The 72,089-nt window shown below is 42.3% G+C and overlaps 1 long non-coding RNA gene and 1 pseudogene across 2 annotated transcripts; both read left to right on the top strand.

Moving 5' to 3' along the window:
* Positions 1 to 25,882: 25,882 nt before the first annotated feature.
* Positions 25,883 to 28,254, top strand: LOC115899175. Its single transcript, XR_004058866.1, has 3 exons — positions 25,883 to 26,080; positions 26,176 to 26,283; positions 28,194 to 28,254. It is a non-coding gene; the product is annotated as an uncharacterized LOC115899175 (long non-coding RNA).
* Positions 28,255 to 28,569: 315 nt separating this feature from the next.
* On the top strand, positions 28,570 to 58,475 carry LOC104672028 (annotated as a pseudogene). The gene is made up of 10 exons (XR_004058614.1): positions 28,570 to 28,593; positions 29,496 to 29,592; positions 30,905 to 30,963; positions 31,499 to 31,564; positions 32,331 to 32,440; positions 33,320 to 33,370; positions 33,844 to 33,850; positions 37,666 to 37,871; positions 41,374 to 41,602; positions 56,497 to 58,475. The product of XR_004058614.1 is annotated as a quinone oxidoreductase-like protein 2 (transcript).
* The last annotated feature ends 13,614 nt before the right edge of the window (positions 58,476 to 72,089 follow it).

Here is a 72,089-nt window from a genome sequence, read left to right as displayed (position 1 = left end):
TCTTGGCTGTCATTCATTTTTTTTTTTTTTTTTTTTTGAGGCAGGGTGTTGCTCTGTAGCCCAGGCTGGAATGCAGTGGTGCAATCATGGCTCACTGCAGCCTCGACCTCCTGGGCTCAAGTAATCCTCCTGCTTCAGTCTTCTGAGTAGCTGGGACTACAGGCATGCACCACTATGCCCTGCTAATTTTTTTTTTTTAGTTTTTTGTAAAGACGGGGTCTCCCTATGTTGCCCAGGCTGGTCTCAAATTCCTGAGCTCAATCTATCCTACCACTCAGTCTCCCAAAGTGCTGAGATTACAGGCTTGAGCCACCATGCCCAGCCTGCTGTTATTACTTCTAAAGTCAGATACTGTATCGTTTATCCCCATACGGTTATTTACTCATTATTTATAAAATGAATACTTGTGTCTTAAACCAAAATTCTTAACATTAACCCATAAGTGAATACTAAATCTATTACACTAAGCACCGATCATAAAAATTATACCACCTTGGTTGCTGGTCACTTGGAGCTTTTTGAATATGAGGTCATTCTATTTCTACCCAAGCACTCAGGGAATTCTATTCCCTTGAGGAAGGAGGTCTGAATCAAACAGGACACCTCAAGGTTCCTGAAGGCGTCATGACTGAGACTGAGGTAATGTCTTCTTTACATAAACGTGACTGTTAAAAGCAAGTAAACATCAAGGTAACTGTTTTAACTTGTTTTCCAGTAATTTAAGAGGACTAGGCCCTCGGTTCTTCCAGTGTCACAGACACCTGCAATCTCATGCATCCTGCCTTAGGAGAGGGCTGAGTTCTGCAGGTGCTTTCCTTTTCCAGAGTTACAGAAGCCAGGCCTTAGTTCAAGCTTCACAAGCTTGGGATTTAAAAGTCAAGTTTTAATAACAGAAGTAGTGCCTCTAGATGCTTAGTTTGTTTGGTAGGGGGAGAGAAAGAAACAGAATAGTATTGTATAACAGCGTTGGATTTGTTTCCAAGGACACAATGTAAGAGGGAACTGAGGTGACTTAAGAGAAGTTTCAGAGTAGGAGGAAAAGCTGGAACAGGCATATTTATAGCACCAACCTACCATGTATATAAGTAAATAAATAAATGTGCATCCTACTCTTGTTACTGCTTGTCTTCCTTATTGGCCTCCTGCCTCTTGAGGGGTTAGACAGACACAGACACAGTATTTCTGTCTCAACAAAGAAAGGCTGGCGTCTAGGGAAATGACCTTGATAGACAACTACAAACACAATATCAATCAGAGCAATATGCTCTTCACTGTGTCCCGTTCCCAATATCCCAAAGCAACCCCAGAAGAGAGGCAAAAAAAAAAAAAAAAAAAAAAAAAAAAAGCACAATCACTGGCCATCTAACAAATGTGCATAGAAAGGTAAAATATTCTAACACGGTCCAAAAATGACCCAAGTCCTGCCTCCAAAGAAAGTGATTTTTAAAGATCGGCTAACTCCTAACAGATTTCACAGGCAGCACCTCTATGCTAAATGGTTTCTGTCTTGGTATCATAGAACAAGGTGTTAAGGAAGGCAAGTCAGCGATTTAATCCACATATAACTAGACACCTTTACTCTTTGTAAATAGTGACACAACCTTTACTCCTAGGACAGCTGTCTTGCAAAGAGCTGTGCTCCAGAGAGTCTGGGGCAGAAAGGGAAAATGAAAAATGAGTACCAGCCTATTGTCAGTAATGGGAAAAGAAAGTACCAACTCACAATCACAGCCTATTGGCAACAAGAGTGGCACATTACATTACTTTGTCCCACACTCTCATTGGACCTGAGCATTATTTTTTAAGTCAAGTGAATACTTGATTTCAAAAAGACCAGTATTCTAAATGTTGCCCAAATAAATGTCCCCAAACAGACGTTCCTGCCAGTGCAAAAAATATTTTCTGCGTGAAGGTTGAACACGGAAAGGGGAGCCCCTTGTTGCTGCTTGCATAAGAGCCTCTGCGGACAATCTAGCTGCTGTTTTACAAGTCAAAGCTGGCCTTTCACAGGCAGCATTGGTGCCTCCATGTGAGACTGGAAAATTGAGCTGCTCTTTCTCCGCCTCTAGTGACCTGCTGAGTAATAAAGGTTTGTGGAGTTGCTTTGTTTCTTTCTCTTTTTTGTTGTTTTAAAATCAGAGCTAAGCTGACAGTCTTCGTGAGGATGGTGGGGAGGGCAAGGGCAAGTTAAAATCCACCTCCAGCTCCCTGGGGAAGGAAGAAGCTGAGAGGCTCATTCCTGTCAGCAGGTGTGAGTCAGACACACAGGGAGCAGCAAAATTGAGTAAGAAGGTGCCATCTTGTCGTCAATGTTTCCACCGCCACCGCACAGAAATAAATAGTTTGAGAAAATGATCCAGCATGAAAGAAAGATCTGGTTGGGAGTCAGACAGAATAGAAAGTCCCCATGGAATGCTGCTTCATTACGCAATCCTTCCTTTCACCGAGGGATTCCAACTTTTGGCGGAACCAATTTGACAAGCAAGGGCTGACAGCCTGGGAACCAGCAAAGCTGGTCTCCAAAGTGATTAGTCACTTTGAAGCTTGGTCCTACCATTGAATTGTTAGTTGGTATAAGAAGGAGAACTCGGTTAGCCTTGAGTCTCGGTTTTTAAATCTGGAAACTGGGATCAGTAATCTTCACCAACTGATGAATGTTTCTAAGTAATGCTTGGATTGGAGACACCATCATTCCCCTTTTTAACCATTCCCCCAATTGTTCCTGGAGACACTCTTTTTCTCTTCCTGTGTATTTTACACTGAAGGTTTGCCTTTCCCTCTCTGCTCACTGCTGGAGGGATGGTGAATGGCTCGATGTTTAGATAGCCCACACTAACTTAGCTTCAAAGGAACCTAAGTATACTTAGGACACAATTGTCCCATAAATGGCTATGAATGTTACCAATTTCATAATGGAAAAGACTGGAAATTAACCTGGCAGTTTTCTTCTATTATTCATCATTTTTGTATGCTTCAGCTTTAACTGTTTAGTAAGTTATGCATAGTTTATTTGGAAGATATTTTGAAATGAGGACCTAAAGTATAGTTCATCCCAGACAGTGGGAGGATTATCTATAATTCCTTCCACTTGTTTCATTATAAAATCCAGAATTTTAAACACAACTCTACCAACTATTATTTTACAATTTAGCGGCTCTCCATTGAATATATATTTTTGGACGCCTACTCCAGACTTACTAAAGAAGAATCTCTTGGGATCTTGGGCAAGTATAATTGTGAAGGCGTCCCATGCGATTCTGATCAACACAGTTGGATAAGAACCATAGATAAGTTATTTGGATCAAATGCACCCCAAGTGACCCTGGTGCACCCTTCCCTTTCTCCACTGATGCTTTTTCCTTCCTCTCGGTTCTCAGGCCAAACGCTTTGCAGTTGTCCTTGATGTAACTCTTACTCTTGCATTCCACATCTAATCTATCAGCAAATCTTGTTGGCTCTACTTTCAAAATATATCCAGAAAAAAAATATATGTTTATATACCTAGGATTATTCACTTTTGCTGATACACTGTCCCAGTCTATTTTCTACAAGGCAGCCGGTATGGTTCTGTAAAAATTTAAATGAGATCTCTTCATTCCTTTGCTCAAAAATCTCCCATGGTTCCCTCTTTTGCTCAGAGTCAAAGGCAAAGTCCTTACCATGGCACACAGGGCTCTGCTGAGCTGGAGTCTGTCACCTCTCTCCACTGTCCTCCTATGCTCTCCTACTCCAATCATAGCAGCCTCCTTGTTGTTCTAGGCACATTTTCTTCTCAAGTCATCTGCATTGGCTCTTCTCTCTTTTGGAAAAGTTCTTCTCCATAGATGTCTACATGTTGAACTCCATCACTTCATTCATTCATTCATTCATTCATTCATTCATTTGTTTATTAGAAACAGGGTCTTGTTACCCAGACTGGTCTTGAACTCCTGGCCTCAAGTGACCCTCTCACCTCTGTCTCCTGAGTTGCTGTGATTACGGGTGCAAGCCACTGCACCCAGCTTTCCATCACTTCCATCAAGTCTTTTTCAACTGTCACCTCAATGACCACCTCATGGTTACCCTGACCACACTAATTGAATTGCAACCTGCCTCCTTCACCACAACTCTCCCAGTTGCCCTTATTTTGATCTATATTTTCCCCGCAAAGCCCTTATCAGCTTTCAATATATTATATAACCTACTTATTGTTCTTTATTTTATCTTCCTCAGCTAGACTATAAGCCCCACAAGGGCAGGAATCTGTGTTTGTTTCATACACGAATGTATCTGAAGCACCCAGAACACTACCTAGCATGTACTCAATAAATATTTGTAGAATTCGATACATCAAGATTTTAAAATCCAGAGAGAGCAAACCAGGTAAGTGATACACCTTACAGAATGCTGCCTCAACACGTTTGCTCCTAATTGGGTTTGCTGCTATGGGGACAATCATAGCTTATATATTTTAAGACTTTCGTGGTGCTATATCTTACAAATGCCATAAAATATGCTACTCCTGTTTTGGAAGTCAAGAACTAAGAGTTGTTGAACTACTTCTACAAGAACAGCTCACAAACAAATCTATATCGTTGCTGGAAATTTCACTTTAGCAGCACACCCGCATGTTCAGGGTGAAATAGAATAAGGCATTAGTCCTGTGACCTCCAGTCTCTACCGGGTCAGTGGGAGTTAAAAGCCAAATTGTCGGAGCGTCCTTTTCTGAAGTGAGTTAGCACCGGAAACTCAAATGCCAAAAAAGAGAGAGAGAAAGAGAGAGGGAGGGAGGGAGAGATTATACTTCACATATCTATTTTTATGTTATTGGGCTTCATCACAATCTCCCCCTAAAACGGTTAACCCAGCAGGACAGAGAGATCTCAGCAGCCCTCACTTACACTGGTGGAAACCACAGTCTCAGAAAGCCCTCCACCTTCCCCCCTCACAGGACAATGCTCCTAATTAGCTTCACCATATTTCCCAGAGAACAAAAGCTCCCCACCCCTTACAGGAAAAGCTTTTGCAGGAGATATCTCACTGGGGAAGCGCCAGGCACACAACAGGGAGAGGAGAACATACAGGCTGTTCTGAGCTCTGCAAAGAGACACAAACTCTGGATTCTCTAGGGAGTCTCAGAGGTTAGCCCAGCACATTTTTTCTCCACGTGACAAGCATGTGCTTCACATACCCTGAGGTGGCCAACTTCAGAGGGCCCCTTTCTTCCTCTCTCTCCTTCAGTCACTAGCTGGGGGGCTGGGGTTAGAAACCTTGGGGGTGGCAAAATAAGCTGGAATAATCTTTAGAATTGAGTATCTGAGAAGCAGTAGGAGAGGAACAGGGAGTTTATTTCAGGTGACAGACATAGAGCAGGCCCCTATTTTTTTTTTTTCCTGAGACTAATAATATTTCTGGAATGAGGATGCTTGAATCATATGTCTCTTCATACCACTGTGTGGGAAGTCTCAGTTATGAGCCCAATAATCAAAGACATGGTGGTGCTTTGAAGACTTGGTGGGGGGCTTGCAAAGGCGTCTAGAAGCATCCTGGGGGGAGTCCTGGGTGGGGGTGGGGGGCAATGTGATTACAAGCAAAAAGGGTGATTAAGGAAGAAAAAGACTGCCTCACCTTAGCCTGTTTGGGGCCAAAGAAGATGGGGCTGAAAAGTCTTCTCTCAACAGTTTTGTTCCTCCCATTAAACGTGTTTTTTGAAAAACAGAGGAAAAAAAATCTTGTTTCAGTGCCTCTTCCTGAGTAAGTTCACTGTCAGGAAAGGAAAATCCAAACGCTCAAATATTCTATTTTTGTGTCCAGAGGCTCCAGTCCCTGCACACAGACTCTTCCTCACTCTGAAGGAAAGGAAACTGGGCGGGAGAGCCCTCTGTCACAGAGGCCGGAATTGAGGAACCTGTGTTCCTCCAAGGCCTGTTCTCCATACACACGGCTTCCATTTTAGGAAATGAGGATATAGCGCAGGCTGCTTTGGGATTGGCCTGAGGGTGGAGTTAGTGGTTAAAAAAAAAAAAAAGAAAAAGAAAAAGAAAAAGTTCTCCTTTGACTATTCTCCAGGCAAGCAGCAAGTGTGGAACTAGACTTTAATTAAATTGGGAGGTTTAAACGGCCGCATTAGTATTACACTTCCTCTGGTCATTAAAGTTTACTGCCATCATCACCTGCTTCTCAGCTACCATGTAGATAAGGACGTGAGGCCTGATGAAGAGTTTTATATTTTGATGTGTGAGCAAAGTGAAAGCCGTAAGTCAGTCATAGCAGTAATAAAACAGCAGTTACCTAGGAAGATAAAGCCCCTCTTTGTACATTCCACATTAATTTTGTTCACTGATCTGTACATTTGTCTATAATTTTCCCCTCTGCATTGCCTTTATTTAATTAATTTTTTTAAACAGACACATAATAATTGTGTATATTTATAGGATACATAGGAATATTGCAATACATATAATGTACAGTGATCAGATCAGGATAATCTGCATCTCCATCATCTCAAATATTCATCACTTCTTTGTGTCGGGAACATTCAATAGGCACTGCCTTGAAACGGTGACAAGTGCCAAGGTTGTCCAACCTGGGGACTAGGGTTTGGACCACTCTGCCTCACAATCCAGTGTGACTCTGCCTCCTTCTGCACTTTACTAGAAATGGCCTTTTTCAAGGACCTTAAGGGACACAGAGAAGGGCAGTCCAGCTTGTGACAGTCACATTTTTAAGCTATTCCTGCTTCCTCTGCTATCCAGCATGGGAAGCAGACCTTAAAACAGACCTCAGTTTGAAAAGGTTTCAAGGGAAGCTGGTGAATGGGGATGGAGGAAGGAAACTGGAAACGTCCAATTAAAGAGAGACTGATTCCTATGACTTTGCTTGTTTACTACTACTCCAGGGTAGCACTGACCCTGGCATAGACAGGTCCTCCTAAAATGCAGATCTCATTAGGGAACCACCATGCTCTTAATCCTTCAGTGGTTCCCCAGTGCCCAGAGGATGATGTCTAGGTAGCCCAGTTATGATTTACAAGACTCCTCATGAGTTGGCCCCAGTCTACTGTGTGCTCTCCATGCTGTTCAGCACACCCCCAATACCACGGGGCCAGCCCTACTGCCTTTCTTTCGGTTCCTCAAATATACTGTTTCCTATCTTCCCCAGCCTTCAAACATGCTCTTTCTCCCTCTGCTCCTAACGCATCCTTCCTTCCATTGGACATTTCTATCCCAGGGAAGCCTTCCGTTACCACCCTGGCTCTGGATTAGGCTTCTCTCCTGTGAACTCCCACAAACCTCCTGCTTTACCTACCACATAACACACTGCTCTGGAATCATTATGCTTGCCAGCCTGTCTCTCCAGCTGAACTGTACACACATGAGGGCAGCACTAAGCATTTGCCTTGTCCAGCGTTGTATGGTAGTGCTATGCAAGTAGTTGTTGAATAAATGGCTACTGTGCCAATATGACAATTGAAAGCCCAGTGGTACTTCCCAGATTTGCATTCCACATGTTTATTTTAGTTAAGTCACTGCTGAGACAAAGGAAGGGCCCTGAATTAGACATGTGTTGTAATTAGGCTGCCCTGACCTCCTCTTAACCCTTTCACTTTATTCCAAGGCCCTCTCTCATCCCACCTTTTCCACGATGCCTTCTCAGGAATCCTGGTTTGCAGTTATCCCAGTCAGCTTAGGGGCTACTCCCTATGTGTACATTTACTGGCAAATGTCTGTGCCAGATTTTGTAATTTAAAAAAATGTTTTTTACTATTCATTTGAAAATTACTATTAATTATAATTACTTTTAAATGATTTTACAATTTTGTCTTATCTTTTCCAGGTTTTTCTTGATAGTAGGAAGGATGTTTTCTTTTATTAATCCTGTTGATACCTAATGCTTTTGTAGTACACAATTTGTGTTTAATGAATAAACACGAGATAACTTAAACCCTAACTTTTCTTTAGAAATTGAATTTATTATAGTGCCATTGTGGAAATGAATACTAGATCTGTTTGGTGATGTGGCAACTGGACTAAGTTTCTTAAAGGAAACTGTGGTTCCAGGATGGGCTTGGAAGCTGTAGCCCAGAACTATGTGGGCGCCGCGGCCCTGGTGGGTTGGCAGGAACAGGAAGCCCGCAGTCAGAAAAAACATTGTTCCATGGTGCCCTCTAGTGAGCCAAAGCACTACCAGGTCAGAAGTCAGGGCCAGAGGCCCTTGAACTTCAGCAGGAAGCAGGATCATCCGGGGAGCGTGACAAAACTATAGACATCAGTGCTCCTTCCCAGAATGCCAACCCAGCGGGGAGATCAAGCCCTTCAATCAGCATCTTCAGGGATCCGATGCACACAGTCCTCAGGTCACACTTTGTGAAATACTGACTAGGTGATGCTCATCAGAAAAAAACTCTCCAGGTATGTAATCTGAGAACACCCACACCCATTCTTCTGCTCCTAGGGATGGATCACTTACTTCTTGCTTACTACTCAAGGATGGATTTGGGTGAGAAAGACAGAGAGAGGGGAGAGAGAGAGAGAGAGGGAAGAAACAGTGTCTACATCTCTGGTATGAGTCCAGTACACACAAGAATGTTGAGCAGCAAAAACTGGATGGAAACACTGAGTGAATATTTTAGGGAGGATTGTGTCACCCTCTTTTGACATCTATCTCCAATCCAATAAAGCACTAATGAAGAGCACTGCTTTCCTCATTTTGTACTCTTCCTGGAACAAGGGTCGGGAGGTGCCTGGCTTTTATCAAGCAAACAGTCCATGGCCACCACTATGTCAGACTTTTAAAGTACATTATCTCTAGAAGTCCCTGGAATCATAGAGAGTGAGGCATTCTTTGTACCATACAGAGGGAAGGCTTGCCGGACAACTGGTTCAAGCATAGGCAACAGAAAGAATTCACTTTCATGTGTCTGTATTTATGTTCTGTTAACAAACTCACTGGAAAGATAAATACAGTAACAACTGCATCACATTCTCAATCACAAAAAGGGCCAATTCATGGTCAGAAACCCAATATACAGTGTTCATCAATGACAAAAAAACAAAACAAAACAAAAAAAACCAAACACTTCAAAATCCCCACCAGTACTTTTCTTCCTTCCTCTTGATAACTTTTTTTTTATCATTATTTTTTATCTTTTTTGAGACAGAGTCTCGCTCTGTCGCCCAGGCTGGAGGCAGTGGCACAATCTCGGCTCACTGATGCCTCCACCTCCTGGGTTCAAGCGATTTTTGTGCCTCAGCCTCCTGAGTAGCTGGGATTATAGGCATGTACCACATCCAGCTAATTTTTGTATTTTCAGTAGAAATGGGGTTTCACCATGTTGTTCATGCTGGTCTCTAACTTCTGGCCTCAGGTGATCTGCCCGTCTCGGCCTCCAAAAGTGCTGGGATTACAGGGGTAAGCCATCACGCCCGGCCTCCCTCTTGATAATTTTAAATGAAGGCTGCCGCTTTACTAAGGGGTTGTTTGGAAACTAAAATGTTTGTTGAACCTTTCGAGGTGATAAATTACTCTGATGTGAAGTCTACTACTTAAGTCTAAGTCTTTTATGTACTTGTTCATGTATTAATTGTACCTAATGAATTCATTTAAATGGCAAAGCTACATTTATTGAGTGTCTACTATATGTCTGGACACTGTGTTGGGCTCAAGAAGTATAAAGGAGGACTGGGTAAGGCTGACTGCCTATACAGGGGTCAGCGTCTAGAGGGGACATTATCTGATGCAATGTGATGGGTACTCTACCAGAAATATGAACCCAGGGCTAGGATAGCACAGGACAATTACCTCTCTCCATGGGAACCAGCTGAATAGAGAAATGCTATCACAGACACACTCTAAATTTCTAATACTTGATGAACATTGCAATTTTCATGGGGATTAGTTAAGACCACATCATTAATTTTCAAACGTCTTAAGACAAAAGAGTTATCAAATCTCTGTTCTCACAAATAATGTTTTTTAAAGCTCCCCCATTCCCCGTGACTGTAGCTTTGAAACAAACTATGAGGTGCTGGGCTGATGCCATCTGATTTCAGTCTTGCTTATTTGCTTGTCCAGAAAACTTTAAGCATAGACTCACAGAGCCCTTAATGAGAAAGCTCATTAAAAAGCCGTCTGAAATGGTGAAACAAATTACATGCACAACACGGCCCACTCTTTTCCTCTTCATTTCCTTCTTTCCCTCCCAGGCTGCAGCATTATAAACGACAAGGTGAAGTGAATCATCAGGTCAAGAAAAGGCACTGCCGAATGGGTCTATCAGTACCTCTTCGCTTTGACGACATTTCTCTTGCTTCACTGAAGCACTAAAATGTTGCCCAAACAGCAGGAGGGCCCTGCACAAGTAATGATGGCCTTGGTTAAAGCCTTTGATTGTGTGTATTTGGATGGAACTTCAACTTGTAATTGCTGAATGCACACATTATCTGATTTCAGAGCCTCTCCCTGGAAGGCTTGTTTATTCCTGGTAAAGGCAAAATTTCCTTCCTTCCGGGTGTATCTCTGACCACTTTATGAAGGTTTCTTCAGGAGTATTACTTCAGGATGGTAGACATCATATTCAGGGCAAGCCTGGCTACAAGGCATCTTATTAAAACACTCTCCACCCCTGGGTCTGTGAGGAAACCTGAGGGAAATCGGGAGTTTCAGGAGCTAGGATATGTTTCCTGCCTCCTGGCTTAACAGGAAGTGATGGTGACGGCTGTCCACTGGGAGGAAGAGAGGGGAGGTGGGTCTTTTTTTTTTCTCTTATCCTGGGGTATGCAAAAGGAAGGCTACAAATGCCAAACAATCCTTCCACACCTAGTAGCTGGGGCAGTATCTGTGAGCAAAAGGAAATCCTTCCCTCCATCTTGCCTCTTAATTTATAGAATTCACTGGGGTTGAGGTAGAGAGACTGGGGTTTAGGCCCTGACATTTTATCAATTGCTCTTGGTTTGACTCTTAAGAATTCACCAAACACCTCTAAATCTGTGTCTACCATATGCCAGGTACCTAGCCAGGCAGTGAGAATACAGAAATAGCGAAGTCACAGTCTTGACCCTGAAGTTTTTCATAATCTCCTAGGGAAGGCATATACACAAACAGTCACAGCACAGTGTGATGTGAGCTTTACTGAAGCTAGGAAGGAGCCACTGAAAGCAAGAGAAAGGGGGAATGCACGTGTTTTCAAGGTGGGGCAGCAGAGTGAGAAGGTGAGAGGTGATCGGACTGCTGCTAGGGAGGGTTTCACAAATCAGAAGCCTGAGCAGGATTTTAAAGAAATCCTGTTCACTTGGAGAGAGGGAGACACACACACACACACACACACACACACACACACACACACCCCGAAGCGTGGTAGAAAGAATCCCGAGCGACAGTATTAAGGTGTGGCAGAGGAGAAGAAGCTGAGGACAAGACTGAGAAGGAGCAGGCTCGGAAGCAGGAGGAGAAAGAGCAGAGAATGGCTTTGAATGCTAAAGAAGCCAACTATCATAGGGACCGACGGGCATCCCTTGGACTGGGCATATGGGAAGTCACAACAATTTCAGTGGCCTTTGGGGGTTGATCACAGTAGGATGAGTAAATGGAAGGGGAGCAATGGAGCTAACAAGCATATTCTTAATGTTTGGTGGACTTGGCTGTGAGGAGGAGATGATGGCTAGACAGGGATAAGTAATGAAGGAAGCCTTTTGTTGTTTTTGTTTATGACTGAAACGCGGGCATCGTTATATGCCACAATGGAGAGGCAGGAGTTAACCTACAGGAGAGAGATGGGATTAAATGGGGTTAATTCCTACTTCACAGAATCTTTCTGAGGATTAAATGAGATCCCCTTGGTTAACCCTTTCTCTAAGGAGATACACACATGTGAAGTATGATTATCCTGCTGTTGAAATGAAACCTCCGTGCATCATCACAAGGCATTTGAGCTCATTTATCACTTGGCTTCTGAGATAGGCAAATCTCCCTCTCCATAGCCTTTTTGTGTGCGCTGCTTTCCTATTTCCTCTTGCCATCGCTTTAGACACTAGAGCCCAATAATGACTTGAGCTCTCCTTGACACTTCTTCCTGACAAACAACACAACTCACCAGTTCCCCCAGATCACAACAGGAAGCTGGGGGTTGATAAGTGAGAAGCGATTAAGGGAGAGGATGAGAGCCTCCTCATTGTTATTATGAAGTGGAATTAACATCCAGACCTCTTGGGAACTTTGCCTTGTCAGTTTATTAGCTTTTCATCAGAGAATCATAAAGACACCGGGACCATGAAGTACACTGTCCCCTCACGGACACCTGTGTCCCCTTTCCCATCTCAATTCATGAACTGTAAGTCCCACCGTGGCAGAGACTTTTGTCTGTTTTGTTAGCTGCTGTGTCCCCATTGCCTAGAACAGTGACTGGCACACGGAGAGTGTCTAAAAAATATGCAGTAAGTGAATGATTCACCCATTCCCCCTTCAATTGATTCAATAAAAAATGAGTGTATACGATGGACCAACCACCAAATGTATCCTAGATAAACACAGTTAAAGAGTGCTTGTTATCATTTAAACAATGTATATTCTGTGCCAAGTACTTTACATACATTAGTTCATATAATCACCATCATTTTACAAGTGGGGAAACCGAGACTGAGAAAGAAGTCACTTTGTTGAGGATATGTGGTTGGAGAGTGAAGAAGCTGGAATTCCTGACTGCTGGAACTCCAAAACCTATGCTCTTTCTACATCAGCCTCATCCCTCATCATTCTCCAGTTCGAACCATAGCTTCAATTGTAAATGACTGCTTGCAATTCCTTGACCATGCCACGTTCTGTCATGTGTACTCCTTTGCCTGGGACACATTTAGCTGTGTCCTCTGGCTGGGTAATTCTTCATTCTTCTTTTCTGAGGCTCTTCTGAAATGATGTTCTCTGGCTGGGGTAGGCTGACCTTCCTCTCTGCTCCCGTATCCCCTCTTGCAGCCCTTCATCACAGAATACATCACAGGCATTTGAGATGCCTCTTTACGCAAACTTCACTAGACAGTGAGAGGCTCAAGGGCAGGAACAGTGTCTTCATAACAAAAGCTGCTATAGATTGGGTGTTGCCACAAATGTGCTTACTTTGTTTAATTCTCACAACCACCACCTGAGGTGGGAATTATTATGCTTTTTCTTTTTTTTTTTGAGATGGAGTTTCACTCTTGTTGTCCAGGCTGGAGTGTAATAGCGTGATCTTGGCTCACAGCAACTTCTGCCTCCTGGGTTCAAGTGATTCTCCTGCCTCAGCCTCCTGAGTAGCTGGGATTACAGGCATGCACCACCACACCCGGCTAATTTTGTATTTTTAGTAGAGATGGGATTTCTCCATGTTGGTCAGGGTGGTCTCAAACTCCCAACCTCAGATGATCTACCCACCTCGGCCTCCCAAAGTTCTGGGATTACAGGCGTGAGTCACTGCGCCCAGCCTCTCATGCCTTTTTTTTTTTTTTTTTTTGGTGAGATGGAGTCTCACTGTCACCCAGGCTGGAGTGCAATGGCACAATATCAGCTCACTGCAACCTCCGCCTCCCAGGTTCGAGTGATTCTCCTGCCTCAGCCTCCTAAGTGGTTGGGATTACAGGCACGCACCACCACGCCCAGCTAATTTTTGTATTTTTAGTAGAGACTGGGTTTTACCATGTTGGTCAGGCTGGTCTTGAACTCCTGACCTTGTGATCCACCCACCTCGGCCTCCCAAAGTGCTGGGATTACAGGCATGAGCCACTGTGCCAGACTTATTATGCCTCTTTTAAAGATGAGGAAATGGAGGCTCAGAGAAGCTAGATAAATTTACAAGGTCACAGTGAGTAAGCAGCTAACTCAGGAATTAAACATAGGTACATCTTATTCCAAAGCCCAAATTCTTTTCACTTCATTATGCTGTCGTTGGAATTATCTACAATGCTCACAGCTTAGCTGTGGGGGTAAATAGATAAATACCACCTGAACGTTGAGATTAGCAAGCTACTACAGGTTGGTACAAAGTTCTTTGGGGTGACATATGGAAGGGAATAATTTGTTCCCTTTGTGGGAGGTGGGAGCTGGAAGAGCTTCATAAGGTTGCCAGAATGCTTGGGAATTTGTCGACTGAATTAATAATGATGGTTCAAGGTGGAAGAGAGTTCCCTGCATTTAATCCTGGTGGTTGGTTTTAAGGGCCACAGCAGCCATTGCCCAGGTCACTACTGCTTCCAAATTGGCCCATCTGGTGCCAGGAATGCAGCCCAAATGCCTGCTGGTACCTGCTTAAGTGATGACGGGTAACCAGGCAACCCTGTCAGCACATTGTTTCATTGAAATTATATTTGTGAGTGTGTGAATATGAAAACAACTTTACATAATCACAGTTTTAATCTTGCACAATATACTTTACATTTAAATGAAATAAGTGTATTTTCAAGCTTATGGTTATATGGAATAGTGTAGCAACCCCTAATTATGCGTTAGCTTCTCTTCCTGCTCTTGTCCCTTAACTACAGGCGTCCCTGGAGGCTGCTTTCTCTATTCTCTCCTCCAGGGAATTAATCTATTTTCTAGGCTTGAATGACTGTAAAATTCCTATTAAATGAGGCTTAAAACGGCAAAGCAAAGGATTGCTTTAAAATATGTTGTATAATACCTTTTTGTCTGCTCTCGGGGGCGTTTGTCAGGGAAAGCACAGTAGGCAGCCGGATACTGTTGTAGGGGCTCTGGTACCAGGCAATTAGGATGATTCTAAACTGCTCCATTTCCGAGCTATGTGGCCTTGGGCAAGTTACTTAACCTCCTTAAATCTACATTCCTGATGTATAAAAGAGCAAAAATAATAGTATCCTAGTCATAGAACTATCGGGTAGATTAATGAAATCATGCAAAAGCACTTAGTGACTGATTTGTCAAAAATAACCAGTAAGTGCTACTGTTTATTTACATATTTACTTACTTGTTTATTTTTCTTAGAGACAGGGTCTCTCTCTGTTGCTCAGGCTGGAGTGCAGGGGCACAATCATGGCTCAATGCAACCTTGAGCTCCTAGGCTCAAGCGATTCTCTTTCTTCAGCCTTTCTAGTAGCTGGGACTTCAGGCACATGTCACCATGCCTGGCACTAATTTTTCTGTTTTTTTTTTTTTTTTTTTTTATAGAGGTGGGGGTCTCACTATGTTGCCCAGGCTGGTCTCAAACTCCTGGCCTCAAGTGATCCTCCTGCCATGACCTCTCAAAGTACTGGAATTATAGGTGTGAGTCACCATGCCTAGCCAGTGCTACTTGTGATGATTATTATTACTCTCATGGTTAGCAGGATGAACAAATTTGGGTGACAGTGATTTGAAACCTATGAAGCACTATAAAAATGTGAAATATTATCACTATTATGGATACTGCTGAGGAGTGAGATCCAAAGAGCATGGTATTAAGAGCAGTGAATAGGAAGTCAGGAAAGCCAGATCCCAGTGCTACTCCCGTCACTAATCAGCAGTGTGACCTTGGGCCAGCCTCTCCCCTCACCTCAGTTTTTTTAACTTATAAATGAAGTTGTTTGATTAGATTATCTTGAAGACCCATTCTAGCTCCAAAATTCTATGATTCCATGACTTTTGGAGCTAATAACTTACGTAGAAATCTTACACATTTCCTGGAATAGAGTAGGTCAATATGCATTATATATTAATGGCCAAAGTACATTTCTGAAGTTGATAAAAGTTAACCCCAACTGCAACAATCAGAAAGAGCATTCCTAGGGGAATGCAGTGAAAAAGCAAACTACTCCTACCCACCTCAGGAATTTTGGAGGACATCATTGTGGCAGAAGAGAATTTATACCTAAAATGGCAATACTGAACTAGTCATAAAGAAGATGAGATTATGTTCAGCATCTGTATACTTAGCTAAGGAAGTGGGTGCAATAACCCTTAAAATTGTCTGGATTCAGGCTTTGGATAGTTATATTGTGGCTGGCAGCTCCTCACACCTTCCTACCATTTACTGAGTACCTGCCATGTTCCAGGAGTGGTGGTAGGCTCTGAGGCTACTGAGATAGTCTCTATTCTCAAGAGACTGACAATTTATTGGGTAAAGCATTTTAACTGTGGAGGATACTTTTGTATTTTCTGCATAGTCCTTCATGATGCTTACATTGTTTATATATTGTTTGTCTATTATTCAGTGAAAATATAGCTGTTTGTGTATTCAGCTTTGGCTTGCTTCCCCACCCTCAGCTCTCCACCAGCTTCTGGATGTTAAATATTATCTCTTCATGTGAGCTGTACCAGAAGGAAGAGTCATCTGTTACTCTTTTACTTCCTTAATGAGCCCTCAAGCTGGTTTGCAGGGCAGATATCTATCCTTTCTTTCTTCTTTTTCCAGAGGACAGATGGGTTCAGATATAGCTGCTTGGTCTTATTCTCTCCCATGACTCAAATTTTATTCTTCTTATCCCCTTTCCATAGTCCCCTCAAATAAAATAAAATAATCAGAAACAATCACCAAAACTAGATAGTAGGGTGTGGTGGTGGCACTTTGATGGATAGACCAAATATTTCTTTTGCTACTATAGCAACTACTATTAAATGCCTTGTTACATACCTTTGATTCTCTTTGGAAATGTGAAAGTTATTTTGCATATGTGCTTAAAATCACCTCAATTACTGAAAATACTTTCATTTCCCTCCAAGATTCTTCTTAATGGGGCTTTTACTATTTTCTTCAGATATTGTTATAAATGCAGAATGCAGTCTTGACCGATTTCTCCAAACTATTTGATTTCTCTAAATATTCTTATCCCAAATATTTTCATATTATCTGAGAATGACAAGGATTTTATGAAAATCATAATTGAAAAATTTTCCACAAAAACACTTAATTAAAAAGTTTGATTCTTAAAGATACTTTTTGTTATCTAGAAAATTTATAAGAGATAACTCAATGTTTATTGAACAATTCATTAGATAAACCTGTATTAAATGGCTGTGTCAGGTATTATGCAAAGTACTGCAAACATAAAGGAGATTAAGAAATGATTGCTACTTTCAAGGAGCTCAATTAAGAGCCACTTGCTTTATACCTTGTATAAATAGTTAATATTTTACAAAACCCTTTCCATGTGTAATAACTCATTTCATCCTCAGAACAATAAATTCCGGTTTCATACTTAATAAACTTGCAGTTTCTTGTTGCTCACTGTTTTTTCTTTTTTTTTTTTTTAGACGAGGTCTCACTCTGATACCCAGGCTGGAGTGCAGTGGGGCAATTCCAGCTCACTGCAGTCTCCACCTCCTGGGTTCAAGCGATTCTCATGCCTCAGCCTCCCAACTAACTGGGACTACAGGCATGTGCTACCACGGCTGGCTAAGTTTTTGTATTTTTGGTAGAGATGGGGTCTCATTATTGTCATGCATGTTCATGTGAAGAGACCACCAAACGGGCTTTGTGTGAGCAACAAGGCTGTTTATTTCACCTGGGTGCAGGCGGGCTGAGTCTGAAAAGAGAGTCAGCAAAGGGTGGTGGGATTATCATTAGTTCTTATAGGTTTTGGGATAGGTGGTGGAGTTAGGAGCAATGTTTTGCAGGCAGGGGGTAGATCTCACTAAGTACTTTCTCAAGGGTGGGGAGAATTACAAAGAACCTTCTTAAGGGTGGGGAAGATTATGAAGAACCTTCTTAAGGGTGGGGGAGATTACAAAGTACATTGATCAGTTAGGGTGGGGCAGAAACAAATCACAATGGTGGGATGTCATCAGTTAAGGCTATTGCCACTTCTTTTGTAGATCTTCAGTTGCTTCAGGCCATCTGGATGTATACGTGCAGGTCACGGGGGATATGATGGCTTAGCTTGAGCTCAGAAGCCTGACATTCCTGTGTTCTTATATTAATAAGAAAAACAAAACAAAATAGTGGTGAAGTGTTGGAGTGGCAAAAAATTTTGGGGGTGGTATGGAGAGATAATGGTTGATGTTTCTCAGGCCTGCTTCAAGCGGTATTAGGGGTGGCATGGGAACCTAGAGTGGGATAAATTAAGTTGAAGGAAGATTTTGTGGTCGGGGTGATATTGTGGGGTTGTTAGAAACAGCATTTGTTGTATAGAATGATTGGTGATGGCGTGGATATGGTTTTGGATGAATTGAGAAACTAAATGGAAGATACAAGGTCTGAATAAAAGAAGAAGAAAAATAGGTATTAAAGGACTAAGAATTGGGAGGACCCAGGACATCCAATTAGAGAGTGCCCAAGGGGGTTCAGTGTAATTACTTGCTTGGTTGGCGAGTTTTTGGGAAAAGACCATTAGTTCATTTTACCTTTCCTGAAGATTGAGGATGGTAAGGGGTATGAAGTTTCCACTGAATACCAAGAGCCTAAGAAACTGCTTGGGCAGTTTGACTAGTAAAGCCCGGTCTATTATTGGACTGTATAGAGGCAAGAAGGCCAAACTGAGGAATTATGTCTGACAAAAGGGAAGAAATGATCACAGTGGCCTTCTCAGACCCTGTGGGAAAGGCCTCTACCCGTCCAGTGAAAGTGTCTACCCAGACCAAGAGGTATTTTAGTTTCCTGACTCAAGGCATGTGAGTAAAGTCAATTTACCAGTCCTGGGTGGGGGCAAATCCCTGAGCTTGATGTGTAGGGAAGGGAGGGGGCCTGAATAATCCCTGAGGAATAGTAGAATAGCAGATGGAACACTGAGAAGTGATTTCCTTAAGGATAAATTTCCATGATGGAAAGGAAATGAGAGGTTCTAAGAGGCGGGTTAGTGGCTTGTAACCTATGTGGAAGAGGTTATGAAATGACCATAGAATAGAATGGGCCTGTGAGGCTGGAAGATATTTTCCTTGGTCCAAGAACCATTTGCCTTGTGTGGGAAGAGATTGATAGGTGGAAGTTTAAGTGGGAGAGTAGGTGGGAGTGACTGATGAGGAGAAAAACTGGCCTTGAGAGACAGAGGTTGGAATGCTAGCTGCTCCTTTAGCTACCTTATCAGCATAAGCATTGCCCTGAGCAATGGGATCTGATGCCTTTTGGTGGCCCTTGCAGTGTATGACTCCAGCTTCCTTTGGAAGTAAAGTGGCCTTCAGAAGAGTTTTTATTAAAGAGGCATTAATGGTGGAGGACCCTTGCGTAGTGAGCAAACCTCTTTCAACCCACATAACAGCATGGTGGTGCAGGATATGGAAGGCATATTTAGAGTCAGTATAAATATTGACCTGTAATTCCTTTGTAAGAGTGAGGGCTCAAGTTAAGGCAATTAGTTCAGCTTGCTGAGAGGTAGTGGAGGGGGGCAGAGTGGTAATCTCAATGATAGATGTGAAAGATACTATAGCATAGCCTGTCTTTGCTGGTGAGTGGCGATTAGGCCTGGTGGAACTGCCATCAATAAATCAAGTGTGATCAGGGTGAGGAATAGGAAAGAAGGAAATATGGGGAAATGGAGTGAATGTCAGGTAGATCAGAGAGATACAGTCATGGGGCTCAGGTGTGGTATCAGGAATAATGTGGGGGTTAGCCTAAAACAGTAAGGTCAATTTGTTTGGACAGAAAGGCTACAGGGCACGGTCCTGGCTCTTGCGTAAGAATTTTGACCACACAGCCCTGTACTTTGGCTATGTATAATGAAAAGGGTTGGGATGAGTTAGGGAGAGCTAGTGTGGGAGCAGCTTCTAGGGCTGTTTTTAAGGAATGGAAAGAGGAGTGGCAAAGGGATTTAGGATCTATGGAGTCAGCTAGGTTTGCTTTTGTGAGTTTATATAATGGTTTAGTCAGGATGGTAAAACTAGGTATCCAAAGGCGGAAGTACCTAACCATGCATAGGAAGGAAAGGAGTTGTTTTGTAGAAGGGGTTGGGGTTTAGGAGATTAGCCGGACACAATCAGCAGGGAGAGCACGTGTGTTTTCATGAAGAATTATGCCAAGATAGGTAATGGATGAGGAAGAAATTTGGGCTTGACTGAAGTAATGACAGCTGTCTGTGAAGCCTTGCAGCAGTACAGCCCAGGTAATTTGCCGAGTGTAATGGGTGTCAGGGTTGGTCCAAGTGAAAGCGAAGAGAGGCTGTGATGAAGGGTGCAAAGCAATAGTAAAGAAAGCAAGTTTGAGATCCAGAACAGAACAATGGGTTATGGAGCGGTTGTGGAGGGAGGTATTGAGGATAGGAGAGTATATGCTTTGGCACCACGGGGTGGATAGGCAAGACAATTTGGTTGCTAAGGTGCAGATGCTGAACTAACCTGTAAGACTTGTCCATTTTTTTGACAGGTAAAATGGGGAAATTTTAAGGAGAGTTTATAGACTTGAAAAGGCCATGCTGTAACAGGCAACTGATAACAGGCTTTAATTCTTTTAAAGCGTGCTGTGGGATGGGATATTGGCATTGAGTGGGGTAAGGGTGATTAGGTTTTAATGGGATGGTAAGGGGTGCATAATGGGTTGCCAAGGAGGGAGTAGAGGTGTCCTATACTTGTGGATTAAGGTGGGGAGATACAAGGGGAGGATGTGAAGGAGGCTTTGAACTGGGGAAAAGGGTGGCAATGAGGCCTAGGAATAGTCAGGGAAGGAGACAATTTAGTTAAAATGTCTTGACCTAATAAGGGAGCTGGACAGGTTGGGACAACTAAAAAGGAGTGCATAAAAGAATGTTGTCTGAGTTGGCACCAGAGTTGGGGAGTATTAAGGGGTCTAGAAGCCTGGCTGTCAATACCCACAACAGTTATGGAGGCAAAGGAAACAGGCCCTTGAAAAGAAGGTAATGTGGAGTGGGTAGCCTCTGCATTGATTAAGAAGTGGACGGACTGTAAGAGTTACCCAAAGCATCTGTGATGGTCCAGAAGGCTTTCAAGGCGATCGGGCTGCATCAGTCTTCAGCTGCCAAGCCCAGAAGATCTGGGCAGGAGTCAGTCAGAGAGCCTCGGGCCAGAGTTTCAGGGGCTCTGGGAGTGGTTGCCGGGTGAGTTGGACAGTCCACTTACCAGTGGGGTCCCGCACAGATGGACGTGACTTAGGAGGAATCCTGGGCTGGAGGCATTCCTTGGCCCAGTGGCCAGATTCCTGGAACTTAAGCAAGATCCTGGGGTAGGCTGTCTTGGACGAATGCCTGGCCACGGCGGTTCAGGCGTTCGGAGTTCTTGTATGCTGGAGATGTGGCTGGGATTTGTCTCACAGTGGAGGCAAGGAATTGCAATTCAGAAATACGTTGCTACTTGGCTGCCTCTACTCTATTATTGTATACCTTGAAGGCAAGGTTAATTAGGTCTTGTTGTGGAGTTTGAGGGCCAGAATCTAATTTTTGGAGCTTTTTCTAATGTCGGGAGCAGATTGGGTAAAAAAATGCATATTGAGAACAAGACGGCCTTCTGGCCCTTCTGGGTCTATAGTGGTAAACCGTCTAAGGGTTGTTGCCAAACAGGCCATGAACTGGGTTGAGTTTTTATATTTGGTGAAAAAGAGCTTAAACACTAACTGATTTGGGAGAGGTCAGATAAAGAAAAAGGAGCATTAACCTTGGCTATGCCTTCAGCTCTAGCCACCTCTTTAAGAAGAAATTGTTGGGCAGGTGGGGGAGGGCTAGTCGCAGAAGGAAACTGTAAGCGGGACCGGGTGTGAGGAAGGGAGGTGATAAAAGGATTACAGGGTGGGGGAGCAGAGGCTGAGGAAGAATTGGTACCTGGCTTGGCCTGGTGAGGAGCAGGCTGGGGAGGAGGGGAGGGGTCAGATGGGTCTGGAGAAAAGGAGCATTCAAATAACTCAGAGCTTGGGGTGGAGACTGAAGGAACAGACAGGAGAGAAAGAAGAAAGATTTGGGATGAGTCATATTGGGAGCAGAGACTAGGGAGGGACCAATGTGTAAAAGAATGCCTGGATGTCAGGCACCTCAGACCCATTTGCCCATCTTTCGACAAAAATCATGCAGGTCTTGTAAAATGGAAAAATCAAAAGTGTCATTTTCTAGCTATTTAGAATCACTATTGAGTTTGTATTGGGGCCAAGCAGTGTTGCAGAAGAAAATAAGACACTTAGATTTGAGGTCAGGTGAGAGTTGAAGAGGTCTAAGGTTTTGAGAACACAGGCTAAGGGAGAAGATGGGGGAATGGAGGGTGGAAGTTTGCCCATAGTGAAGGAGGTAAGTTTAAAGAGAAAGGTAGAGACATGGAGAAGAGGGTGGGTGAGCAGCCCTGGACTGCAATGTGGGTGAGCAGCCAAAGCAGGCATCCCCGCAATTGACTTGCCACCAAGGAAATGTGGGTGAATGACCAAGGCAGGCGTCCCTACGGTGATTAGACACCAATGGAGTGTGGGTGAATAATAATCAAGCAAGCGTCCCTGCAGTGATTAAACACCAAGGCAAGACTGTCTTCCTGAGTCCGTGACCAGTGCTGGAGTTTTGGGTTCACTGATAAAATGTGTCTCCTTTGTCTCTAGTAGAGAGGAAAAACAACTGGAATTGAAGGGTAGCGAGAGAGGGAGATTGAAGGGTAGCGAGAGAGGGAGATTGAAGGGTAGCAAGAGAGGCTGGAGAAGAAAGTGAAAAGACTGCTTACCCGATTTGAAATTCATGAGATGTGGCCAGGCGTGGTGGCTCACGACTATAATCCCAGCACTTTGGGAGGCCGAGGCGGGTGGATCACGAGGTCAGGAGTTCGAGACCACCCTGGCTAACATGGTGAAACCCTGTCTCTACTAAAAACAGAAAAAATTAGCCAGGCATGGTGGCGGGCGCCTATAGTCCCAGCTATTCGGGAAGCTGAGGCAGGAGAATGGTGTGAACCCTGAAGGCCAAGCTTGCAGTGAGCTGAGATCGCACCACCGCACTCCAGCCTGAGCTATAGAGCAGACTCTGTCTCAAAAAAAAAAAAAAAAAGAAATTCATGAGGTGTTCCTTGGGCTCGTTGGTCTGAGGACCCGAGGTCATAGGTGGATCTTCTGATGGAGTGAGGGCGAGGACAGGGGAGCAGTCTACCAAAGGAGTCCTCCTGTCCTGGGTTTCAGGAAAATGTCACACACATCCATGTGAAGAGACCACCAAACAGGCTTAGTGTGAGCAACAAGGCTGTTCATTTCACCTGGGCACAGGCGGGCTGAGTCCGAAAAGAGAGTCAGCAAAGGGTGGTGGGATTATCATTATTATTATTATTTTTTGAGACGGAGTCTCACTTTGTCACCCAGGCTGGAGTGCAGTGGCATGATCTCAGCTTACTGCAAGCTCCGCCTCCTGGGTTCACGTCATTCTCCTGCCTCAGCCTCCTGAGCAGCTGGGACTACAGGCGCTCACTACAGCGCCTGGCTAATTTTTTGTATTTTTAGTAGAGACGGGGTTTCACCATATTAGCTAGGATGGTGTCGATCTCCTGACCTCGTGATCCGCCCGCCTCGGCCTCCCAAAGTGCTGGGATCACAGGCGTGAGTCACCGTGCCCCACCTATCATTAGTTCTTACAGGTTTTGGGATAGGCAGTGGAGTTAGGAGCAATGTTTTGCCGGCAGGGGGTGGATCTCACAAAGTACATTCTCAGTGGTGGGGAGAATTACAAAGAACCTTCTTTTTTTTTTTTTTTTTTTTTTTTTTTTTTTTACAAAGAACCTTCTTAAGGGTGGGGGAGATTATGAAGAACCTTCTTAAGGGTGGGGGAGATTGCAAAGTACATTGATCAGTTAGGGTGGGACAGAAACAAATCCCAATGCTGGAATGTCATCAGCTAAGGCTATTGTCACTTCTTTTGTAGATCTTCAGTTGCTTCAGGCCATCTGGATGTATACGTGCAGGTCACAGGGGACATGATGGCTTAGCTTGGACTCAGAGGCCTGACAATTATCTTGCCCAGGTTGGTCTTGAGCTCCTGGCCTCAAGCAATCCATCTCTCTCCGCCTGTCAAAGTGCTGAGATTACAGGCAGGAGTCAGTGCGCCCAGCCACTCACTGTTATTTGCAACCAGAATGTTCACTTTGATGATAACATTAGTATTTCTCCAGTTCACAAAGTGCTTTCTTGTCTCATTGGAAACAAGTTTTTTCATCTTCTCAGCTTCTAGTCATTGTTCTAGTCTTCCTCTTGTGGGAAGGGGAGAAGACTAAAATGACTTCTCGAATTCCTTGTAAGTGCTCTTAAAATAACAGTAATCTCTATTGTATATCCAAGGTGAGGACCTTGCTGTTGGATTCCTGTCCCCCAGAGCCTTTAGGCTATAATCTCAGAAGTTCATTCCTACTTCATTTTTGCTCTCCATTTTCCCTTTATTCCATTCCTGATCATGCCTTCCAGGTCATGCTCTATTTGGGATTTCTGTTTTTGTCAAAAAATAGAAGGAACTTAGCAACTTAAGGATTATTCTGCCCAACGTGTTCACTTTACAGAGGAGTTCACTGAAGCAGAGAGCCAACAAGTGTCAATGTTAAACCCACAAATAAGTGGTAGAGCTGGGCCTGAACCTGAGACTACTCTTCTGCCAGATATGTTTTAAAGACATTGAGCTGTCTTTAAAAGTTACCTGTCAAATGAAATATTCTCTCCAACATGTGTGCTTCTCTTATATAGCTAGCCTATAAATATTTGGTTACTGTTGCAGTAGAGATCTACCCAATTTTATAATATTTCACAGATTATATTGTATATTTTCAATTCTTCCAGAGTGTGCTTATTCACCTAATGTGTATGGTCTGTGTTGGTCTTCGAATCAACAAACATTTATTGAGCATCTACTATGTGCCAAACATAATATAGGCATTGGGGACATGAGAACCAATGTCCTTCCACTCTCCCCATGGTGGGATTTGGCCTGATTTTAACTGGAAGTATTATTTGGATTTCTGTAGTTTCATTCAACATTGGATCATTAGTAACTCTTTAGATTTAGTGTAAATGGTCCTGTAAATGTGAGAAAATTAGTAACAAGAATTGAACTCTAACAAGGTGTTCAAATGCTGACTTGAAAGCCTTTACCTAGGCAGGCGTGGTGGCTCACACTTGTAATCCTAGCACTTTGGAAGGCTGAGGCGGGCAGGGCGCTTGAGGCCAGGAGTTCGAGACCAGCCTGGGTAACACGGTGAAACCCCGTCTGTAAAAAAATACAAAAATTAGCCTGATGTGGTGGCGCACAACTATAGTACCAGCTACATGGGAGGCTGAGGCAGGGGGATGGTTTGACCCTGAGTGGCGGAGGTTGCAGTGAGCCGAAATAGTGCCACTGCACTCCAGCCTGGCTGACAGAGCAGGACCCTGTCTCAAAAATAAATAAATAAATAAATAAATAAATAAAGACTTTACCTGTGCATTTAGGATTTTTTTGCACTGCAGAGGACCCAAGGACCTTTATGTATCATCTGTCTGACTGTCTATCTAATCTATAGAGACGGTCTCACTCTGTCGCTCAGGGTGGTGCGATCATAGCTCACCGCAGCCTCCAACTCCTGCGCTCAAGCGACCCTCCCACCTCAGCCTCCCGAGTAGCTGAGCCCACAGACACTGGCCACCACCTGCCTTGGCTTTCCAAAGTGCTGGGATTACAGGCGTGAGCCACCCAGCCAAGAACCACTATTTAAATGTCGCCGAGCGTGGTTTAAAAAGTCTCCCAATTCTGAGGGGGCAAGGGTTGAAAAACTATTGGATCCTATGTTCGGTACCGAAATGACAGGATGATTCGTACCATGAACCTCAGCATCATGCAATATACCCAGATCACATCTGCACATGTAGCCCCTGAATCTAAAATAAAAGTTGAAACTATAAAAAAAAAAGTCTCCCAAATTTGTTACAAAAATGCCAACGAAGGTTAATCTCGGGTAATCTAATTCCGTTTCCTGGTGTTTTCTTTTTTCTTTTTTTCTTCCAGTCGGCTCCACCTACAGAGAGGCCCAACAGGGGGCTCGCGCGCTCGTTTGGGCTCGGCGGCCGGAGAAGACGGGCTCACTGGGCCGGAGCCGCCCCGCCAGGGTTGGGTCGTGGCTGCCGGGGCTCCTCGCCAGAAGGCCTCCTGGGCCGCCCTTCCGCTCTCCCGGGGCTGGGCGGCGCTGTCTGGCTCTTCCTGCCGCGCTCTGGCCACTCCCCGCTCCGCCCCTTGCTTGGCCTGGCCGTGGCGGCCTTGCTCTGCAGGCAGTGCTTCCCTCGGGCGTGGGTCTGCAGGTGCAACCCTGACTCCTCCCTGAGCCCCGCAAGGCAGCCCTGGGGTGCTCCCGGCGGGGTTGCCCGACTGACCCTGCCCTTGTTCTGTGTTGCAGGAGAGCCGGACAGGGCAGCGGCCGGCACTACCGCGCCGCGATTTGCGCAGAGCTGAAGAAGACCCTGACCACTGAAGAGGTGGACCCCCGCCCCGTCGGGCTCACGAGGTAGGGGGCTGGCTTATCCCCTTCTACTCTCCCCTTCTCCTCGCCACCACACACTCCCCGCAGGCTTCCTTCTTGAATCAAGTTCCCAGTTCCCAAGCGAGGGGGCGACCCAGAGACTGGAGGGCAACTTTGTCCTGGTCTAGGAGGTTGAAGCCCTTTCCAAGGTCTAAAGTGCTAAAGGAAGATTGTTCCCCTACAACACGCTTATAGGCCGCTTTCTCAATGCTCAGAGTTGTTGCCTTAGAAACAGAGAATTCTGATTTGCACATGACTTTGTATGTGCAAGTTATTGGTTTAACACAGGTACATAGACCTGATCCTTTGCTTCGTTCCACCTCAGTGCCGGAATCGAATTATTCGGCCTCTGCCTCCCTGAAACCAGCCCGGCAACCCCCGTGTTTCCATGTGAACATACGCCTCTGGTGTATTGCAGAGATTTGGGATTGGATTCTTTTTTTTTTTTTTTTTTTGAGGCGGAGTCTCGCTCTGTCGCCCAGGCTGGAGTGCAGTGGCACGATCTCGGCTCACCGCAAGCTCCGCCTCCCGGGTTTACGCCATTCTCCTGCCTCAGCCTCCTGAGTAGCTGGGACTACAGGCGCCCGCCACCGCGCCCGGCTAATTTTTTGTATTTTTAGTAGAGACGGGGTTTCACCATGGTCTCGATCTCCTGACCTTGTGATCCGCCCACCTCGGCCTCCCAAAGTGCTGGGATTACAGGCGTGAGCCATCGCGCCCGGCCGGGATTGGATTCTTTTAGGGATGTGGGCAGCTGGTCCACTGAAATGTGGAAGTCACTTTGGCTCTGCCTGTTGCCATTCTGGTAACACAGTATCATCTGGTGTGGAGATGAGAACCTCAGACAGTGTGAAGCAGGCAGTGGGTCTCAGTGTTGGAGACCTCCAGGGAGAGGGAGAAAGGCAGCTGTAACCCTGAAGTATTACCAGCATGGAGCCTGTTAACTAACATGGCTAACATGGATTATTTGGATGAGCACTACTTCCTGGGATTCACGTGCTGAATGACATTCATCCTCAAATCATCCTTCAATCTAGGTGGAGTGGCTGGAGAACACATGTGTACCCTGTGTATACTTGTCAATAACCGATGAGTTCTGCACCGAATGGGTCCAGGCTGAAGGCTAGGCTCCTTTGTTCTGTTATTTGTCTAGACATTGCGTTGTGAGGAATTAGCCCATGAGAGCTGTGACTATGTTAGTTTTACTCACTGCTAAATCCCTGAAGTCTAAAATGGTTCCTGGCATGTGGCAGAAGCTTAAAAAATTGTTGAATGAATGAATTTTGTAGATAAAAATGTCTTCTCACCAATATGGCCACCTCTGTACAAACAAATCAATATCATCCCTTTGGCATCTCAGCTTTCATTTCTTCCGGTGATTCCAACCCCTGTTGGGATGTGTTGGTCTATGACAGTGGTTGTCTAGCACAGCGATCCGCAACCTGTTTGGCACCAGGGACCAGTTCTGTGGAAGATAGTTTTTCCATGGATTGATGGGGGTTGGAGGGGATGGTTTTGGAATGAAACTGTTCCACCTCAGATCCTCAGGCATTAGATTCTCATAAGTAGTGCGCAACCTAGATCCCTTGCTGTGCATTTCATGATAGGGTTTGCACTTCTATGAGAGTCTAATGCTGCCCCTGATCTGACAGGAGGCAGAGCTGGGCGGTATGCTTGCTTTGTCTGCTCCCCTCCTGCTGTGCAGCCAGATTCCTGACAGGCTACCAGTCTTTGGCCCCGGGGTTGGGAACCCCTGGTCTGGCATGCATCAGAATCAGTTGGGGCTTGTTAAAAAAGAATGCTAGGCTTTGTCTTCAGAGTTTCTGATTCGATAGGCCTGGGATGGGGCTTGATAATTTGAATTTCTTTCTTTTTTTTTTTTGTTCTTGAGATAGGGTCTCACTCTGTCACCCAGGCTGGAGTGCAGTGGCATGATCATGGCTCACTGCAACCTTGACCTTCCAGGCTCAAGCGGTTCTCCCACCCCAGTCTCCCAAGTAGCTGAGACCACAGGTACATGCCACCATTCCTAGATAATTTTTTAATTTTTGTTTTTGTAGCGATGGTTGCCCAGGCTGGTCTTGAACTCCTGGGCTCAAGTGATTCTCCTGCTTTGGCCTCTGGAAGTGCTAGGATTATAGGCGTGAGCCATTGTGCCTGGCCTATGCTAGGTGATACTGATGCTAGTGGTCTCGGGCCACATTTTGAGAACCACAGGCTTACAGGGCCTGGCGAAACTGCTGGCTACACTGCTGTTGGTCTGCCTCAGCTATGGCACTATCGCAAAACATAGAGGTTGGGGATCTGGGACTAGACTAAAGGATTTCAGATTCCCCAAACAGCTGATCATTTTACCCTTCTGTTTAAAATTCACTAATGACTTTCCATTGTTTGTAGTATGAAAATCAAGATCCTCAGAAAGGAGGCCAGACACGTAGCTCACGCCTGTAATCCCAGCACTTTAGGAGCCTGAGGCAAGTGGATCATGAGGTCAGGAGTTTGAGACCAGCCTGGCTAATATGGTGAAACCCCACCTCTTCTAAAAATACAAAAAAAATTAGCTGGGCGTGGTGGTGCATGCCTGTAATCCCAGCTACTTGGGAGGCTGAGGCAGGAGAATTGCTTGAACCTGGGAGGCGGAGGTTGCCGTGAGCGGAGATCACGCCACTGCACTCCACCCGGGGCGACAGTGTGAGAGTCCGTCTCAAAAAAAAAAAAAAAAAAAAAAAATCCTCAGTAAGGCTTCAAAGTCTCTTGTGTCCCCACTGTAGTGTCTTTGTAGATGCCATTGCTTTTGTCTGTGCCAAGCCTTTTGCCTCCTATTTCGAATAGTTAACTCTTGGTTGTTAGTTCAAGTGTTGCTTACTTAGGAACGCTTTTCCTGACTTCCCCAAATGGTCAAATCCTTCCATTATGTGCTTTCATAGCACCATATATTTATATCATTAACACTTGGTACTGGAGTTATAACTTAATATATGTATCTTCATTATTATCTGGTTAATATCTGTTTTCTCTACTATACTTTAGCTTCATGAAGGCAGAGACCTTGCCCATTTTGCCTCCTGAGTGTATGCTGGCTCTTACTTTAGTACCTGGCATGTCATTGCCATTCAGTAACTATTTTGATATGATTGAATGAACATTGTCTCCATGGATGTGTACTGTTCTGCTTTGCGGCTCTATTTTCTTTGTAGGTCAGGGTTGATGTCCATTTCTGTGGAGTTAACTTTGGTGATATTTTGATCTGCCATGGTCAATATCAGGAAAGGCCCCATCTTCCCTTCACACCTGGTGAGTATGGGGAGACCAAGTGACTGCTTCAGGAAAAAAAGATACAGGGAGTTTTCAGAATCATGCCCTTGGTCTCAGGCAGTGCTCTGTTGGTGTCTGCCTGCCATCAGTGATGGTTCAGTTAGATGTGTCCGTCTCACTGGGAATTGGGATCACTAGATTGTGAGCCCCATGAGGGCAAAGTCTGTGCCTGTCTTGCTCAATATTATATCCCCCAGCTTAGCATTGTATGTGGCTCTTAGTAGGTGCTCAGTAAATACTCTAAAAATGAAGAAATGAACAAATGAATTTTCACCAAAATTCTGTTCACCAGAATTATCATTAGTCCTAGTCATTCATTCTCTTTCCTTGCTTGATATTGCCCCTATTTTGTTTCTTCACTGAAGGATCACAGACATCTGTTTGCAGCTAAAACTTCAGCCTCACAGACACATTCCCAATAAAACGTAATGCCGAAGGATCAGAGAGAAGAAAAGGGTATGGATTTCTTAGCAGCCCTCTGTCTGATTTTTGTTCCCAATCTACTTCTAGATCCTTAACATGTGGACAAGTGACTGATTTTTGTTGTTGAAATGTGTTTAAAGGGATATAAGTATAGCTTAGCATGTATAGAGTACATGTATATTTTATACAGATGTATGTTATTAAAGATAGAGTGATTGCAAATAGTTACCGTGTTTTGGTCTCAGGGTATTTGATTGTATCTCAACAGTTGGAACCATTTCCTTCTGTTTATGTTTGCTGAAATACTGGTTGGGGGGAAGATGTCATACTCAATTGAGTTATTCCCCTGGCAGCTCAAGTAGGAAACATTATAATTACTTCAGAAAATTCAGAGGTGAAAGAGGAAAGGACAGACAACATTAGTTCATCCAGTTGAGCCAAGTACTGTCTGAATAAACACAGTTCATGTCCTTGAGGGCCCTATAGTCCAGCAGAAGAGACTTGAAAACAGATAAATAGGATGAACATTGTCATTGGGGTGCTATAGGAGGTCCCAGTGATGAGGGTCAAAAGTACCTGTGTACCTGTGATTCTCTGTGCTTTTGCACATTCTTGAAATTTTCATTTGTGTCATGGTAAGACTGGGACTACTATAGCTTCCCCAGGTTGTGATTGTGAAATCTTATGTTTACTTTCCTCTGCTTTGGGTATACCACCCTTATCTCCTTGCCTGCGTATGGAGAGGGGGAAGGACACCTAAACTCCCTCAGCCCCAAAAGCTGTTGGACTAGCCTGTCGATCAGTGTTTTCTCATCTCCATGGTGTTGTGTTTTACAGATAACCTAATCTTTAAACAATATGTTTTCAGGAATGGAGTTTTCTGGGACAGTGTTGGAGACAGGCACAGATGTCAGCACAGTTAAAGAGGTAAATTAGTTGAAGTCTAGGGAATCAATATATCTGGAGCTATGAAAAATGTGCTAACTTCATTTGTAGCCGAAGGGTCTTGCTTCTACTGGCTTTTGCCTGCAGACACCAAAGGGAAACCTAAATAGAAAGGTAAGAAACAAATTCTGAATTGGGGAAAGGAAATCATTGGAAGTTCCTGGCTGCATTAAACTTTTTATTATGAATAAAAGGCAGCACCTCAGCCTTTAACTGAGAGGACAGAGAACTTGAGCCTCTTGTGAAGTTAAGACTGGGCTTCTAATTCAAATCAGCCTTTGCCTTACTCTATCTCATCGTCTCAAATGTGCTCACTCAAATTGGCTTGACAATCTGGTGGTGGTATTGAGAGAATTATTATTTTATTTACTAAACATTAACTCTGAATAGATAATTAAGACCAACCTGTGTCTTTTGGAGTCAGAGATGTGCATTTTTTTTTCTTTTTTGATTAACTCAGGAAAAGGAATGCAAGGTCATGCATTTGCACATATCTTTAATGGTATGTTTCCTTTAGGGAGATAGAGCTATTGGCATAAGAAACTTTAATTGTATGGTTGAAGAATGCATCACTGACCAGAGGGTATCTGTACCACTCAAGATTAATGGTTGAAGATGTTTTTTCTCCTTTGTTTTTCTTTAATTTCCACCTATCCCTCGTTCCTGTCTTCCCCTCTCCTTCTTTTTCTTTGTGTTTATTTGGTCATGTCTTGTTTCTCAGCTAAGCACTTCATTTTTTTCAAATGTTAAACTCCTTCTCTTCATTAACGTGACACTTTGCACAGAGCTTTGTTTGCGTTGAGTGTTTTAACGAAGAACAACATTTTGTTTTCTGAGTCCTCGAGCTGGCTGTTCATTTGGACTAGGTAGTTTTAGTAGAAAAACTGGTTTTGGGCATTGAGCTGGATGTAATGGGCTACTCCCGGACACAAAGCTTATGAAAGAGATAGCCCTGGGAATGGAGCCAGCCAGGGTAGTCTAGTATGGTTGTGCAGGGTGTGAATGGTGCCCCCTGGTGGTGGACAGTACACAATTGTCCCCCCCAGCTTTATTGAGGTAAAACTGACATATTAGACCATTCACCCATCACAGTACCGTGATCTGTGTTCGGTTCTCTACCTGTTGGCTCCTTCCTGAGCCAGATGCTAGCCTTGGGGTTTTGAAGTCTGGTGCATTCAAGTCCTGAAATCTGCTACAGCTTGCTTAGTTTTGACTTCCTCTGGGCTTGGTTATGGGCAGGTGTTTGCCTTTGCCAATCAGTCACTGAATCAAATCCTAATATTTACTGAGCAGCCTTTATGACTAGGTGCATCCACTCAATCCGTAAGTCACTATTATCTCTTTTATAGGACCTGTGGCAGATTCCAGAAAAGGTCTCCCTACAAGAAGCTGCTGTCCTCCCTATAACTTGTGGCACTGCAATTTTTGCTCTTGAGCATCGGGCCCATTCCCAGCCTGGGTAAGGACTGTGTAGATGACAGAAGGCTAGAAGGCACCCATCTCTTGGTTTCAGAAGTGTCCAACAAGGCCGTGCCCCACCTCTTCCCTTCCTTTCCCTTCCTTTTGGCTGACGACAGGCCAAAGGGAGGTAGCCACTTGAGATTGGGGTTTTTTGACTGTGAGGACATCCCTCTGTCTGAGAGGAAATGATAGACTGTGAACTTGGTCAGTGTGAACTGGAGAAATACCTCTCTCAAATGTGACCACTCTGGAGATCTCATAAAAAATACTAAAGTGTGAGAGTTGGTTTATTTAAGCCCATTTCCCTCTGAGTTTGTTAGAGGCCCATGATATTTGTTTCTGTGAGGCCTTGTTGAGTGTGCCAGATGGGACATTTCAGAAGAAAAGGTGCTGAAGTTTGACTCTTTACCTTGAGCATCCATACTGCTTCTTGATCTTTTCAGAGAGCTGAGACTCAGAATTGCTTCAGAGAGGTGGGTTTAGTTGAGCCGTGGCTCAACTCATCTTGTAACATGCTCATCACCTTGTAACATTGGGCAGTATCTAATATGAGAAGGATTTTAAGATAGAATTTCTGAAGAATGAATTGGAGTGGTAGCTCAAAGGAAAGGTTGCCACTGATATGAGGGAGAGGCTACCAAGAGAGATTTAGGAATCTTTTTCCTAGCAAGTCTTCAAAACTGAACCAAATTAACGCTAATCTGGAAGTCACATCCGTAAGCTTACAGGGTAGAGAACAGATGTATACGAAGGTTTGAATGAAACAACGTCTAACATTCGTGCTTTAAAATGTTCTGTTTCTAAAATATTTGTGAAATCATATTACTGGTTGACTTTTGAAGGTTTCGGAAGTAGCATTCATCTTTCGTGGGCACAGAGAAATTGTTTTTAGTGATGGCAGCAGCTGGAGCACAGGCCTTGCAGTGATGTAACAACAAATGTTCTTCAGGCCAAGGTATTTGTATGTTAAAGTCACCATTTAAAAAAATCATAACTCCAGTTTTCAAGCACATATTTATTCAAACAATATATTCATTCATTGATTAAAAACTACGTGCAAGGCATTGCTTACAGACTAGGGAGGGGGCCTAGAAGCAAATCACTCATCCTTCCAGCTACTAGACCCTGGCAAGGACTGACCCACTTCATGCCTTCTGCACATGCTATTTTCTTTACCTGTAATGCTCAGAGCTGTCGTTCAGATTTAAACTCAAATGTCACTTTTTCAGAGAAGTATTCTCTGTCCCTCAGTCTAGGTGAGTCCCCTCTCCCTCCTCTGTACATGTGATTTCATAGCACCCTCTACTTCTCTTTCATAATACATAGCTCAGGGTGTGGTTATTTGTGTCATTATCGGGTTATTGTCTCCCTCTTACTGGACTGTAATCCCCATAAAGGCAGTGACATTGTCTCTTTGGTTCATCCCTGTAGTCCTGCACCTAGCATGGTACCTAGAACATAGTAGGCCCTCAAGAACTATTTCTTAAATGAATGAATGAATGAATAAAATAATGAAAAAAGACTTAGGTCTCTTCACAAGTATCTTTCTAAGGCTTTGAGTGTTGGAAAAGGGGGATTTCTTAGAGAAGGTGGACATTTAAGCTCACTTTTAAATAATTGGTAGCTGTTGAATAGAGGAAGAAGGGGAGTGAAGGCCATTTTAGTGGTGGGAAGACTTATTAGAAGATAGAGAACTAAGAACTAGCATGGTGCATTCAGAGAATTACAGATAGCATCTTGGGAGCCAAGGACCTGGGGGGAAATGGTGGAAGGTGACTCTAGAGAGGAAAGCAGAGATAAGATCATGAGGGGCCTTGTGTGGGGCTGAAGAATTTGAACATTTATTGGAAGCTATTGAGAGCAGTTGAGGATTTAAAGTAGGGAAGTGACATGATATTTTTGCATTTGGTGGTAGCCATGGGAATAAGGGTTAGGGGAAAGGTCAAGGGTAGTCTGGAAGCAATAGGGCAGGCTCTTGGAACAATCCAAGCCAGGATTAGGATAGGCTACCTGAACCAAGGCAGTGGAAGCAATGCATTGAGAGATACTGAAGTGGAAAAAAGTAGATACTTTGGTACCTGGAGAGCATCCTGCTCTAGTCAAAAGAACAAGGACTTTAAAGTGAGTCTGACGTAGGTTCAGATTCCAGCTCTGCCTCCAGCTTAATATTGTCAGTTTTCTCACTTGTAAAAGAATGCTTTCTCCATGGAGTTGTTGTGCGAATATTGAGATTACACGTGCAGTGCCTATTAGAGGGCGGGGCATGTCAGTAAGAATCTCTTTAAAAAGAATCCTGTTATTATTAGACATTGAGTGGGAAGGAGCAAACTAAGTTAACTCGAGGAGTTGCCATCTTACTGAGATTGAGAACACAGGCGGGAATAGCGAGTTGGGTTTTCTCTGTGTTGAATGTGAGGTTCCTGTGGAGCATGCAATTGGATAGCCAGAGGGCAGCTAGGTATATAGGTCTGGAGATAATTGGATTGGTCTGGAATTCCTTTAGGGGACATCTCTCCTTTCTCATATTAAGTTCCATTTGGGGAGGACATGTGAGTTCTGAAAGTAATCATAGATACCAGGAGGCTCCTCAAGTGATATGAACACATTTCATGTTAAAAGGATTGGCTTTTAGCTCCTGTTTGGGGGAGAGACTGTAATTGGTTTTATTGTCTAGAGCTATTGGTTATTTAACATTTCGAGGAAGATAAAATTGTACAAATTGTTTTAAATCATTATAAATTGTTATAAATAGTAGAGAGAAAAGCTCACTTTAATTAATATATTAAAAGTAAGCTAATCTGTTTTTTCTTGAACAGCAATAATGGTTTTAAACAAAAGCAAACATAGAAGTGTTACCATGCCACCTATGTGGAACAGGTCATGTTGATTACACCCTGAATCCACAGCATTTCATATTGTTTCCAAAGTGCCTCCACAGCAATTATCTTACCCTTGATCCTCACAAAGCCCCTGAGAGCATGGGTAGTGTAAGTGTTTATTATCCCTATTTCACAGATCAAGAAAGCGAGGCACCAAGAGAGAAAATGGTTCACTGCAGGTCTCATGGAGACCTAGGGAGAATCTTGGGATTCAATTCAGGTGCCTGACCCTAGAGCAGTGTCTGCCCACTGTGGCACTGTGTGCTAGTAGCCCTCAGGGAACTGCGACTATTTCAGGGTTCCACCAGGGAATATTTGAGGGAAGCATTCAGTTTCAAATAGTTATGAGTAAGTTTGGAATCTTTTAAGGGCACCAGTGTTCTTGGAGTATTTCATTGCAAATTCACTTTGAGACTAAAGGGCTTGGGCTGGTGGGTGCTGCCCCGTGGTGAGGCATGTCTAGGCAATGCTTGAGTGTTTGCAGCTTTTCTGGAAACTTCCAAACCCCAGACTTCCCCATAGTATTGCTCGCCACCATCTATGCCATCTGTTTCAGGCTTTAGGTATGGCTTTCTGCTAGGGTGATGGAGTGGAAAAGCATGGGCGTTGGAGTAACACAGCAGTGGGCTTGAGTAGTTGTTCTAACACCTGCTACCTGGACGACCCTGGTTGATTGCTTTAGCTCTCTGAGTCTATGTCTCTGTCTGTAAACTGGGAGTAATTGTATCTCCTCAATAATGTTCTTCTCAGGTTCAAATAGAATAAATGATTGCATGGTGTTATAGTGGCTTCAGTTTATCTAACACTTTGTTTTCAAAGTGCTTTATATACAGTGTCCCATTTAATTCTTTTTCCTTTATTTCTCTTTAGCCTGGAGATATTTTTCTTTTTTTTTTAAACAGAGTCTCGCTCTGTCGCCCAGGTTGGAGTGCAGTGGCATGATCTCGGCTCACTGCAACCTCCACCTCCCAGGTTCAAGCAATTCTTCTGCCTCAGCCTCCTGAGTAGCTGGGGCTACAGGTGCATGCCACCACACCCAGTTAATTTTTGTATTTTTAGTAAAGACGGGGTTTCACGATATTGGCCAGGCTGGTCTCGAACTCCTGACCTTGTGATCCGCCCACCTTGGCCTCCCAAAGTACTGGGATTACAGGCGTGAGCCACCGTGCCCAACCCTTGATTTTTTTTTTTTTTTTTTGAGATAGAGACTCGCCCTGTCGCCCAGGCTGGAGTGCAGTGGCGCATCTCAGCTCACTGCAGCCTCCACTTCCCAGGTTCAAGCGATTCTCCTGCCTCAGCCTCCCGAGTAACCGAGTAGCTGGGACTACAGGCGCGTGCCACCACGCCCAGCTAATTTTTGTATTTTTAGTAGAGATGGGGGATTCGCCATATTGTCTAGGCTGATCGTGAACTCCCGACCTTGTGATCTGCCCACCTGGGCCTCCCAAAGTGCTGGGATTATAGGCATGAGCCACCGTGCCCGGCCTCCGATAATTTTTTAAATGTCTAACTTTACTGATGAGGTAACTGAAACCTTGAGAAGCTGGCAGGTAGTATGGAGGTTAAATGCATGGACTCTGGAGATGAATTACTTGGGTTTGCGCCCCAGCTCTGTCTCCCATTTGCTGTGCGACCTTCCTTGGGCAACAAGTTACTTAACTTCTTCTGCCTCAGTTTCTTCAAAAACAAGGATAATAATACTGTATATTTCACTGGGCTATTATAATTAAATGAGTTATTCATATGTGTAAAACGTTTAGAATGTTAACTGGCAAATAGTAACAAAATGTATTAATTCTTACTAAGTATTTCGCCTAGGTTAACACAGCTAGTGAGTGGCAAAGCCAGGATTTGGACTAAGGTCTCTCTAACCTCAAGATCTTTCTGTTGAATCATGTTTTACCCTCTAGGAAGTCTTTCCTGATCCTCTAGATTTAGGTTGGATACCTCTTGTTTACATTTCTGGGCCCCTCTTTATATCCCCCATCACTCTGCTATATCTTGCTTTCTTGGCTCTAAAGGATCCGTCTTGTGTCCTTACTGCTTGATTCATAGTAGATGCTCAATAAATGTGGTTTTCATTTGCATTTGAGAAGACTTTCTGAGTGTCTCTTGAACCACCTTCTAGCTATCCCTGTTAGGGTTCCAGGATTACTAGAAATGTGGACCTCATGGCTAGTAGGGCATGGAGGGGCCAGTGAGATTGTCTGTATTGGGCCTGATGTGTGGGCTCAAGGCCAATGCCAGGGCAGCAACGTCACAATGATTTCCTTGAGTAGCACCCTTTGGCTGGAGATGGAGTAGGTGGGGTACCCCTTTCTTGGGACATGTTCTGGATAATCAGATATCTTGTGTTCTTGATGCAGGTAATATAGCTGCTGCTGGAAGTGATGAGAAGTGCAAGGTGGCGGTGCAGAGGGGTGTGCAGTCCAGCATGAACTACAGTTAGGGCAGCCTGAAGGAGGCAGTGAGGAAGCTGTTGGGCTAGGGTGGGGTGAATGTGGCCATCGACATGGTGGGAGGAGACATCTGCCTGGAGGCTCTCCTTAGGTATGTGATGGTCTGTCTAGAGTGGGCTAGAGCTGAAACCTTTCCTGATCTCTGCCTTCCCTCTGGCCTTGCTTCTCTCTCATCTTTGCTGTTCACTTCTCCTGTAGGTATCAGCATCAACGAGAACAGCGAGTGGGTGGGTGAAAAGGAATAGAAGCAGAGAAAATCAGGAAATGCTTATATATAGCAAAAACAAAATACCCAACTGGAAAATATCCAAAAAATGACTGCAGACTCTCTAGTTGGCAATGCCAAATGCTTTAGAAATTATTCATGTGTTAAATACAGCTATGCCAGTTCCCACTAACTACTTTATATCCATGTCTGGGGGGAATTCTTGCAGAGGGCATTGTTCAGCTGTTAGAATTACTGGGGTGGCAGTTCCCTTTTTCCCAGGTCACTGTGGACCAAGGTACAGGCTCTTCTGATCTTACTGCTTTCTGAAGCAGCCAGCAGCGTAGGTAATTCCTTGACTTGTTTTATTTAAAAAATATCACTGGAGATTTAGTAGGAGTGTTGTATCACACCAATTCTCATTCCGTTTTCAACCAAGGATTCTGGAGTACTCTGATAGCGTTGGTTTCATTTCTTACGTCATCCTGGCAAGCATAATGTTGTAGTTTATCTCAGTTTCAGGTAGAAGTCACAGAAGCAGAGACAGTAGCCTACACACAAAAGAGATCCAGTTGATTCTCTAGCCCCTGAGCTGGGTGGCAGGCAGTCTATATGTTTGCTCACCTCTGCACCATGCCTGGTGCTGTGCTTAGAGAAGAAGCAAAGGTAGGAGTGTGTAGTCCAAGTGGAAAGCCAGGATAGAGAGCTGGTAAAACTTGCTCATCTCTTACCTTCCTCCTTGCCTTCTGGATAATTGCGTTTTAGCAATAGCTTCTCATTGCCCTTCTAAAGAAGAAAAGCAAAAAACAAAAGCCAAACAAATATACACATATTTTATGTACAAGGTGTTTGCAAAAGTTGTTTCTGTAACTCATTGCTTAGCAATGGTACTGTAGGGGACTTTTCATACTGGGCTGCAGAATACTTATGAATTTTTGTAGATTATTTAAAATTCTCTAAAGAGGCACATGTGTTAAAGGAATCCTAAAGTAAGTCTTTGTATGAAGCAAATGGTCCTTCCCTCATTAAAGTGTATGTCTTCTTATTCCTGCTTCCTAAGTTCATAATCTTCAAACTGAGTTGTCTCAGTACAACTCAGACATTTGGAAACAAATGGAATGACATTTTTTTTTTTTTTTTTTTTTTTTTGAGGCGGAGTCTCGCTCTGTCCCCTGGACTGGAGTGCAGTGGCCAGATCTCAGCTCACTGCAAGCTCCGCCTCCTGGGTTTATGCCATTCTCCTGCCTCAGCCTCCCGAGTAGCTGGGACTACAGGCGCCCGCCACCTCGCCCGGCTAGTTTTTGTATTTTTAGTAGAGACGGGGTTTCACCGTGTTAGCCAGGATGGTCTCGATCTCCTGACCTCGTGATCCGCCCGTCTCGGCCTCCCAAAGTGCTGGGATTACAGGCTTGAGCCACCGCGCCCGGCCGACATTTGTTTATATGCCCAATTTTCTTCCACAAAGTGGTTGAGGTAGTTAAATAGATAGTCTTGATTCTCTCTCTTTTTTTTTTTTTCTGAGACAGGGTCTCACTCTGTTGCACAGGCTGGAGCACAGTGGTGCAATCATGGCTGCATGGCTCACGCAGCCTTGACATCCTGGGCTCAAGCAGTCCTCCTGCCTCAGCCGCCTGAGTAGCTGGGTGTATTAGTCTGTTCTTACACTGCTAATAAAGACATACCTGAGACTGGGTAATTTATAAAGGAAAAAGGTTTAATTGACTCACAGTTCAGCAGGGCTGGGGAGGCCTTAGGAAACGCACAATCATGGTGGAAGGGGAAGCAAACATGTCCTTCTTCACATGGCAGCAGCAAGGAGAAGTGCTGGGGAAAAGCCCCTAATAAAACCATCAGATCTTTGGAGAACCTACTCACTATGATGAGAACAGCATGAGGGTAACTGTCCCCATGAGTAAATTACCTCCCACTGGGTCCCTTCCACGACATGTGGGGATTATGGGAATTACAATTCAAGATGAGATTTGGATGGGGACACAGCCAAACCATATCACTGGGATTACAGGCATGTGCCACAATGCCTGGCTAAAATTTTTATATTTTGTAGAGACAAGGTCTCACTATGTTGCCGAGGTGGTCTTGACCTCCTGGGCTCAAGTGATCCTCTTGCCTTGGCCTCCGAAGGTGCTTGGATTATAAGTTTAAGCCACGGCACCTGGCTCAACAGCCTTGAGTCTAAAGTGGGCCCCCTTATAAAATTATCTAGTTCCTTTGGTTCCCTAATACCTTGCTTATGGCATATATAACATATGGCATATAAAATGGCATATATGGCTTTTTTTTTTTTTTTTTTTAACTGAGAAGCCCAAAGTAATAAATGATGGTTCACTCCTGCCACTTTGCAAGGTCAAGAGGAGTGCCCAGCTGTGGATTTAATACATGTTGGTTTTTTAAATGTTGGTAAAATATACTATAACCTAATATTTATCATTTTAATGATTTGTAAGTGTGCAATTCACTGGCATTAAATACAGTCATAATGTTGCATAATCATCCCCAACAAAACTCTATACTTGTTAAACATTAGCTACCTCTTTTCCCTTCCCCAGCCTCTGGTAACCTCTGTCCTACTTTCTGTCTCTGTGAATTAATGTACATTGCTCTTTTTTTATTCTCCTTTTTTTTTATTGTGGTAAAAAACAGATAACATAAAACTTACCATCTTAACCATTTTCAAGTGTACAGTTCCGTAGTGTTAATTATATTCACATTGTTGTGTGACAGATCTCAATAACTTTTTCATCTTGTAAACCTGAAACTCTATAGCCATTAAACAACAACTCTCCTTTCCTCCCTTTCCCTAGCCCTTGGTAACCACCATTCACTTTCTGTTTCTATGAGTTGACTGCTTTAGATACCTCATATAAGTGGAATCATACATATTTGTCTTTTTGTGTTTGGCTTATTTCACTTAGCATAATGTTCTCAAGGATCATCTATGTTATTGCATGTGACAGGATTTCCTTCCTTTTTAGGGCAGAATAGTATTTCATTGTATGTATATATCACATTTTGTTTCTCGTTTGTCTGTTGTTGGACACTTGGGTTGCTTCTACTTCTTGGCTGCTGTGAATAGTGCTGCTGTGAATATGGCTGTGCAAACATCTCTTTGAGACCATGCTTTTAATTCTTTTCGATGTATATCAGAAGTGGAATTGCTGAACCTATTTTTAAGTTTTTGAGGAACCTTCATACTGTTTTCTGTAGTAGTTGCACTATTTTATAATTCCACCAACAGTGCACAGGGGCTTACATTTCTTCACATCCTCGCCATTTGTCACTTGTTATTTTACGAGACTAGCCTTCTTAATGGGTGTGAAATGTATGTTGCTTTTTTATAATTTCTTTTTCTTCTTCTTTTTCTCCTCAGCCTGGCATGGGAGGGCAGGATTGTGGTGGTGGGATTTGCTGGAGGAAACATTGCTTCTGTACCAGCCAACCGTCTGCTCCTGAAGAATGTCTCTGCCATGGGCCTGTACTGTGACTGATACAAAGAAATGAACTTTCCCATCTTCTCTAAGAGCCTATCTTCAGTGCTTCAGTACTGCCAGCAAGGGCACATCCAACCATATGTCGGAATGGTTTTCAAGCTGGAGGAGGTGAGACACACTTAAGGGATGTGATGCAGGTGAGGCCAGGAAATAATTTATGCAAGCTACTGGGCAGTTTATCTCTGGATGCTATAAATCCTTTTTTTTATAAAAGGAAAAGATGAAAATGCAATACAGAATAGTAGGATTGCACAGGTGTCAGAGTCACAGGATTTTTTCCAGCCTTCGGGTTGTATGGCTGTAGACTCAGGCCCAATGTGAATCTGAATCCGTGAAGGCCACGTGAAGCCGAAATTTGAGGGCTCTGTCTGCATCACTGCTCGCTCAGATAGAGGAAAGTTATGGTCCTTTAGAAAATGATTTACACATGTTGATATGAACTTTGAATTCTACAACATACAAGCCTAAGAAGAAAGTGCTTGGCTTGATCTTTGGTTTTAAAATATAGATGCTTTAAAGCACAACCAGATGATCTAAGTTGGGGTTCTGTGAGGAGAACTCTAAATCATGCCTGGCATCATAAGACTATAATTCATCCATTAGTCACTGTAGTTAATTTTATTGGCTATTCACTCCCTTTTTTCATTCCCCCCAATCTCATTAATGTGGCTTAAACTTCCTCCAAAGTGTAATTGTGAGCATGCATATGCAATATAGTTGTAAATGTGAATCTGTTAGGCATTCACTGTGAAGTCTTTGTTATTTTTTTGACTTAATTTGTTTTAATGTTCAAAAAACTGTCATGGTAACTCTTGTCAGCCAGAGATGGAGGTGATATTTTGTTCAAATGCAGATTAGTGGAGCCCAAGCTGTTGGTGCCAGACTTCATTGCTAACCAGCCTTCCATGGTTGTTTCTTCCTGTGAGGAGACGCATTCTTTTCAAACATGGCTTATTTTCTTTATCTGTTTAGTACGTAAGTCAGGGAGATGGTGTTCAATGGTGAAGAGAACCTGACTGGCCAGTAGAAAACTGGTTGGATGCCAGTCACAGCTTCATCCCTCCTGCCATGTCATTTTGTGGAAGTCCCCTTGCTTTTCTGACTTTAGTTTCCGCCTCTCTAAATAAGCAGGAGGATGTGATGAGTGGTTTTTAGACTGTGCTGCAGGAGCCACAGCAGGGATGTGGGGCTAGGGTAGCAGGTGTTGATGTGAGCTGCCTAGGCTGTGGGACCCCATCGCTGCTGGGGTTTGAGTAGCTGCACATTTTAACTACTTTTTTCAAACTTTTAAGAAAAGGTCTTGTGGCTTAAAAACTTGAAAATCCCAAGTTCTGGGTCCCCTTCCATCCTGTGGCTTTTATCATGTGACTTCTAACTTGAGGCTATACCTGTTGATAAGGGATAAGGACAAGTAGGCATACAGAAGTGGAAACAAGTATCCATTTGAACTGTCTCTTCTCTCTCAAGGTCTTTTAGGTGCTGTTTAGGCAGGAAGGAAAGCCAGAGGTGGATTATTGTTTTAATTATCCCCGTTGAAATTCTCTCTCCTCTGTAAACATGAATTGACTATGTAATTACTAACCACCTGTCAGCTTCCATTTGCCCTTCTGCTTTCCAGTGAGGGCTCTGCATGTGGGATTTATAGAGTTGTTCTCACTCTGCTGCCCTTGGTGTAATCGAGTGGATCTGTAGGCCATGCTCCCTAACACATTTCAAGCATCTCATTCGTATACCATTCATTTACTATGTCTTCTTTTTCTGTTTCTTTCAATAAGCAAATCATTTAGAGGATTCATAATAGGAACGACAGCTCATATACATTAGGTGCTTACTGTGGGTCAAGAACTATGCTAAACACTTTACATGCATTATCTCCTTTAACCTTCACAACAACCCTTTGAGGTATGCCAACTTGATTATATTTTACAGATGAAAGAATCAGGACTTATAGAGTCTAGGAGCCCTGCCCAGTGATAGGTAGGAAGTAAATCTAGTCTTGGTCCATCTGATGCCAGAATCTGGGCTCCTTATGACTGTGTCGAACTCCCTCCTCAAATAAGTCAAGAAATCACTTCCAAGAAGCCTTATTCTATAGGATGCAGTTTATCTATTTATCATAGAATTATCTGTGTGAAAGACATTATTTTGACTATGTTATAGTTATACTGTTATATTTTCCTAAGCAGTACCAGAATTTATATATTTTGTTCTTTTGTTCTTTGTTCTTTTGAAAATGAAGATGGTTAAATGAATATATAATTAATTTCACTGAAGCCTGGGTAAGAAAAATATTAAATGAGTAAATCAGTAAATGTGTAAATTAGTTAACATACTGGAAAAATTTGTTTGTCAGGACCTGTTTGGGTTTGGAAAATGACCACTATACTGTATATAGAGAAAATACTAACTAAAAAGCACTAGTATTTCTGACTGGCTTGCATTTTCTCCTGAATGTGTGTGCTTGCAGATTTAACCTTGATAGTTGATACTAATATGACCACAAACTTTGCACCATAGATTTTTGAGTAGGCACAGGGTATGAACTTCTGTAGGATTCTGCTTCTCCTTTATTTACTTGTGATTACTTCTTTAATGCCTGTCTTGCCCATAGATCATAAACTCTGTGCAAGCAGGGCCATGTGCTGTCTGCACCTCTATATCTCCAGCTTCTGGCAGGCGTTCACATGCCTGTTAAATGACTGTGAGTGTGGGGCTCTGGGCTCAGACCAACAGCATTCAGATGCTGGCTGTGGGCAAATTACACATCTTTGTGCCTTAGTTTTCTCATCTGTAACGGGCAGTAATATACCCTGCCTCCTAGGGTGATTATGAGGATTAAGTAACATGATACATGTAAAAGCACATAATGAATATAGTAACTTTTAAAAAGCATAATACATTTCCATGATAAAATATGGAGTTGAGCTTTTTTCAGTTCCCCTCAACTATAACACTTTTGCTTTGATGTCTCAGAGGGAAGGATTATAAGACAGTCTTTAGATTTTGAATTCTACCTAGAATGTATTATTTTCTGAAGGATTATGTCTATGCTGTGGTGAGTGGATCACGAATTGGTCCTGTGATCTGTCCAGAGGAGGGCATTATTTTGATGTGCAGTGTGTTTTCTATAGGGAGTTGTCCCTGAATGTGTCAGTCTGACATGGTATTTAACCTCACAGATCTGAACTTATTTATTATTTAAAGGTCAGGTGAGATCATCACATGAACAGATGGATAGAAATTGTTAATGGATAGAAATTGCTTGAAATTTTCTCAGTGTATCTGTGGCATATTCTTTTTTTTTTTTTTTTGAGATGGAGTCTCACTCTGTCACCCAGGCTGGAGTACAGTGGCCGGATCTCAGCTCACTGCAAGCTCCGCCTCCCGGGTTTACGCCATTCTCCTGCCTCAGCCTCCCGAGTAGCTGGGACTACAGGCGCCAGCCACCTCGCCTGGCTAGCTTTTTGTATTTTTTAGTAGAGACGGGGTTTCACCGTGTTTGCCAGGATGGTCTTGATCTCCTGACCTCGTGATCCGCCCGTCTCGGCCTCCCAAAGTGCTGGGATTACAGGCTTGAGCCACCGCGCCCGGCCAGCATATTCTTAAAAATGAAACTACTCTTTTGGTTTAGAAGGTCTATTAGTTATAGCCCATTGTTCTAGAGCCAGTTTGTGGAACTCCTCGTATCTGCTGGCCCCACCTGCCCCAGGCCTTGGCCACTTGTCATGCTTTTCCAGTGATGACTCCTATAGCTCATCCTACAATTCATACAGCCCAGACCACTATCCCTAGGATGCATCTCCTAACATCGTTGATTGCCTTGTGCTTTCCTGGGTTAGGAGCTGATCCTAGAGGCAAGGCTGCCATTGTGTTCATCATACGGGAGCGTCTGCAGCTCTGGTGTGGAGGTTTGATCCACATGGACCTGTTGAAGCTTCTGGCTTCCTCAGAAACTATATACAGGGTCTGGGCAATGCAGTCCAGAAGTACGGGTATTTCATTCCATTGGGCAGCTTTTCATTGGGAGGAATGAAAGGAGATAAATTGTTTGCCTTTTTTCCTCCCTGTTGACTGTTTCATATGGCTGCTTTATTTATTTATTTATTTATTTATTTATTTATTTATTTGAGATGGAGTTTCATTCTTGTTGCTCAGGGTGGAGTGCAGTGGCACGATCTCGGTCACTGCAACCTCTGCCTCCCGGGTTCAAGTGATTCTCCGCCTCAGCCTCCCGAGTAGCTGGGATTATAGGCACCTGCCACCACTCATGGCTAATTTTGTATTTTTAGTAGAGTTGGGGTTTCACCATGTTGGTCAGGGTGGTCTCAAACTCCTGACCTCAGGTGATCCATCTGCCTCGGCCTCCCGAAGTGTTGGGACAATAGGCGTGAGCCACTCCACCTAGACTTTTTTCTTTTCTTTTCTTTTCTTTTCTCTTTTTCTTTCCTTTTCCTTTCCTTTTCCTTTTTCCTTCCTTCCTTCCTTCCTTCCTTCCTTCCTTCCTTCCTTCCTTCCTTCCTTCCTCCTTCCTTCCTTCCCTCCCTCCCTCCCTCCCTCCTCCCTCCCCTCCCTCCCTCCCTCCCTCCCTCTTTCTTTCTTTCTTTCTTTCTTTCTTTCTTTCTTTCTTTCTTTCTTTCTTTCTTTCTTTCTTTCTTTCTTTCTTTCTTTCTTTCTTTCTTTCCTTTTTTTCAACCATTGCCACTGGATAGTGGCAATGGCTTCTCTATAGAGGTCACATGTGAAAAACAGCCAATTACATGTCCCCCTGAAGCTACAACCAATTCAAAATCAGTAACACAATGCCCTGTAGTTTCTCTCCTTCTTTCCTTTGTTTGCTTTACTTTTTCTGTTACCCTTGCCTCCCTGGGATTGCAACCCTCTGATGCATTAGGGCATAACTTTTGATTAGGTTCTATTTTCTAAGGGCTCATGCTGATGCTCAACTTCAAAAATTTATTTATTCTTATGTTTAGTACCTCATTGTCTGACTTTTTTTTAAAAAAAGTTAAGTTTGTTGAGATATAATTTACATATAATAAAATTCACGCTTTTTAGGTGTACAGTTCTCCGAGTTTTGACAAACCTACACGGCATGTAGCTACCCCACCACAGTCAAGATATAAGAACATTTCTGTCACCCCCAAAAGTTCCCTTGTGTGCCTTGTAATCAGTCTCCTTTTCCTGCTCCATGGCTACTGGTAGTCACTGACCTGTTTTCTTCCCACTTAATTTTTCCTTTTCCAGAGTGTCATATAAATGAAATCATACAGTATATAGCCTTTTGAGTTGTTTCTTTCTCTTTATGTAATGCTTCTGAGGTGCACCGTGTTGCTGCATGTGTCGGTAGTCCATTCCTTTTTATTGCTGAGTAGTATTTCATTGTATGGATGTACCACAGTCTTTTTCATTCACCAGTATGTAGACATTCAATTATTTTCAGTTTTTGGTGATTATGAATATATCTTCTATAAACATTCATGACAGGTATAGACATATGGTTTTATATATTTTAGGACTGAGATTTCTAGGTTATATGCTAAACGTATGTTTAACTTAAGACAATTTACACAGATGTGTAATTGGTTTTACTTTTCTCCTCATTCTCCATTGTTGCCTAGATAACATCATGAAGCAAGAATGATATAAGGCAAGGATTGAATTGTAGCTGCTTCTGAGTGATAACTTTAAAATAAATCTGTGCAGAATTCTAAAAAGAACAAATGTTGATACCCCTTCAAAAAGAAGCAACTTCGATTATATCAGCAGCTCTTTATGCCTCGGGTATTCAGAAACAATTCTGTTTCAGTTTCTATATTTTGTGATTTTGAAGAGAAGGCTGTTGTTACTATATTCCTATCAAAGCCCGTATCACACAGGTTTTCTATTTCTTTGGCTGTATTCTGGATTAGAAACTGGTGCTCTGGCATACAAATGTGCCCAAAGGTGAACTCTGTGTTTTAACATTTTGGGATTTTGCTTGTACTGGTTTGCTACTACACGTTTAGCTTTTAATACACTGGCAGACTGTCTTCCAAAGTACTTGTGCCATTTTGCATTCCCTGTGTGTGAGAGTTCCAGTTGCTCTACATCTGCCAAAACTTAGTCTTGTCAGTTGTTACCTTGAATGTTAGCCATTTCATTAGGTTTGTAGTGGTATCTAAGATTTAGATAAACTTAAATCAATGATGTGATGAATATAATTCACCTATAACAACGTACTGCTAACCAAAAGTTTTTGCCTTTTAGAAACTATCCCAATTCTGTAGGCCAGGGTTGAACCTCCTTAAAGCATAAGTCTCACAGGGCCTGAAAAAACAATAGCACAATTAAAAAAAAAGTATCTAGGTAACAACTAACATGATGAATAGAACAGTACCTCACATCTCAATATTAACATTGAATGTAAATGGCCTAAATGCTCTACTTAAAAGACACAGAATGGCAGAATGGATAAAGAACCACCAATCAAATATTTGCTATCTTCAAGAGACTCACCTAACACAAAAGGATTCATGTAAATTCGAGGTAAAGAGGTGGAAAAAGATGTTCTGCACAAATGGAAACCAAAAGCGAGCAGGAGTAGCTGTTCTTACAGACAAAACAGACTTTAAAGCAGCAACAGTTAAAAAAAAATACAAAGAAGGACATTATATAATGATGAAAGCATCAGTCCAACAATAAGATATTATAATCCTACAGTTATATGAATCTAAAACTGGAGCTTCCAGAGTTATAAAGCAATTACTACTAGACCTAAGAAATGAGATAGTGACACAATAATAGTGGGGGACTTCAATACTTCACTGACAGCACTAGACAGATCATCAGGACAGAAAGTCAACAAGGAAACAATGGACTTAAATTATACCCTAGAACAATTGGACTTAACAGATACTTACAGAAATTCTTCCCAGCAACTGTAGTATTCTATATTCTTCACATCAGCACATGGAACACTCTCCAAGATAGACCATATGAAGACCACAACACAAGTCTCAATAAATTTAAGAAAATCAAAATTATGTCAGGTATCTTCTTAGACCACAGTGGAATAAAACTGGAAATCAACATCAGAAAAAACCCTCAAAGCTATACAAATACATGGAAATTAAATAATCTGCTCTTGAATGATTTTTGGGTTAACAATGAAATCAAGATGGAAGTTAAAAAATTCTTTGAAATGAATGATAATAGTGACACAACTTATCAAAACCTCTGGGATACAGCAAAAGTAGTGCTACGAGGAAAGTTCATAGCATTAAATGCCTACATGAAAAAGCATGAAAGAGCACAAATTGACAACCTAATGTCACACCTCAAGGAACTAGAGAAACAAGAACAAACTAAACCAAAACCCAGAAGAAGAAAAGAAATAACAGAGATCAGAGTAGAGCCAAATGAAATTGAAACAACAACAACAACAACAAAATACAAAAGACAAATGAAACAAAGCTGGTTCTTTGAAAAGATAAACAAAGTTGATAGATCATTGGTGAGATTAACCAAGGAGAGAAGAGAGAAAATCCAAATAAACTCAATTTGAAATGAAACTGGAGATACTACAACTGATACCACATAAATACAAAAGATCATACAAGGCTACTACAAACACCTTTACGAGTACAAACTAGAAAATCTAGAGGAAATGGATAAGTTCCTAGAAACATACAACCCTCCTAGATTAAATCAGGAAGAAATAGAAACCATGAACAGAACAATAACAAGCAGAGCGATTGAATCCGTAATAAAAAAAATTGCCAACAACAAAAAAAGGTCCAGGACCAGATAGATTCACAGCTGAATTCTACCAGACATTCAAAGAAGGATTGGTACCAATCCCACTGAAACCATTCCAAAAGATAGAGAAAGAGATAATGCTCCCTAAGTCATTCTATGAAGCCAATGTTGCCCTAATTCCCAAACCAGGAAAGGACATAACAAAAAAAAAAGAAAACTACAGACCCATTTCCCTGATGAATATAGATGCAAAAATCCTTAACAAAATACTAGATAACCAAATCCAACAGCCCATCAAAAAAATAACATATCATGATCAAGTGGGTTTCATCCCAGGGATGCAGGGATGGTTTAACATATGCAGGTCAATAAATATAGTACATCACATAAAAAAATTAAAAACTATATGATGATTTCAATAGGTGCAGAGAAAGCATTTGATAAAATCCAGCATCCTTTTATGATAAAAACCCTCAATAAAATAGGCATAGAAGGGACTTACCTCAAAGTAATAAAAGCCATATATGACAAACCCACTGCCAACATCATACTGAATGGGGAAAAGTTGAAAGTATTCCCCTTGAGAACTGGGACAAGACAAGGATGCTCACTTTCACCACTTCTATTTAACGTAGTACTGGAAGTCCTAGAGCAATCAGGTGAAAGGAAGAAATAAAGGGTATCCAAATTGGAAAAGAGGAAGTCAAACTGTCACCATTTGCTGATATGATTGTATACCTAGAAAACCCTGAGACTCATCCAAAAAGCTCCCAGATCTGAGAAGTGAATTCAGTAAAGTCTCCGGATACAAAATCATTATACTCAAATCAGTAGCACTACTGTACACTAACAGCGACTAAGCTGAGAATCAAATCAAGAACGCAACCCTTTTTAGAATAACTGCAAAAAACAAACAAAAAACCCCTCCCCAAAACCTAGTAATATACTTAACCAAGGAGGTGAAAGATCTCTACAAGGAAAACTGCAAAACACTGCTGAAAGAAATCATAGATAACACAAACAAATGGAAACACATCCCATGCTCATGGATGGGAACAATCAATATTGTGAAAATGACCATGCTGCCCAAAGCAATGTACAGAGTCAATGCAATTGCCATCCGAATACCAGCGTCATTCTTCACATAACTAGAAAAAACAATCCTAAAATTCATATGGAACCAAAAAAGAGCCTACATAGCCAAAGCAATACTAAGCAAAAAGAACAGATCTGGAGGAATCACATTACCCAACTTCAAATTATACCACAAGGCCATAATTACCAAAACAGCGTGCTACTGGTTTAAAAATAGGCACATAGACCAATGGAACAGAATAGAGAACCCAGAAATAAAGCCCAATTCTTACAGCCAACTGCCCTTCAACAAATCACACAAAAGCATAAATTGGGGAAAGGACACCCCATTCAATAAATGGTGCTGGGAAAACTGGCAGGCACATGTAGAAGAAACAAACTGGATCCCCATCTCTCACCTTATACAAAAATCAACTCATGAACTCAAGATGGATCAAAGACTTAAATCTGAGACCTGAAACCATAAAAATTCTAGAAGACAACATCAGAAAAACTCTTTTAGACATTGACTTAGGCAAAGAATGCATGACTAAGACCCCAAAAGCAAATGCAACAAAAACAAAAAATAAATAGATGGGACCTAATTAAACTAGAAAGCTTCTGCACAGCAAAATAAATTATCAGCAGGGTAAACAGACAACCCACAGAGTGGGAGAAAATATTTGCAAGCTATGCATCTGACAAAGGACTAGTATCCAGAATCTACAAGGAACTCAAAACAAGTCAGCAAGGAAAAAAAACAAAAACAAATAATTCCATCAAAAGTGGGGGAAGGACATGAATAGACATTTCTCAAAAGGAGATATACAAACAGCCAACAAACATGAAAAAATGCTCAACATCACTAATCGGGGAAATGCAAATTAAAATCACAGTGAGATTCCATGTTATTCCTGCAAGAATGGCCATAATTAAAAAGTTAAAAAATAATAGATGTTGGTGTGGATGTGGTGAAAAGGGAACGCTTTTACACTGCTGGTGGGAATGTAAATTAGCACAACCATTATGGAAAACAGTATGGAGATTCCTTAAAGAACTAAAAGTAGAACTATCATTCAATCCAGCAATCCCACTACTGGGTATCTACCCAAAGGAAAATGAAGGAAAATAAGTCATTATATGAAAAAGACATGTACACAAGTTTATAGTGGCACAATTTGCAATTGCAAGGATATGGAACCCACCTAAGTGCCCAATGACCAATGAGTGGATAAAGAAAATGTGGTGTATGTACACCATGGAATTCTACTCAGCCATAAAAAGAAACAAACAAAAAAATGCCTTTTGCAGCATCTTGGATGAAGCTGGAGGTCATTATTCTAAATGAAGTAACTCAGGAATGGAAAATCGAATATTGTATGTTCTCACTTATCAGTGGGAGCTAAGCTATGAGGACTCAAAGGCATAAGAGTGATATTAATGAACTTTGGGGTCTCAGTGTGGGGGAATATTTGGGGGATGGATAAAAGGCTACATATTGGGTACCATGTTTATTGCTGGGTGATGGGTACACTAAAATCTCAGAAATCACAACTGAGTAACTTATCCATGTAACCAAAAGCCACCTGTACTCCAAAAACTATTAGAAAAAAACCCAATCCCACTCATCTCAGGTATATTCATTCATTCATGATTTTATTCACCAAACATTTACTGTATGTCAGTCAATAAAAAGTAAGATTTAGTCTTGCCCATGAGGAGTTTGTTTTTTAGTTGGGAAGATCTCAGGACAGTGCTGTGATAGGGGGAGAGCCAGTTTCTAATGAATGCACACATCAATATGATATATTTAGAAAACTCTATGTTACTTTGGTTATTCCTGATTGATGAACTAGTTAAAAATTCCAACAGCAGAAACTTCATATCCTAAAACAAAAGCAATGTTTTTATCTTGCTGCAAATTCCAGGTTGCATATCTCCAGAGACAAATTTAATTATGGCTTCATCCACCTGAAGGCAGAAAACCAGGGTGCTGGGAACAGCCTGTGTATCTATTATACCTAGGCATCAGTACTGTGCAGTCTTCCTCTCTGTAACACAGCCTGTAGAATCCAGGAGGAAAGCGTCCCTCGGCCATCTGAAGTAGCTGTCAAAGGACTCTGGTCTAAAGCCGTGCATTTTACTTTTTAGTTTCTCACTCAGAGCCCTATCACTTTTATTAAACTTCCAGTCCTTAACACCACACACCACTGAGAGTCTGTTTTCCCAGCCCAGACAGAGACCACCAAGTAGAAAGGGACACAGTTGGGGGTTATTTTTAGAAGTAGCTACAGTTACAACAGAAGTGGCAACTGGACATGGAGAGGTGACAGAATATTGGAAAAACAGAAGGTAAAATAATGGATGTTCAAAATTTTGAAATGCTCAAGTCATGGGACAAGAAGATTATGCTTTCCCCCAGTATTCTCTGTTACAGAAGTCACAGATATATGTGATACATTTTAATAAAGACTTATATGCACAATGATTAAAATTAGCTTGAGCATTTGAAGAGACAGCTTTCTTTTTATGTTAACATTTATTTGCAGAAGATCCTTGACTCCCTTAGGATGCCAGGAGAAAAGTATCACTAGCTTTAATAATATTTATTTTCTCAAGTATTTTCTATTGTTGGACTATGACACATCTCTGGGAACAAGTGACTTCTAACTGACAGGGAGAGTGATGCAGCTGTGAGTCACCTGGAAATGACTGACGGGGGGATGAGCATTTCAAATATCTGTCTTAGACCTCTTCCACCTCCTCGTCTAGAGTCTAAATTTGCTTAGATGGGAAAGGTCTCTGTAAGGCACAGAGCTCTGAAAGACAGATGTTTTTGAAACCAGGAATCTCATGCGGCAGAGAGATTGTCATGATTGATTTGTTCCTGTACTTCTTTTTCTTTATTTTCTTTCTTTATTTTTTTGGAGAATCTCAAATGGAAAGGGTTGATTAATCATAATCTTCATTTCAAAGTACGTTTTCATTGTTGGGCCATGGAAAGCTGATCTTTTGTTTTTATGTCTGTGTATTTATGAATGTCTGTATTTACTTATTCCCTTTACCCTCATTTCCCACTGCCTCTCCCCACTTTTTCCTACCTTCTGAGCCAGTCTGTGATGAGTTGGATATGTATCTTTGGATTCACATTTCCTTGTAAAACAAATAGAGTTAATTTGTGTGTTAATTTCTTTTTAAGTTACATAAATGGTGTTATGCACTAGACCTTGTTCTGTTTCATGTAACTCACTCAGTGCTGTCTTTTAAAGATCCATCTGTGCTGCCGTTCCTGTATCCAGTTCATTGCTTCCCACTGCTACATCATGGTGCATGGTATGCATCCACCACAGTTTACAGATTCATTCTCTACTGATAAACTTTGAGGTTGACTTGGTGCCCTAGTCAAGTCATAATAATCAGTATGGCGGTAAACAGCCTCATTGCACAACCTTAGGGACTTGTGCAAAGGTCACTTTGGGGTTATTTTCCCAGGTGTAGATTGTTGGGTCATAGGATGGATGCATACTTAATTTGACTGCCAGTTACTCTCCAGAATGACTCGACCAGTTTATGCCTCTATCAGCAGTACGTGAGAATTCTTGTTTATTTGTCACTCTGTTGATATGTCCAACATTCAGAATTTTGCCAAACTGATAAGGTGTAAAGTGGCATTTTACTATTTTAATTTGAATTTTCCTGATTTCTAATACATTTAAGTATCTCTTTATATATTTGGTATCCATTCAGGTTTCCAGTGCTTTGAATTGCAATTTAAGCTCTTTGTGTAGTTTTCTATTTGGCTTCCTGTCTTTGGGTTTTGTTCTTGTTTTTTGAGATGAGGTCTTGCTCTGTCACCTAGGCTGGAGTGCAGTGGCACAGTCATGGTCCACTGAAGCCTACCTCTGGGCCTCAAGCAATCCTCCCAAATTCAAATGACTTCCCACCTCAGCCTCCTGAGTAGCTGGGATTATAGGCATGTGCCACCTTGCCTGGCTAAGTAAAAAAAGCTTTTTAATAGAGATGGGGTCTCCCTGTGTTGCCCAGGCTGGTCTCCAATTCCTGGGCTCAAGCAATCCTCCCGACGTGGCCTCCTAAAATGCCGGGGTTACAGGTATGAATCACCATGCCTGGCCTTCCTGTCTTTTTCTTACTAAGTTGCAAATGTTCCTTGTGTAATCTGTGACTCTCAAACTTTGATGTGCATACAAACCACCTGGGAATCTTGTTAAGTTTCAGATTATGATTCAACAAAGACAGGATGGGGGCTTAAGCTTGTGCGTTTCTTATAAGCTCCCAGATGATGTGGAAGACTGGGGTTCTTGAACCACCCTTTGAGTAGCAAAGTGCTAGTTGTTAGTTTGAGACTTTGCAAAAGTCTTCTTCCACATTTGTCATGCTACTATTACTTTTGTCTAGATTTAATTGCTTTTTGTCGAGATTTAATTGCTTCACAGCTCTAAAAAATCCTCTGGGCTCCACATAGTCATCTTTACCCCTAGTCCCTGAATCCCTGGTAGCCACTGATCTTTTTACTGTCTCTACAGTTTTGCTTTTTCCCGAATGTCATATGGTTGGATTTAGACAGCATGTAGCCTTTTCACACTGGCTCCTTTCACTTAGAAATATGCACTTGAGGTTCCTCCACGTCTTTTCTTGGCTTGATAGATCATTTCTTCTTATCACAGAATGGTATTTCATTGTATAGATGTACCACTGGTTGTTTTTCCATTCACCTACTGAAGGACATTTTGGTTGCTTCCAAGTTTTGGCATCAAGTTTTGGCAATTGTGAATAAAGGTGCTATAAACATTTATATACAGGTTTTTATGTGGACATAAGTTTTCAGATCATTTGGGTAAATACCTAGGAGTGAAATTGCTGGATTGTATGATAAGGATATGTTTAGTTGTGTGAGAAACTGCCAAACTGTCTTCCGAAGTGGCTATACCATTTTGTATTCCCTCTAGCAGCAAATGGGAGTTTCTATTGCTCCACATCCTCACCAGTATTTTCTGTTAGTGTTTTGGATTTTAGCCATTCTGGTCGGTATGTAGTGGTATCTCATTGTTGTTTTAATTTGCAATACCCTAGTAACATATGATGTTGCGCATCTTTTTATATGCTTATTTGCCATCTGTATATCTTCTTTGGTGAAGTGTCTGTTCAGATCTTTTGCCTGCTTTTTATTGTTAAGTTTTAAAAATTCTGTGTATATTTTAGATACAAGTCCTTTATCAGATATGTGTTTGCAGAGATTTTTCTCCCAGACTGTGGCTTGTCTTTTTATTCTTTTAACAGTGTCTTTTGCAGAGCATAAGTTTTAACTTTAATGAAGACTACTTACCCATTTTTTTTTTTTTATGGATTGTGCTTTTTTGGTGCTGTATCTAAAAACGCATTGCTAAACCAAGGTGACCTAGATTTTTCCCTGTATTTTCTTCTGGAAGTTTTATAGTTTTGCATTTTACATTTAAGGTCTATGATCCATTTTGAGGTGGTTTTTGTGAAGAGAGTAAGGTCTGTATCTAGATTCATATTTTTGCATGTGGCTATCCAGTTTTTCCAGCACCATTTGTTGAGAGACTGTTCTGTCTCCATTGAATCGCTTTGCCCTTTTGTCAAAGATCAGTTAACTGTATTTGTATGGGTCTATTTTTGGGCTCTCTATTCTATTCCATTGATCTGTTTGTCTATTCTTTCACCAATATCACACTGCCTTGATTACTGTAACTGCTTTTAAATATATGTTTTGTAACCTTGTACTTCCTTAAAAAAGATTCAAGATAGATTACAATTTCAGTTACACAGGAAGTAGGATAATTTTAATAAAAAAAACAAAAGTTATTAAACATAAAGATACGGATTCTTCTGCCAGTGGCTCCATTCTTTCAAAAGCTGGAAAACAAAGCACTATTACAGTGGCGTCTGGACAGGCCTAGGGCTTTTTACCATCTGGCATTTATCTGACAACACTGATAATTATACATTTAGACAGAAATACTGAGGTTATTCTTCAATGTTATTGTTTTCCTTTGCATTTGTGATAACTAGTTAGTGTTGCATAGTTATTTATGGTTCATTGGAGATAGATCTTAATACTTTAGTTATTTTATTAATTGATACTGCATCAAATGTTTGTTGAAATATCCATATATGCAAATCTGACCACATTCTTTTGCATTTTGTTTTAGGTCAATGATGCCTTCCTTCATGTGATACAGGGGAAATCCATGGGCAAGGTGCTTCTCGCTGTTAAATAAATCCTCGCCTGAGCAGCAAAGTTAACATGTCCAGATCAAAACTCCACATCTTTCCCCAAAACCTGATTTCCCTTCTGTGTTTCCAAAGGTGTTACCACTTTCCTTACTAATCCAGGTTTAAAATCTTGGAGTCACCTCTGATTCTGTTACAACAGAATCAACTCCTAACTAATATGATTATATAGTTTATTGTCCCAACCTTTTTGAGAGTAAAAGGGTGCCATTAGTAATTACATCAGGAAAACATATCCCAGGCAAACCAGGGTATATGGTCAGTCTACTCAATGCATTATGAAATGCAGTGATTGCCGAGTTCTGTCATTCCCACCTCTAAGATATGTCTCATGTCCATATCCTCTTCTCCATTCTGACTAATTAAGCCTCAACTGCTATCACCAGTGACCTTCTAACTGCTTTTCCTACCTTTAAACTACTCTCACCCCCTCCATCCTTGTGATGCATTATTGCCATGGTGATCTTCCCGAAGCATAGCTCTGACTATGGCCCATCTCAGAAAACTACAGTGGCTCACCATTGCCTGATGGTGGAGTTCAGACCCCTTGAGCTAGCATTTCATTTATGACTGTGATTTTTCCCTGCACCACTTTCCAGCCTTAAGTATGTACTGAACTTTCCTGCCTCCCTTATTTTGCCCTGCTTGTGCAATTTTTTCCACCCTCCATCTCTGTCAAACGTAAGCCTTCCTGACCTCTAAGACCTGCCTTTGTCATGTGCCTTTACCCTCAGGCAAGGAGCAGTCTCTTCTCTTCCTCTTCTACCTTCCTGTAGCTTCCCCAGGATTTGTCACATTCTGCCTTGAATCATAGGGAACAACATGTGTAGTGGAGTGAACACAGGCCTCTGAATCCAAGATATGAGTTTAAATCCCAGCTTTGAAGGTGGTTACTTACGGTCTCAGTGCCTTCGTTCTTCTCCCTATATAAAGTAGATATTACAATACCTAACTTAGAGAGTCATTGGGAGCTATACATGCAGTGATTGGGTAAAGCACCTGGCATATGGCAAGCAATTAGCAAATGCTGGTTACTTCTACTTCTTTCTCTTCTCTTTTCCCAATGTATCATAAGTTCCTTGAGAGCAGGCACCATGTCTGATTTACCCTTGTATTTCCCACAGTACTTCCCATAGTGAGTTACCCTTAGTAAATAGTAAGTTGAATTGAATTTAAATTACCTGTAAGTTTTAAAATGTGGGATTAAATTGAGAATATGTTGCCTTGGAAACACCCAAATGTCTGTCGATGGATGAATGGATAAACAAAATGTGGTATACACATAATGGAATATTATTCAGCCTTAAAAAGGAATGAAATTCTGACATGTACTACAATATGATGAACCTGGAAGACATTATATGTGAAATAAACCAGACAGAAAAGGACAAATATTATATGATTCCACTTATATGAAGTACCTAGAGTAGTGAAATTCATAGAAACAGAAAGTACAGGTTGACATCCAAAATCTGAAATGGGAAATGCTCCAAAATCTGAAACTTTTTGAATGCTGACGTGATGCTCAAAGAAAATGTTCATCGGAGCATTTCAGATTTTGGATTTTTGGATTTGGGATGCTCAATTGGCATAATGTGAATATTCCAAACTCTGAAAAAATCTGAAGTCTAAAACACTTCTGGTCTCAAGAATTTTGGATAAAGGATACTCAATGTGCAACATGTAGAATGTTGGTTGCAAGGTGAGAGGGGAGAAGGGAGAGTTATTGTTTAATGGTACAATGTTTCTGTTTGGGAAGATGGAAAGTTTTGGAGGTGTGTGATGGTTATGGTTGTGCAACAGTGGGAAGGTACTTAGTACTGCTCAACTGTACACTTAAAAATGGTAAAAATGATAAATTTCATGTATGACAACAATAAAAGAAGTTTTAAAAAATCATGTTATCCTCTTTTCTAAGTGAATCTATTCAGGGAGGAGAACAGGGAGTGTGTGTAGCGTGCCTAGCTTAGGTTGGAGTCAGCTCCAGTCTCTGCCGGCGTCCTGGTTTGTTGGGAGAGGTCCTGTACTTTTGCTGGGTGCTAAGCATTGTGCTCTATTCCTCCCACTGCATGAGTGATAATTCTCAGAAAGGAGGAGGTGGCACGAGGATAAAAACAGGCACCTGACACAACAGGGAGATGTGGGTACTTCCACTTATTCTTGATGAAGCCCGCTTCCAATAAATGTGTTAAGAGGCTTTGTTTAGAAAAAAATATATGTTTTTTGAAGAATAGAATGATAAAATAGGGATTAACATTTGAGGAAAGAATTTGAAATGGAGAAATTAGCAGAAGGAAGGGGGAGGAGAAAGATGTCAGGGAAATCACCCACGTGTGTGTTGTGGGCCACGTGATGCCTCCATGAGGGCCAGCACACTTGCTGCCGCCTCTTCCGAATCTCAGCGGGAGTGTTTCAGCCTTCTGGGAGCTTCATTCCCTGTGATTCCATTTCATAATAGGCTTCTTCTCACCTCCCTTCCCCCAACCCCATTTCATCTTAATATGAACTACTTTCATATTTAAATGAAAGTTGGTTTTCAAAAATATTAAGAAAGTAAAGTTTGAGCCTTATTTTAGAGTTTTCTAACACCCTTTGGCATAACTGAAGACACCCTGGATAGATCCTGGGAGAGAAGACAAATCAGGATTGGGAAAAGTGTATGAGCCCAGCCGGGAGCTGCCTTTTCCGCTGCTGAGAGCTGATCAGTAAGTGTCACAAGTAATAAAGATCTATTGTCCCCAGTTCGCTAACATCAAAATGACTTAAATAGAAAGAGACAGTCATTTAGGAGAGTGAGTTTTTTCCGATTTAACAAGTTTTGGTTAGAACCCCTAATGACCTGTTCTCTGCTTGCCTCTGTTCCAGTTTCATTGGAGTGATTTGATTTGAAAGCATTTGACTCATATTTTAGTCATCGTTTGGTTATTCTACCATCTGAGCCATTAGTCTGAAAAAAGAATCAATGCAGCTCCGAGTGACAGTATTTATTCTATATTCACAGACTTTTCCCAGCTCTTCCTCGTAGGCTGCTGCTGGAAGAATCATGCCCACACGCCCACCTCCCCTTTTTCAGTAACTGTGGTTCTCTCCACCTGCACATACTTCTCTCCAAACCAAAATGAGGTTTTCTGCCATTAGCTGTGAAATGATCCTATTTATGCACCACCAGTATATTTGTCCCTGCTCCTTCCTCTGTAATCTGTGTGAATTTAGAAAACGACCTTTTCTATTTGAGTTTTGGTAAAGATAATAAGGGCTATTATTTGAGAAGCAAAGGATAGTGAAGTGCCTTCATGTATTCTAATTGTATTTAATTTAAAACAGTTGGAGTAAATTAAGAAAAATTCATTCTATTATTTCATTTTCTTATTTTTCTTCCAAGTTTATATAAAGGAATCAAGGAGCAATGACTGTTTTTTTCTTTTCTTGAGATGGAGTCTCGCTCTGTCACCCAGGCTGGAGTACAGTGGCATGATTGCAGCTCACTTCAACCTCTGCCTCCCGGGTTCAAGAGACTCTCCTGCCTCAGCCTCCTGAGTAGCTGGGACTACAGGTGCACACCACCAGGCCTGGATAAATTTTGTTTTTTTAGTAGAGACAGGGTTTCACCACGTTGGCCAGGCTGGCCTTGAACTCCTGACCTCAAGTGATCAACCCACCTTAGCCTCCCAAAGTGCTCGGGTTAGAGGTGTGAGCCACCGCGCCAGGCCAGCAATAACTTTTCAAATCTCTTTTGTTTGTAAAAAGTGATGTGAGGGGAAGACCTAATTAAATAAACAAATTCTGGCATTTCCATTTGTTCTCTTCCATTTTGCTTCTTCATCAGAGCTTATTGGTAGATTGAAGGTCTGACGTGGAAATTAACTTGTTTCTAGAACTGTATCCTTGTTGAGGAATCATGTAAAAAGTGGCTTTTTCACCTCTTTCTCACTGTATTTAGAAACGGTCATTTTCTTGAACTTTGGTGAACTACATCATCATTTTTAAAATGGCATTGTTAAAATAATTACAATACCATATGGTCACTGGAAAAAGTCAAACAACCCAGAAATTTATAAGTAGAAATTGTTATCCTATTCTTCCTCTTTCTTGTCTTATTTCCATTTTCCAGGGAAAGCACTGCAAGCAATTTGTTGTTAGTCTTGAGTCTTGCAAACCTTTTTAAATACAGCCCCCACAACCCCCCACAAACAGAGGTTTTTTAAAAATAAAGATATACATATATAAGTTTTAAAAATAGTATGCATACTGTTCTGTAATGTTCTGTTTTAAATTAAAAATATAGACATCCATATTAGTATAAAAAGTTATCTCTTTTTAGCAGCTGCTTAGTATTCCATAGTGAGGAAGTATATAATATATAATCATTTCCTTATTAGTGAGCTTATTCACATAAGCATTTATCGACGTGCCTCTATGTGAGCAAAAGTTTAAACATCTAGTGGGGGAGACAGACATTAATCAAATATACAAAATCATGCTAAACTGGTGCCATCCAAGGCCTAATGGAGAAATTCAACTCAGGAAGGTCAAGAAACATTCCCTGAGGAAAGACCTTTGAGCCTCTATCTGAAGACGGAAGCTTCTAGGAATTTAATCCTAGAGATTTAGATATGGAAGAAAGGGAAGAATATTCCCGGACCCTGTGGATAGTGAAAGCACAGTGAATAAAGGGAGCTGAAAGAAGGCTGGTGGGGGTGAAGCTTGAGAAGCGAAGGCAACTATTGTGAGATGAGGCTGGCAGTGGTGACCAGGTTAGGCAGGGGTGTGCAAACAAGTTATGGGAGTTTTGACTTTACCCTAAAAGCAAGGGGTGCCATTGAAGTGTAAGCAGAGGTGGAACAGGGGCAGCACGACCAGAATGGCCTTTTGGAATCCCTTCAACTATAGTGGGGAGAAGGGAGTTCATTAAAGTCCCTAGGACTTTAAAGACAGCTAGGAGTTCATTAAAGTCCAAATGAAAGATGGTTGTATCTTGGACTAAGGTGGTAGTGATGGGGAAGGAGATAAATGGACAGAAGGGAGAGCTATGCAGGAGATGAAAATGAAAGGACTTGATGTTAAATTGGGTATAGGGATAAGGAGGGGGAAATGTCAAGATGACTTCTAGCTCCTAGATGTTTGAGAAGAGGGATATCAAAATTGGGTTTTGGCAGTGGAGAGGGGCTATGATGGGGCAAAAGGTTAAGTTTTGTAAATACTGCGATTTACGGTACATGTTAAATACCTGTCCGGGGCTCAGAAGAGAGATGTGGCCTAGAGATACAACTTTGGGAATCATTTGCATGAAGGTAATATTGATGCCTGCGGTGTGGCTGAGATTATCCATGGAGAGTGTGTAGAGTGAGAAAAGAGTAGGGTATAGACTAGCCTTGAACATGTTTCCTTTCAATAGAACCATGGAATATTTCATAACTGTGCTGTTTACCACTAAAAGTCTTAGAAGGGGTAGTTTGGTGATTTAAAATAAGTGCCAGGTGAATACAAGGAAGGATGCATTGCGCAGTTGCAAAAGCACCATCCTCTTAATGAAGGGCTAGGGACTGGGGCTCTAATTCCAGCTCTTTGATCTTGGTCTAGTTACCTTTTTTACCTTTTTCATGTGAAAGATAAGGATCACATGTTTTCTCTACCTTGCGTGGTTCGTGTGAGGGTCAAATGAGACAAGGTATGTCAAAGTGCTTTGCGAGTTGTTTTCATAATAGATTACAAGGTTGACTTTTACCAGTGTATTTAAATTCATTTCAGAGTTCATTTCATTTTATTGGAGCAAAAAATGTATATTTTTTTCCGCATATGCTGGGCTGACATGGAGCAAAAGAATCGTTTGATTTTTAAAATGGTCCCTTAAATACTTTTACATTTTAGCTAAAGTCATTGTGCTCTTTTATATAGAAGAACAGACAGAGTGATGGGAGCCCAATGATCTGATGTACCTCAAAGAATTACAGAGCCAGACAAGGTCTAGAGAAGGACATGTAAGTTGATCAAGAGGGTAGAGAGCATTCTTTGTGGGCGATGATAAAAGAATTAGAACTTTTCATTCTGGAAAGAAAGACACAGGCTGAGGGGGGAATATGATTGAGATTTATAAGATAATGAAAACCTAGTATAAAAATATGAACTTATTAAATCCCAGAGCATAAGAGCTAAGGACAACTTTAACATTTTAAAGCAGTAGTTTTAGGGCAAAGCAAAAATAGCACTTTTTAACAGAAGAAGAGTAAACATATAGAACATATACAACAAAAGCAAATATTGTAAGAGATTTATATTGTTAGAGGATAGATTCATAGGAAATTATAAAATGAAACCAAAACTATTTGGTTAAATCTCCCTAATCTGTTAGGATGATGATAGGGAATGACTATTAAACTTACCTGCCTCTATCTGGCATCCTTATCTACATCAAGATTCCTGAGTGTACCTGCTGGAGAGCAGAGAGCACAGAATTTGGGCTCAGGGGCCTGGCTGCAAGTATTACCTCTGTGACCTTAGAGAATCATTTCTCTTCTATGTACCTCAGTTTACTCATCTATTCAAAAAAGGAGGAGGGAAGGTAGTATCAACTAACTATTATGAGAGATTCAAATGAAGCAATGTTTCTGAAAGTGTTTTGTCATTGATAAATAAGTTTATCCTTTAAATTTAAGAATTTCCTCTTTTATTGTATCATTTCCAGTTCTATGCCCTTCAGGTAGGATGAGCTTTACTGTGCCCTTCCTGACCCTAGCCTAGTTAGGAAGCAGTACTCACAACTCAAGAAATAGAGAGGATGGAGGGCAGGGAAGAATCCCTGGTCCTCTAGGGAGGTGGAGAAAGTACAGACACCCCTTTTCTGATACCCCTTTCCCTTTCTGGGAAGATCTGGTGGGTAAACTAAAGAACTAAAGGTAGGGAGAACTTTGCAAACATCTTTCTTCTCCTTTAGATGTTTTGGGTGATAAGATGCCACTTAAAAGATGGGGAGTGTTTGATCTTGGGTAACTTCCAGGGTTCTTATGGATCTTAGGAACCCTGAAAAAGGCCAGTACAGGAGCTGGATGAGAAAAACCATGGGGACTGGTTTCCTATGGCTATCATTGGTTTAGGATTTAAGGGAGAGAGAAAAATATTGTAGTTCACTAAGGTGGGAAAGCTGATGGAGATCTGGGAGCAGGGGAAGCATGTCTTACCAGGAGGATCCTTTAAGCTCCATGTGTATCTCTTGGGAATATGACTTTTGACAGAGGGGGTACACAGTCACAGGAAGACAGAACTGATAACAGATAACTTCCTATCTCTTCCATAGCAGATATGAATTACTTCACCTGGCTTTCAAGCACTACTTCATGCAATCGCATCTGATCTTATTTCCCATGTGGCATAGTGGAGAGAGAATGGCTCATGAGCTAGGAAACCTTGGATTTGAATTTTTGCTTCACCACTAATTAGGTCTGTGAGCTCAGTTTCCCATGCATAAAATGATGATAATAGTAATGGCCTTATCATTGGGTTGCTATGAGGATCAAATAAGATTATATTTGTGAAGCACTTAGCATAGTGCCTGGCACATCATAGACCCTACCTAGATAAGTGCCAGCTTTTGTCATGACCCACCAGTACCCTCTTCTCTACTGAGACTGATTGCTAGACTATGAGTTCTATGAAAGTGGGGATTGGGATGCACCTTGTCCACCATGCTGTCTGTGGTGCATGCCAGAGCCTGGAGGAACAAGTCTCCCTGTACCAAGATTCTGTCATTCCCTTTCTGTGCAAGTTGTATCCATTCAGGGCCCATTTGAAGGCTCATTTCCTCAGTGAAACCAGCCTATATTGATCTTTCTCTCCTCAGAACTCCCATAGCAATTCAGTCCTCAGATCGCCATAGATTCGCATATTTGACTTGCGGCATTGTATCTGTTAGTCCTGTCCTTCAGTGATGTTCAGCAAACGGTGAAACTTGCTACGATCCAGGTCTTGGATTACAGATGCGACCAAGGAGTCAATTCCTTAGATTCGGGACTTCTATTATATCTGATACTTTTTCCCCGGCATGGGATTCAGTGCAGGAAAGTGCCTGTCTTGCCTCGGACCTGAGGGAAACCTACTGTTTTCATGTGCTGCCTTTGACATGTGACACAGTGGGGTGCTTTGCAGGAACCTTTCCGTTTGATGGAAACATATTTTCTGGCGCTTACAACTAGAGTTCCTTCCTCATTCCTAGAACCTTTGACTTGATGGAAAACCTGTGCAGGGAGTTCATGTTATTGCTAATTTGTCACAATAAACATAAAACAGTGCTCAGAATATTTTTCTCAATACTAACACAGCATTTATATGTCAGAATATTTTTCTCAATATTAAACAGCATTTACATGTCAATTAGTGCCACTTTCACGTAACATACCATGCTTGCTTAAAAGATTCCCCTTCCTTTCCTTTTGTTCTGAAAATTGCGAGAGCCAGTGGTAGAAGGTGCAGGTTTGCTGAATTTCTTCCCCCCTTTCTTCTCTCAAGAAAGGGTGAAGGGCAATGCCTCTCTGGAGGCAGTGTGAGGAAATGACACTAGCCCTTGCACATATCCTGCTTTGCATTTCTGCTCATGTCTCAGGTCCATTTTCTGATTCCAGGCCACCCTTTACAGATCTGATGGAACCAGGAACTACTGTGATCCACCGGGGATACCTCCCTACAGCTTCCAAGTCAGGGTCAATAACCTGCTCTTCCTATAGAACAGTTCTCTTTTGACTTCAGCTTGTAAAAATTCTGATGTATTTATTAATTTCATTTTTATCCTCTCTTTTGCTTCAAAGGTTATCTTTTTTAAGTTAAAAATAACCACAAGGAGACCTTGTGATCCTCTTCTCACTGACCCAGATATTTTAAGAGCAGTTATTTTAAGAGACTGACAGCCGCTTCTCATCTGGGGATTCAGGCCAGCTCTCAGGAGCTGATGAGCTAAATGTAATAATAAAATATTAATCCTATTTCCCATACATGAACTACTCTTGTTGTTTTCCCTTACCTATCCAGACCCTACTCATCCCTCAGGGCATTGTAGAAAAAGCCTTGGAGTTGGGGATAAAGACTTGTGCTCAATTCTCGACTTGGAAATTTTTGCTATCTGACCTTGGGCAAGTCACTTCATGTCTGTGAATCTTGGTTTCTTCACCTGTAAAACAGGAATGCTGAGACTCTCACAGAGTAAATATGGAAGGTTTAGTGTCCAGCCAGCCTGGTGACTAGAATATACAGAATAGAAATATTTACCAAACTCCAGAAAGCCCAACTTGAGTAATCCTCAATCTTTGATCTCTCCTATTTTTGTATTTCTGTGTTATTGAGTCTATCTACATCATGCAATTTAACAATTAACTATACCGTGTCTTTAATATGTGGCTCTAGTTTCTTCACATCCCCAACTAGTCGCTAAGCACAGGAGGGCGCTGTGCATTTTATTTTTCCTGTGTTAACATTGCAATATTAGGCACTTAATTCTTGATAATTGATGGATGGAGTACATTACCCATTTAACGAAATTTGGGTTCTGCCACACAACACAGGTTATTTTTATTGTCTTGATGGATTCAATTTCACTGATTGTTGCTAATGATGAGCTAGCAGGAGATTTTTGAGGCTTTCATTCTCTTGTCAAATTGTGATTTCTCATCAAATATATGCAATATGTGTATTCAAAGACACTGCTGACCTGCTATGAACAGAGAGTTGACTTGTTTACCCACTGTGGGGATGTGTTTTCCTGGTGGAGCTTTGTTTTCTCTCTCAAGCGGGTTTGAGGAAGCCCATGGAGCTGTGTATGTGCCTGCTGAGACTGTCTTTCCCCGGCCCTGACACAGAGGGCCAGAAAGGAGGCCTATGGCTGACCCTCTTCTGCTTGTGACACGTTCTCAGTGGAATTCACAGTGGCCCAAGGAGCTGGTGTCATTTAGGTGGGAACCCCATTCCCGGATGTCACATTGCTTTCACCAACTGCCTGCTGTGGGTTGAATTGTGTCCCCCAAAAGATATGCTGAAGTCCTAGCCTGTGGCATATGTGAATGTGACCTTATTTGGAAATAGGGTATTTGCAAACGTAATCAAGTTAAGATGAGGCCATACTGGATTGGGGCGAGGCCTAAATCCAGTGTCTGCCATCTTTGTAAGGAGAGAGAGGGATGTGGCTGCATAGAGGGAAGATGGCCGTGTGAAGATGGAGGCAGAAAGTGGGCTGATGCAGCTACAAGCCAGGGAATGTCAAGGCTGGTTGGGAGCCACCTGAAGCCAGAAGAGGCAGGGAAGGGTTCTCCTCTAGAGGCTGCAGAGCGAGCGTGACCCTGCCCACACCTCAATTCTAGACTTCCAGGCTTCAGAACCGTGGGAGAATACATTTCTGTTGTTTTAAGCCACAAAGTTTGTGGTAATTTGTTATGGCAACCACAGAAAACTAATACGCTGCCCAAGAGTCTAAATAAAATACAAAAGAGAGGCTCTAATTAGAATAGGTTACCCACCTTCCCCTGAAAGGCCTTGATCCTAGTCCCTTTGTGCCCTACCTGGTGATTACCTGAGTATAAGGTTCCCGGGCCTTTCCCCTACACGGCTCTGTATGGTTCCTTATTTGACTTCATCTCCCAGGCGCCTGACCCCCAGCCCCTTCCTCTGTATCCTCAACCTCACTGTTACGCTCTAAATGATGCCCGACTAGCTCCTGGGGACAGGGGGACACCCCTTAAATGTACCGGGGCCGGATGGTGGGGTAGGTATCTGCATTGCTCTTCATGGCCACTCCCAGGCTATTGCTTCTCCCTAACCCTCCCCCAAGCTTGGAAGCACAGGCCATGGGAATCTGTGTAAGCCTCTTGTGCTGTGGCCTCCCACCAGCCTGCTGTCACTCTTCCCACTGAGTGAAGCTTTGAGGCCCTGCCGGCTCTCCTTTGCTCTTCTCACCTCTTCTCTTGGTGATTGCATTGTCCACAAGTCAGTCAGTCCCACCCCTGGCTGCACTTTACAATTATCTGGAATTATCTGGGAAGATTTAAAAAATGCCCGCCATTAAGCTTCTCTCCTCCTCGTTCCCTGTTTCTACCCAATTAAGCCCGAATCTTTGGGGAGTTGGAGGCATGTGTATTTTTATTTTATTTTATTTTTTGAGACAGGGTCTCACTCTGTCACCTAGGCTGGAGTGCAGTGGTACCATCTTGGCTTACTGCAACCTCTGCCTCCTGGGTTCAAGCAATTCACCACCTCAGCCTCCTGAGTAGCTGGGACTATAGGAGCACACCACCATGCCCGGCTAATTTTTGTATTTTTTGGTAGAAACGGGGTTTCACCGTTGGCCAGGCTGGTCTCAAACTCCTGACCTCAAGTGATCCACCTGCCTCGGCTGCCCAAACTGCTGGGATTACAGGTGTGAGACCCCATGCCCAGATGGCACTTTTTTTTTTTAAGAGTTCCCAGGTCATTCTAGAATGTGGCCAGGTTTGAGAAGCTGGTGATGCAAGTAGTATTCTGGCCTCTTGATTTCTTACCCTCCTTAGTGCCAGCAGCCCTTCCTCCCGCCTCAGCTACGCACTCTCAGTTACGCTGTGGTGATGGCTTTCCTAGTACTTGCTCCAACCTCAAAAATGTTGATTTCTGGCATCCCACTCTGACCACCACCTCCTCACTTCCAGTTCCCCCAGTCTAGAACCCCAACTCTGACCACTGTCTGGCCTCACCACGTTCCCTAATCCATACACTTTTTCATTGTCCATCATGACCCTCAGGCTACCCTTTTTTCCTTCCTTTCCCAGCCTGAGTCTGTGGTCCCTGTTCAACTCCCTGGCTCTCATGTTTCTCTGATGCTTTCCCCTGGCAAACCCCAGACCTGATAAAAATCTACTCACCAATTCAGGTCTGCATCCAGGCACCAAATCTCAGAGTATGGCTGGATAAAAATACATAGCTGACTTACTGGTCTTAATTTTATGCACAGAGTGCAAGTGGATTCTCAGTGGTGCCTGGCAGTGCTGCCTCATTTCCCTAGTTAATTCACTTTCCTATTCTTTGAGAGGCTATTTTACACCTTCTCTCTCCAAACCAACTCCCTCTAGTATCTCTGCCTCCTCACTCTTCCAAAAGGCCCAGCTCATTTCTGCCTCCAGACGTTTGCACTTACAGTCACTCTGTCTTCCACACTTCCCCCTGCCATTCTTGCCATGAAAAACCCCTCACTGGATTCATTTCCACTTCTCAAAGAAGTATTCCCTGACTCCTCTGCCTAAAATAGCCTCCCATCCGGGCCCTAATGCTCTCTATCCTCTGACCCTTCCTTATGCACTTACCCCCGCTGACATTACATGATGGGTTTATTTTTGTTCACTTGTCCCCTCCTTCCCTGGTGCCTAGGCTCCATGCAGGCAGTGCCCTTCTGGTCTGTTTCACCTCTATGCCAGGGACAGTGTCTGGCACACAGCCAGCCCTCAGCGAATGAACCAGTGAATGGATCAGCAGAGGAAAGGGTCTATGTTGTATATTTTTGAACTGCTGACTTGGGAGGAACTATCAACAGGGATTAAAAGTTCAGGCTTTGATCCATACTAGACCTGGGCTCAAAGTCTGGTTCTTTTTTTTTTTTTTTTCTTTTTTTTGAGACGGAGTCTTGCTCTGTCACCCAGGCTGGAGTGCAGTGGCGCGATCTCAGCTCACTGCAAGCTCCGCCTCCCGGGTTACTCATTCTCCTGCCTCAGCAGAAGCTGGGACTACTGGTGCCTGCCACCTTGCCTGGCTAATTTTTGTATTTTTAGTAGAGACAGGGTTTCACCATGTTAGCCAGAATGGTCTCGATCTCCTGACCTCGTGATCCGCCCGCCTCAGCCTCCCAAAGTGCAGAGATTACAGGCATGAGCCACGGCACCTGGCCGACTCAAAGTCTGGTTCTATCCTTGCTAGCTGTGGGCCATTGAGCAAATTACCCACCTTCTCTGAGCTTCAGTTTTCTCACCTATAGTAGAAGGGGCTGGATGACAGTAGCTACATCAAAGGCTACTGTGTGTATTGCATAAAATTATATACATATAAAAAACAGCACAAAGCTGACAAAGTGTAAACACTCAACAATTGTTAAATAATAGCATAACAATTTACTAATTACTATTAGGTTAGAGCTATAGGCCATAGGCTACAGCAATTGTCTAAATGCTTTACTGGTAATGATTCAATCACTCTTCACAACAACCTTTGAGGTAGTTACTACTAACCCCATTTCACAGATAAGGAAGCTGAGGCCCAGAGAGATTCAATGATTTACCTGATAACATGGAACTAGAGAGTGGCAGAACCAAGACCCAGCCTGGCAGTGTGGCTTCAGAGCCCACACACATAACCATTGTGATATATTGCCTTCGCTCTAAAAAGGAGTTTTTCACATTTTACATAGTCACTCCTGGGGAGTTCAAGATGTTTTCCCAATACTTGACTCAGTCTTGTTATGGGTAAACCTGAGATTTCTCATCTATTGTAAATAAGTAATTTAGCTTAAGTAGTGGAGCTTATAGTTCTTTCAAGAAGAAACAATTATACTTATTATTTTTTGCCATGGGTTTGGTTTAGTGAAGTCTGAGCTAATACTTCCAATCTGCTGGTGATATGGGAAAGGATGTGCCTATGAGACCCAAAAGGTATGTATTTAGGAGCACATCAGTTATTGCATTTTTTGTTTGTTTGTTTGTTTTTGAGATGGAGTCTTGCTCTGTCACTAGGCTTCAGTGCAGTGGTGCAATCTCAGCTCACTGCAACCTCCGCCTCCTGGGTTCGAGCAATTCTCCTGCCTTAGCCTCCCGAGTAGCTGGGACTACAGGCCTGCGTCACCACGCCCAGCTAATCTTTGTATTTTTAGTACAGACAGGGTTTCACCATGCTGGCCAGGATGGTCTCGATCTCTTGACAGCCTGCCTCTGCCTCCCAAAGTGCTGGGATTACAGGCGTGAGCCACCGCGTCCGGCCCAGTTATTGCATTTTTCACTTTGTTTTTGGTTTGTTTTTGTTTTAGAAATGGGGGGGGGTCTTGTGATATTCCTCAGGCTGGTCTCGAACTTCTGGCCTCAAGCAATCCTCCTGCTTTGGCCTCCCAAAGTGTTGGGGTTACAGGTGCGAGTCATTGTGCCCGGCCTTTATTTTTCTTTTTGTTTTTTGAGATGAAGTCTCTCTCTGTTGCCCAGGCTGGAGTGCAATGGCATGATCTTGACTCACTGCAACCTCTGCCTCCCAGGTTCAAGTGATTCTCCTGCCTCGGCCTCCTGCTTTCATTTTTATTCTTTTGTTTAGTTACATGCACACAAGTCTAGTAACTTCCCTAATTTATCCAAGCTGTCTGAACCAAACAAAATGCAGGTTTATGAGTATGTGGATGTATGCTTTTTGCACATATTCCAAATGTATCTCTTTTTAAGTAGGGGAAATGTTTGGGAAATGAGAATGCAATATTCTCTCATGATTGGTGGTCACAAGTTCCTTGTAAACTAAAGCTCAATATTATCAATAAGAGCCTGTGTAGTACACATGTTCTTAAATATGTGCAGCATTCAGATAACAAATCTTTTAATATTCCTTCTTATTTCTTTTTTCACTAACCTTTTTTTCTCTACTACCCCAAGTTAATTTGAATTCATCTCCCACTGCTGACCTCTTGTAGCACTTAATGTTGATATCACACACTTGGCATTTGTTTACATTGTGCTCTTTATGGAGATCTACTTGCATCCTTAATTTCATCTAGTTGAGTAATTATCAACAACCTAAAGGAGAATAAACTAATTGCAAGACAATATGGCAAATGCAAGGCCATATTTAATTATTCTTTGCATAAATCTCAGGAAGTGCTCTTTGCATACAAACCAAGAATATGGTAATTATGAGTGTCTTTTCTAATTATGACAAGCCACTTTCCACAAGGTCTGTTTTTAATATTTGCAGCACGATGTTTTGGGATCTTTGAGAGCCAAAAGTCCTGAGTTCTACTGTGCGACCTTGGTAAGTTATTTAACCTTTCCAAATCTCTAATTTATTTTATTTTTTTGAGACAGGGTTTCATTTTGTTGCCCAGACTGGAGTGCACTGGTGTGATCACAGCTCACTGTAGCCTCAACCTCTTGGGTCCAAGTGATCCTCCCACCTCATCCTCCCAAGTAGCTGGAACAATAGGCACACCACCAGGCCCGGTTAATTTTTGTATATTTTATAGAGAGAGAGTTTCGCCATGTAGCCCAGGCTGGTCTTGAACTCCTGAGCTCAAGTGATCTGCCTGCCTCAGCCTCCCAAAATGCTAGGATTACAGGTAAAAGCCACCGTGCCTGGGCTGAATCTCTAATTATTTCTATCTAAAATTATGGGTTGAATTAGAGATAAATGCTATGGTTTGATTGTTTGTTTTCCCCCACAATTAATATGTTGAAATCCTAACCCCCAAGGTGATGGTATCAGGAGGTGGCGACTTTGGGATGTGATTAAGTTATCTGGGTGGAACCCTTATGAATGGGATTAATACCCTTAC

This window comes from Rhinopithecus roxellana, chromosome 8, assembly GCF_007565055.1.
Source record: "Rhinopithecus roxellana isolate Shanxi Qingling chromosome 8, ASM756505v1, whole genome shotgun sequence".
Classification (NCBI taxonomy): Eukaryota; Metazoa; Chordata; class Mammalia; order Primates; family Cercopithecidae; genus Rhinopithecus; species Rhinopithecus roxellana.
This window is presented reverse-complemented; position numbering and strand designations above follow the sequence as displayed.